This window comes from Gossypium hirsutum, chromosome D02 (assembly GCF_007990345.1).
Source record: "Gossypium hirsutum isolate 1008001.06 chromosome D02, Gossypium_hirsutum_v2.1, whole genome shotgun sequence".
Lineage (NCBI taxonomy): Eukaryota > Viridiplantae > Streptophyta > Magnoliopsida > Malvales > Malvaceae > Gossypium > Gossypium hirsutum.
In genome coordinates, this window is record NC_053438.1 from 45,940,641 (window position 1) to 46,012,729 (window position 72,089).

The window sequence follows — 72,089 nt, forward strand, 5'->3', positions numbered from 1 at the left end:
AGCTTTACTAGAATTTTCTAGTTGTTTTCCATTTTGATTCGCAGCCTTCCTTTTGATCTTGTTCTGTAACTTATAGCACTCAGATTTAATGTGCTCTTTTTTCTTGCAGAAGTTACAAGTTTTACCTCTGTTTGAAAACTTCGATCTACCCTTAGATTTACTGCGAGGATTTTGTTCCTGTGTCCTTCCACGATCATCATCAGCATTTCGATCTTATCTCCCATGAACAATAAGACCCTCTCTCTGAGAGTCAGTTTTAACCACAAGATGCTTCATCTTATCATACGAGGTTAAAGAATCATAAACCTCATCAACTGTGAGAGACTCACGGCTATATAAAATCGTATCTCTAAAGGTTGAATAAGACGAGGGCAACGAATAAAGTAGAATCAACCCTAGATCTTCCTTATCATACTGAACCTCCATGGGCTCCAAATTTGAGAGAATTTCTTTAAACACTATCAAGTGTTAGTGCACAGACGCACATTCCTCCAAACGATTAGCATAAAGACGCTGTTTCATATGCAGCTTACTAGTTAGAGTTTTCGACATACATATTTGTTCCAACCTCTTCCATAATCCAGTGGCGGTCTTCTCCTTCATCACATCCTGCAAAATTTTATTAGACAAATGTAGATGTAACTGTGTTAACGTCTTTCGATCCTTGTGCTTCTTCTCTTCCTCCGTTAATGTTGAAGGCATCTTATCTACCCCTAGCAGGGCTTCCTCTAAGTCCATCTGTGCAATAATTGTCTGCATTTTTATCTGCCACAACGCGAATCTAGTGTTGCGATCCAAGAGCGTAATTTCATACTTCAAATACGTCATTACCGTAATTGAGATGAACAACCCGGAAGCTCGAATAGAAATTTGTAAAAATAGAATATCGGTAATGACAATATATCACAAAGAAAATAGAAATAAAAATAAATAACACACAGATTTTACGTGGAAACCCTTTCGGGAAAAAACCACGGGTAGATGAGAAGAAAATTCACTATATCGAATTAGAATTAATTACAAGAGGAGTAGACTATGTCTATTTATAGGCTTGTAAAACCATATTCTAATCAATATCAAATAGATGGAATTTAATAAGGTTTAAAAAATATTATTCTAAAATAAAATAAAAGAAGTATAATTCTATAGGGATTTTACTTTTTTTTTACCATAGTATTTTATTTAAATAAGGATTTGGGCCACTTAATTCTAACATAATCGCTTTACTCCTTTTCTTCGCCTTTCTCCTTCAAGATGTTCGCTTCGTTTTTAGCTTAAGCTTGAAATTAAAAAAAATGATGAAAGGGGTTTTCTTTTTCCCAATCTTTCGTGAACTTATCTTTCTCTCTTTATATATATGTTATAATATTTAATAAATTACTATTATTTTAAATAAAATGTTAAATAATAATTATTTAATGAAAATATCATTTAAAGCCATCATGAAACTTTTGATTTTTTTAAGTAATGGAAAAATTGCTATTAAGTCCTTTCCATCAAAATAAAAATAGGATAATTGCATTTTAGTCTCTATACTTTTCTAGCTTATTCAATTTAATCTCTAAACTTGATACTGAATTTTTAACTTAACCATATACTCCTACTAATAATCCTCTGTATTTTCATGTCTGATAGTTTTCTCTAAAAACGATCACAATTTCTTATACTACTTTTTATTTATAGATCAGTTATTCAAGGACTTCTACCATAAATATTCTTCTTCTCTCTCTTTTTTTTTAAAGTGGGGATGTTACAAATTCCATGGTCACTAACTTCAAAAACCACCGCTTAGGGGTCGAGCTAGAAAATTTTTTAAAGGGGGCTGAAATAAAATTGTATATTTTTATTATAGCAAAAGTGAATTTCACTATTTTAATAGTCTATATCTTTATAATTTTTAAAGGATTAAATCATTTTTTTCTTATTCTTAGGGAAGCAAAGTGTAATTTTACCATATACTATTTTAAAATTTTTAAAATTATGAAAGGACTAAAGGTGAAAATTTTCATTTTAGGGGGGGTCGGGGCCCCTATCAGCCCCTCTTGGCTCTGCCCCTGCCACCACTCATTACAAAAGATGAAAATAAAATCATAACTAGACATTATTTTTTAAAGTTTTTTGGTACCTCAAAACAAAGGAGAAGGACGATGATGGAAGGAAAGGGAATGAGTATTTTTTATTTTATTTAATATTAATATTATGTTTATACATGGTATCAAGTTGATGGAGAAAGAAGAGAAAGGGTGGTGTTGAGGAAAATCGGTTTACCCATGCCGAAGTCCCTTCTATGTTGTGTTTTGAGATATTTATAAGTAGGTCATAGCTAGTGGATGAAGAGAATGTATCCATTAATAGCGGGTGGATTAACTGAGAGTCCAATTGGGCGGCTAAAGATGGATGGCCCCTCCCGTAAATGGTATGAAGCATGCGGAAGGTTGGTCACTGTGCAACCATCCAAAAAGTATAAAGCGGGGGATATCTGTGGTCTTTCGGTGGGTTATCGTATTTCCACGTGTTCCAATTAGGGCAAAGGTATAACAATTAATATAAAAATTTTATTTTATTATATTTTAATGATGTGGTAATGTGGTGCTTTTTAATTGAGTCGAAAGTATTTCTTTTTACGAAAAGCAATACATTTTGAAACAATCAAACAATATTATATAGAAAAATTGAGTTAATCACAAAAGATATCCTTTCCTTGTCTACAATACCAAACAAAACATCATTACCCCATATTGCACCAATTCACCATTCATCATTAATCCAAACATCTTTCAATCTTCTAATCTTCATGCCATTTCCGAAATATCACCTCATGTCTTCTTTGTCTTAAAAGACTCTTCAAAATAAAGAGGGGATTGGACCCGTTTTATGCAGCCTCATGCAAGTGTTCAGCTTTAAAATTCCTACCTTGTTTTATTTTATGGGTAAACTATCAAAGTAATTACACTTTTATTTTTCTCAGATTACATTTTAGTCATTTATGTTAACGTGTCGTAATATTTTAGTCATTGAGCTGTTAATTATCGTTAATGATGTAACAGTAAGCTGATGTGGCACGTTAAATTATCATTTTAAACAAAAAAATTTATGTTAAATCATACAATCGATCCCATATTTTTTCGTTTTGAGCAATTTAATTTTTTTTCTTTTATGTTCTTTTTACTTTCCTTTTTTTTGTCTTTCTCTTTTGCTTTTCTCTCCCTTCTCCATCTCTTTTAACGTAAAAAAATTTGCTCAAAACGAAAAAAAATATAGGGATCAATTGTATAATTTAACCTAAAATTTTCGTTTGAAATGATAATTTAACGTTTCACATCAGCTTACAGTTACACCATTAATGGCTATTAACGGCTGACTAAAAAATGTTACAACACGATAATATAAGTGACTAAAACATAACATTTCAAACATAAGTGACTAAAATGTAACCTGAGACAAACAAAAGTGACTATTTTGATAGTTTACCCTTATTTTATTTATTTATATATATAATATATAATTAGATAATATGTAAAAGATAACAAAAATAAATTATTAGGAGGAAATTTAAGGATGACAAAAGGTTAATTTTAAATGTCAAAACTACATTTTTAAGTAGTTAATCATAATATAATGAATATCAAGGTTTAAATTTTGGTTCATGGGTGAACCTTACTCACTTCTTCAAGAGGATACTGAATTATTTTTAAAAAAATCAAATCATAATCAAATATTATTTTTTTAAAAATAATAATTTTACTCCTTCAGAGAAATCTTTTTAGAGGAAGTTAAAATCTAGATAAACAACTCAAATTTAAAATTTAAATAGGTATAATCTTGTAAATTTAAAATAAGAAATAAATAAATAATTTAATTTATAGCTTTTTGATAAAAAAATTAAGAATTATCTAATATAGGTGATATGGTTTCATTTTATTTTTCCTTAAAAAAAAAAAACACCTAAGAAACTCGGTGCCTAATCGTGAGTACCGTAGTTGGAGTTGAGGCGTTGGCTATGATGATGATAGGATGGATGGTATTGGTAGTGGGGGTGTTGTTGGTCCCTTCATCCCAATCATTACGGTTCGACATACAATCGGGAAAGATTAAATGCATCTCGGAAGACATGAAAAGCAATTCAATGACGGTGGGGAAGTACCAAGTTATCAATCCCAACCAGGACCGTCATCAACTATTGCCTGATTCTCACAAGTTGAACGTCAAGGTAACGTCGTCGCATGGCCATATTTTTCAGTGGGCGGAGAAAGTAGAGAAAGGGCAGTTTGTATTTACGGCGATGGAGCAGGGAAATTACATGGCTTGCTTTTCGGCACCGGAGCATTGGCCTCTGATTACCTTGACCATTGATTTTGATTGGAGGACAGGTGTTCAGTTTAAGGACTGGTTTAATGTTGCCAAGAAAGGCCATGTCGATGTAAGTCTCTTCATTTATTCATGATATTAGGAAACAACAAAACTGGCACAAACATAAGCATGCGTGCTATATATATTTGTTCATGCTTTTTATAATGCACCCAAGGCTTTGTGGCTGTTTTGTGAATTGCAGGCCATGAAAGTGGAGCTGGAGCAGTTGTACCACACTATTAATTCCATTCATGAAGAAATGTTTTATTTCCGGGCAAGGTAGGGTAACGTCTTTCTCACTTTTTTCCCCCCTTTAATGAATCTTAATTTCTTTGCCCACCCTATTTGGCTTCCCTTCAGAGAAAAAGAAATGCAGCAGCTAAATCAAGAGACTATCTCCAAAATGATGTGGTTGTCCTTCGTCTCACTTTGTTTTGGCTTCTCAGTTGCAGGATTACAATTTTGGTACCTAAAATCCTTCTTCCAAGAAAATAAGCTTATTTGATTTGACTGTGTTACCCAACATCCCTATTTTTTCCTTCTAATTATTATTAGCTACTTTGTTTGACAATGTAATTTCTAGGTCTCATGTTAATAATCTAAAATGCTCTCCCTCGATGACAACTTTGGGACAGGGTACTGAAACACGCAATCTAATACAAGTAATATATGTATCATGCTCATAGTTGACACCTAAGAGCTATAAAAGAAGTGGCAATGATTCAAAAGTTATCCCTTCCAAAACAAGTAATGAAATTCACCATATACAAAGAATAAAACAATATCAGTAAAAAGACTAAAAGGGATACAATTGAAGGATGCAAAATACAACCCTGTTAAGATGATGAAACATTTTATGTACTGTCAATGCTGGAGACCTTGGTTCACTTGCTTCACAGACCTACTTTCGTGATTGAATTGGAAAGGACAGAGGTAATCCAGTCATGGAAAAATCTACTTTATAATACCATTATCTACACAAATGGGCGAGCTGGAAAGGGGATTTTTTCATGAACCGAATATATTCCAATGACTATCGCTGGGTGCATTTCCCTTTATCTTTTCAAGCCTCTTGAGAATTTCCAAGAAAGAAGGTCTTTGGTTCATGTCAGAAGCCCAGCACTTACCTGTTAAGCTATAACAAATGTTCAACAATCAACAACCACCCCATTCTCCAAGCCCATCACTCCAATTGTTTGTTTTTATATAAAATCAAATTCAGTTAAGAAACTTTATTAACATTAACTAATAAACATCTTTGAAAATAGATGGCTTACTCTCTCAGCTCAGGGAGAAATGACTTTGAACGAAAATTAGGCCGGTGACCCTCTGCCACTAACTTTGCTGCTTCATAGGGCTCATGATTTGAGAATGGTGGTTCTCCTTCAATCATCTGCTCCAAGTAGGAATTATCATGTATCGGAAGTAGACTCGAACATTGCATTGCATGATCAACACCATTTTGAGAGAGGAAGAAGATTACCTCATAAAGTATCATCGCAAAAGAGAAAACATCAACCTTTTTGTCATATTTCCGGTGCTTGAAAACTTCAGGAGCCATATAACGATCTATTCCAGTTCCAAGTCAAGAAAGTTAAGTATCTGAGAATCATATTATATCCAAAGGAAATCTTTAAGAGACTCACAACTCCCTGTTTCGCCTGTCATTTTGTAGACATCATGAGAATTTTGAACCTTGATGAGCTTGCTCAGTCCAAAGTCTCCAACTTTCAAATGGTCTGCGCTGGAGTTTACCAGAAGCACGTTCCTGATAAAAAGAAGTAAATTTTAACACGAAAAAAAGAACGTATTTTAAACATTAATCGTGGAAGCGAAAAGAAACAAAGCAACTAGAGAATTAGGGAAAATAGTTTGTGCTTTCAGAAAAAGGGCCAAACTTCTTTAAGCATTCAAAATTCGAAAAGGAATTTCCACAACATAAGCTCGCAGTCAATCAAATCTTAGATATTTGAACCAATAGGTAGTCATGGTAGAACAAAAACAGGAGAGTTCCAGAGCAGAACTGAAAGAGAAACCGACTCACCTTGGTTTTAGATCTCGATGAATTATGACATTTGGCTCATTGTGAAGATAAGCCATACCCCTTAAGAAAAAAAATTATAAATCCAGATTAGTAAAGTAGGCATACAAATGTGAGAAAATTAATCCAGCCAGTCGCATAGCAAACACATATTCTGTACATCAAAAGGAAGGGAAGTCGTTCAAAACCAAAGAAAATAAATGATTTTATCTTAATTAAGAAATGAAACAAGATTTATGCTACGCTATTACATATTATCTCATTTTTTCCCTCAAGTTTTACTTAGATGTCAAGAACATCACATATAGAGCTGCACGGACCATATATCTTCACAAGCTTTCCTACAAACCTAGCAATGTCCAATGCGAAGTTGATGGCTGCTGATGAATTGAGTCCATTCTTTTCCTTGAGATACTGATGAAGATCACCCTGTAATAGCATGGAATATGATAAGTAATTAAAGTAAAACTTAGATTTCTATTTAGAATTTCTACAGAGAGAACTAAACTATTTAGAACGAGAACATAAATGCATTCGCGTACCCCTCTTAAATATTCAGTAATTAACATAAGAGGCTTCTTGTCAGTGACAGCTCCGAGGAATTGAACTACATTTGGATGGCGGAGCTTTACGAGCAAATTCACTTCATGCCGGAAATCCTGACTGCACTAGCACAGCAGAAACACACAACGAGTTGCAGAATCAATAAAAGAATAAAGGATAGAGAGGGAATTGATCACAGCAATAACAAGCATCAGATAAACCAGTAGAAATGTGGAAGCAGCTTTCAAAATTGAAGCTAATTACCACGAGGAGAGGCATGAATCATTAAAGAAAATGTTTCATGACATTTTGGGTGAATTCATGTCAGTTCTGTTTTTTCTCTTAGGTCAACATTCATTGTCAGTCAATAAGCACATAATTTTCTGCATATGACAACATCAAAGAAAGAAAACATTCGTGGGAAAGATCCTTGGAAGAAAACTATAGAGATACATTCAAAACATTGTGGGCTTACATCACCAATCTGTCATCTGAAAGTGATGGAAGAATGCGTTTGACAGCTACAGGTGTTCCTCGCCAACTGGCCCTTAAAATCTCACCAAATGACCCCTGAAAATGTGAGATATAATTAGTGAAAGCACACATTGTATTAGGAAAATAGACGAGGTACTTGCATGCTGAATTGCTGATAACCAGAACTTGAGCAGCTTATATATGAATTCAAGTTCAAAACTGATAGATTGAAAGTTAGAAATGTTTAAAAATTGAGATCACACCTTCCCTATGATATTTGAATTTGAAAAGTCCAGCTCAGAAGGGTCAACTTCCCAGTCACACTTGTTAGGTAGAGGAGGTGGAACTGGCTTTGGCTCAAAATGGCTTCCATTTTGTCCCTGAAACAAAGAGAACTTTAACTTTTAACCCAAAAGCAGTTAAAATACAAGTTAACATGTCTAAAAGGTTTTCCATCAATTAAACTTGTTGATCTAGCTCCCGCGTCAATCAGATCACATGAGATGATGAGCAACCATAAGAGCCAATAACTAGTGAGCATTTGACATCTTAAGGAAATTGTTCATGAATTACTGCACGAGAGAGAGAGAGGGACGCATAGTTACATCATCAATGCGTATGGAAAGGGAAACACACAACATTCGGATCAAGCAGCCATCTCTAATATGATAAAGCTTTGACAACATCAGCAAAATGAAAGATATCCAGGATGTCCTTCTGTCCTCAGAAGGACATCAATGGAAAATTATAGGCCATCCACAGTTTTGACTTTTGAGTCAGCATATCCAAGCATGAAAAAGGAAAACACATTACTTGTTTATGTTAGTAATCCGTAGAGGTCTGGCCTAGGGATGGTAATAAAAACCAAAAACCAACGAATTCCGAGCCGATCTGACTCAATAGGGTCGGGTTTTTTTTTCTCTTGAAATCAGGTTTTGAGGCAAGGCAGGTAAAGTTAGCTTTAGAGGATGGTCAGACTGTGATCAGGTTTAGCGTGAATTCGTCTGACTCGATATATTTACGAAATTACTTTATATATATTTAATATTAATTAAGTTAAAAAATCTTTAAATTTGATAACTACCAACATCATTTTATCACCTTTACTTCCATTTCACACTAATTTTTTTTCTTCTCATTTTAGTTTATTTTTTCAAGTCTCCGTCTCCTTTTCGGTTTTTTTCTATGATGTAATATATATCTTTTTACTTATTCATCCTAAGCATAAATTTTTAAAAATATATATTTTTTAATTTAATTAATAACAATTTTAAATTAAAAAATTTAAACTCAAGTATGATTGGATCGAGTTGGAGTCAGATATACAATTAATTATCGGGGTTCGAATTTGGGACGGATTGAATTTTTATAAGTCAGCATTGAGTCGGAATCGGAGCATGACGATAGAGTATCGGGTCAGAGTCGGGCTGGGGGAAAAATCCAACTCGCCCAGCCCGTTGCATCACTAGTCTGGCCAAATATGATCACGGAAAGCTTGCATTCAAGTTCCATTTCCCACAACTATTTATACATCGTACTGTTATAGCTGACTATTATTACAAAGAAGAAAAGCAATTAAAAGAATAGGCATTTTAAGAATTCCTCTCATTTTAGATCAACTATTGAAAGCATAGTTAAAAACACCTCGAACAAAGGAAAAATGTGGCAAGTAAAAGGCTAAACTTACATAAGATAATCCACCATATGATTTTAATAGTTCGATCATTTCATGTTTCTTAGCTCCTTCTGCATCGGCTAATGGCTTCAATCACCAAAAAGAAAAACAAATTTAAAGTTAAATCCAAAGAAAGAAAAAGAAAGAGTGAAAGCGAAGACGAAAGAAGAGGCAGGCACCGTATTCCTCCACCGATCTTGGGAGTTGACGTCGGCGCCAAACTCGAGGAGGCAAGTGGCGACGTCGATCCAACCATGGAGCGAAGCGACGTGGAGAGGCGTACGGTTGTCGTAGTCCCTAGCATTGACCAAAGACCGATCCTCCTGGAGAAGCTTGCGTACAGCGGAGGCGTCATTCTGATGAGCATGCCATAAGATCTGCGAAGTCCGGCTCAGTCTGGCCTTCTCCTTCTGCCTGTCCGAAGAGGTCGATCCCCGCGCCGACGGTTCTCCGCCGGATTTGCTTGAGCTCATCGCTTTTGTTTCTTCTTTTTCTGTATGAAGGGAGGAGTGTTCGTCGGATTCCAAATGAAATGCAAAATTAAAATAGTTGTTTCATCCGTTATTCCGTTTTACTTTTTCAACCGAAAAGATTCTTTCTCTCTCCATATTCTCTCCTTCAATTTATTCCGAAGAAATTGTATTTCCAGTCCTTTTTTATTTTAGAAAATAAAGTAAGAAGTAACGTTTTCGCGCATTTTCAGTAAAGGTAAATTATAAAAGCAGTCGCTTAAAGTTATATTTTAGTTATTTAGTTTAAAACATTTCGTTTTAGTCACTTACGTTATCGTTTTGTTACGAAATGGTCATTTTGTCATTAAGTTTCATTATCTTCCTAACGGCGGTCCTACGTGACAATTCAAATTAAATTTATTTAATTAAAACTTATTTTCATTCTAGCAACGGGACATCCAAGTTAGTATTTAAAACCTATTTGGACTGCCACTGTCGTTAGAGAGGTAACAGAGTTTAACGGTAGAGTTACCACTTCATAACAAAATAATAATATAAGTGACTAAAAACTAACATTTCAAATCTTTACTATTTTTATAGTTTACATGCTGAAATGCAACTTTATCTTTAGCCCTCGTTATTGATTGGTTACAGCGACAAATACTTGAGAGAAAAGATATTTATAACATCAACAAAAAGTAGGAGTGTTGTCTAACTGTATACATAAGGTGTAGTAAATTGGTATGTTGCTCATACATATGTATAAACTTTATTCTGGTATTCATAAGCTGACTCAATACAGCACAACTAAAACTGATTCCCTGAAGATCAGCAGCTGAGTCGAACCACTGGAACCCTGCGTCTTCCTGCTGATAATAATATCTCATTCATTTCACCGATCTGAAACAACAGTTGCTTCATCTTCTGCAACATCAAATTAATATCATAAGCATCATATATATGTAGTTTAAGCCAATTTGAGAAACTTTAGAGTTTTGAAGAAGAAATTAAGCAGATGTAATCAAGACCTGGTCTTTCTCTTGAATCATACGTATCAATGGATCCTTCTTCACCTCCTTCACTCTGCCACCCTACACCCTAGCTTTGGCATACAAAAATGACAGCAACATAGTTGCCACGACTATATTACCTGACCAAACCCCCCATCCGAATCCCACATAATATCCAACTCTAGCAGCAAGTTTTAAAGCCCCATTAGTCAGGATTTTACCGATGGCACTTGTATTCTTCAAAGGCCATGAATTTTCTCCATCCCCTTTGATCATCGACCAAGAGGTCGCCGAAGAATTCACTACTTCTTCTTCTTCTTCTTCTTCTTCTTCTTCTTCTTCTTCTTCTTCTTCTTCTTCTTCTTCTTCTTCTTCTTCTTCTTCTTCTTCTTCTTCTTCTTCTTCTAAGCCAACATGGCGACTTGGGGGTAAGACAGATAAGTGATGTTGATGTTGGGGGCTGTTGTCTTTGGTGGTAGCAGTAGCTACCATGTGTTGTTCCGCTAATGGTGTGATGAGAGGAGTTGAATATGCTGGGGCCTGGATTAGCTCCCACTCACTTAACCCATCCGATGACTCGCCTTCATCCATGTTATCTCTCGGGATTGGTATCAAAGGTGTTGACACCATTTTTTTGGATTGAAAACGGGGTCGATTTTGGCTTTTAAAAATGAAAACGAAAACAGGAGTCGCCACCAATCCTTTTTGATAAGGTGTGATTGGATCACCTCGAAAAATGGTTGTTTTTAATAAACGGTTTGATTTTATTAAAACAACAAGTTTGGTCCACGAAATTCAGAAAAATGGGTTCGGGAGTCGATTACGCACGAGGAAGGATTAGCACCCTCGATACGCCCAAAATTGGTACCTAATTGATTACTTAATGTCTTAGTGTCGAAAAATTAAAAATTTTAAAGAAATTTAAAAATACGATCCTTGTATTAAAATAAATTTTTTTGGGAAACGTAGCATATTTTATGTTAATTGAGAAAAAAAAAGAATCATATCCAGTAAATTTAGACATAATGTTTGGAATTCCCAAAACGCGAATAAAAATGCTTATTTAAAAGATATTTAACTATCTTGGATTAAAAAATGATCACGACCAGTAAGTTAGGACACGATCCTTTTTTATTCCCGATATCGTTTAAAACCTGAATTTGAAGAGATTCGTGTTTTTTAGATTTATTGTGAAAATCGAGACCCAGTAAGTTAGGGTACGACATTCTCAAATCTAAACACAAGATTTTACTTATCCAAAGATCGTAATTTATGCGTTGAAAGAAATTAATCTAACATGAAATAATAAAACACGATGTTAATACTCGTAACAAGACGATATTGAATACAATAGTGCAAAAATAATACGAACAATTGCAACAAAAATAAGATAAATAAAAAGCACAAATCAATATTATACGAAATAGCAATGTATATGAGCAAATAAAATTAAAACATTCATTCACGAAAATGAAATAAATAAATAAACAAAGAAAATGTATAAAACTATAAAAAAAATATAAAAGATATATATATATAAATTATAAAGTATGAAAACATAAGTACATATATATAAATAAAAGTATGTATGTGTATATATATTTCATAAAGATAAAAAGAGATACAAATATACATATTATAAAGTAAAACAATGTAAATATGTTCATATGGAAAAATATATATATGCATGTAAATTATGATAAAATAAAAGAGAAAAAAAATATAAAAGTATACATATGTATTCATAAAAATTAAAAACAATATGTACGTATATATATATTAAAAAAAATCGTATGTATGTATATATATATAGGAAAACAATAAAAAGGCATATAGATATATATAGACATATATATATAAATTATAAAATATAAAAATGCGTTTGTACGTATATATAAATAGATTATAAAAATGTATGTACAAGTAGAAAGCATATATATAGATATATATATATATATAGAATAAAAAAATACAAGAAATACAAAAAACAAAGCTAATCAATATATTAACCCAATAGTAACGAATAAATAAATAGGCAAATAAAACTAATAATGATAATAAATAATAATAATAATAATAATAATAATAATAATAGTAATAAAACTAATTTAATAATAATAGAAATAACAATGACAGGACCAAATTGCAAATAAAACAAAATCTCAGGGGATAAATCAGAATCAAATAAGGCAAAGGACCGAATTACACTACGCTAATGAAACGGAGGGACGGAAATAGTAAATATCCCGCACTCCAAAACGCATCACTTTGCGTAGGACTAAAATGAAACGGGATTAAAGTTATACGGCTAAATTAAAAAACGAAAAGGGACCAGATTGCACTAAGGCGCAAAAGCGGAAGGACCAAAAGAGTAAATAACCCAAATTTTAAAAACACGCGGATCCCTGATCGGGTCGGGTCGACGCGCCGGTAAAAGGGCACTAAGGCCAAAACGGCGTCGTTTTGGCTACTGGGGTTAAACCCCAAAATTTCATTTTTTAAAAAAAAATTCATTTTTCTTTCTTCCCTAAAAAAAACTCAGAAATTTTCCCTCAAGTCTCTCTCTCTCTCTTTTGAACATTCGGCCAGGAGTCCGTTCATCAGCCGCCGCTTCGGCCGTCGGCGACGGCGCCACCGCGCACGGTGGCCGGAAAACTAAAAAAGCACTTTTTCACTCTTTTTTTAGAGCAAAGCCCCGATTTGGGGTTAAGATAGCTCAAAAGGCTCTCAACAATCAAAAAAGAGAAGAAGAAAAAAAGAAAAACAAAGAAAACCCTTTGGTTTCTCCTCGCCGCCGGTGGGGTCCTTTCGGCAAGCCAGTTGTCCTGACCACCCTCAAGACGGAGGAGTCCCCGATTACCCGAAAGGTAACAAATTTCTTTTTCTTATTATTTCCTTTATTTTGAAATAAAAAATAAATTAATAAATAAAGCACATTTGTTTCTTTGAATCTGTTTTTTTGCTTTTATATTTCTTGAAATTGTGAAGAAAAGGGTGGGGGGAACCCCTGTTACAGAGATGATACTTGGCTTTATAGCCAATGCTATTTTCATTTTCTTTTTTCTTTTTTCTCTGTTTGCTACTGTTCTTTGCGTGTTTTCTTCTCATTGCAGGTGGAGCAGATGCACGGCGCCGGTGCAGATGGGACGTGCGGCGATGGGACAAAGGCAGTGGCAGCAGGTCCTAGCATGCGGCGCCCTAGGGTTAGGTTTTTTTATTTTTGCTGAAATTGTTTTAAGTTTGGGCCGTTTGGGCTTGTAATATCATTTGGGTATTGGGCTAGTGTTTAAGTGGGTAATGGGTTAAGTTTATTGGGTAATGGGCCGGGCAAATATTGGGCTTGTACAAAAGGGAGCACAACTTTAGGTTCTCTTCGTATATTCACACATGGTCTGTAACGTTGAGCTATGGGTAAATATCTGGCTTTGCGAAGGAGTAGATGTAAGTTAGAAACTTAAAAAAGAAAGAAATATCTGGAGGTTTGACAATGTCAGATTAATGGATTGGATTATTGTATTTCATGTCCACTCCACTTCAATCAATGTATAAAGGAGGTGCGTTTTGGGTCTTTCATTTGCTTCGAGTTTCAGGATATTGTGGGCCAAATCTCCTTTCACCAATCACCCTTTATGAATCTGATCATTTTAACATGATTATAACCAAATATATGTATTACCGGATTATTATACTCTAGAGAGCTACTTTTTGGTATAAAAAACACATCTCCAATATCATCTCACAAAATACGCGTTTAATATTTCCTCTTAATTATACATAATTTGGATTACTATAATAATAAATTTTAACTTTAGATGTCATATATTTTGTCAATTAAGTCCTAATTTTAAAAAATTCAATAAATTTAACCTCATCATTTATACAATCTGTTAATTTTGTAGAGAGTAAATCTTTGTTTATTAAAATTCAAAAAATATCATATTTACATAGCTTGAGTACTATACTGTTGGGTTTAAGCATGCATTTAAAAAATGTGGAGCATCTACTTTGATGAATCTATTACTTTTACAATCAATGAAAATAAAAATGTCGTTGAGATATGAAAGCCACACCAACTTCATTGATCTTTTATGACCATATATTGTTTTGCTTTTTCTTGCTCAAATAATTGATTTTTGGTTTTGGGCAGTAAAGGAGAAGTAAAAAATGAAAGATTTGAATCGACAATTGAAACTTTGAAAAGAAATAAACTATTTCAGAAATGAATTTAATAAAATATTGGTTGTAAAATGAAGAAATTGAGATTTGAATTGAAAGGACTTTTGAGTTCTTGAAAATGGAGGAGCAAAAATAAATAAATGAAATGAAATGAAAATTTGGAAAAAAAAAATTTAAAATTGAAATTAAACGATAGTCTTTCGTATCAATTTTCTAAATTTTTATATTTATATATGTGTTTGAGCTTAATTTATATATATATAATATTTAATAATTTTTAGAATTAGGACTAAATTGACATGTATAAATCTTGTGAGCTAAATTTGTTAAATCAAGATTAAATTGATAAAGTATGTAAACATTGAGGGTTAAATTTCTTATTATACCAATTAAAATTATGTATAGTTGCTCTGATTTTGTTAAATATCATAACTGTATATGTAGCTAAGGATGACTGGGGGGGGGGGAGTTTTGGCCTATTGTGCACAATTCACTGATATTTTCTCTTGTTCTTATGCATGCTGTTGCAGTGGCACTCTTTACACTGAAGAAGTTCTAAGCTCTATCCACCATTCGTTTTCCTGCAAATGCGGGTATTAATAGCCCTTCTATTACCTGTTGAATTCCAGATTAAGGCATGATTGTTTTCAGACATTGGTTCTTTTCGCATGTGTGCTTGGGATATACATGTTATTTGTGTATACTAGGATGTAAATGAAGTAATGAACCATGATCAAGCCTGAAACCCACTAAGCTTGCTTCAAAAACAAGTGCCAGCCTCCTTATGTCATTAAACATTTCTTTGAATTTTAGTGAAAGGTCACACAATTCCAGGAAATAACAACAGGATTTGTGGAGGTTAAGAGTTGGAATCTAATGTTGACTAGATTGGTTAAGTGCAATTATTGGTTAAGTGCAATTATCAATGACAGATTCATAAGTATGATTCTGGATTCATATGATTCTTCTGCAAACAAAAGAATTATAAACATCATATGTTAATGCTTTCCTCATCAGTCAACAAACATGCTTTTCCACACCATTTCATTCTCAAGATCAATTAATATTTCTCATCATGCTACGACTATAGGAGTGATCTTCATCAATACCCCAATTTATCAACAGCCAAGAGCTTAAGCCTTGCTTAGTAGAGTGATAAAAAATTAGAAAGATGGAAAGCATAATGTTTTTTTCATAGGTATACTTGGTAAGAGAGACGGAACATTTTCTTTCCATCAATTGCTTGGTAGAGTTAAAAATTGAAAGGAAAGAAAATAAAATATTTAAAAAATACATAATTTTGAACTAGCATACACACCTTTCTTATTTTCTCTCCTTTCATCGTTCCAATTTGAAAGAATTGATTTTTATGCATTAGGATGAAAATTGGTCATCCCTTCTATTTTCTTTACTCTCACTTGTTTTCTCAATCAAGCATGCTCAAAATTTATTTTCTTTTCACTTTTTCACTCCCTCTTCTCATCTCTCCAACTTTTCACCAACCAAGCACACCCTTAATGAATACAAAAGGAATACAAAAGGAAGTACGAGGATAGAATCAAATTGTTTCATGTCTGTTCTTAGAATACAAGAAACTTTATGCACCTGAGCCATGAATGTCTTTGGAAGGGTTGAGAGGATCATCTTTAGCACTCATGAGCTGAAAACCCTGCTTGTTGGAGTTCTACCGAACCAACCACAACAACTCTCCTTTAGTACTCCAAGAATGGAACTGGCAACCATATCCGAATCTACACGTAGCAATGTACATGATATCATTTAACACCCATAAATTCAGAACAACATTGATTGATGGTCATCGGAAGTGTACGATTTGCAACTGAAATAGAAAACTGTATTCATCATGGAATGAACAAGCACCACAAACGAATACATTATCACCAACAAAGGCCCCTCCCAGATCCTAGAAGACCCGTCTCCATAACTCAACGTCTGTACCCTATGTTTAAACAACCCCTCCACAAATGTCAATCCAATTGTAGATACAAGAAATATCAACAGACCAACCTGAGTCTGCCCCTTGATTAGGACACCGGCTCGAACCAATGCTTGTACTCCCCAAACTTCCTCCAAAACACACATTACAATCCCCATATCGCAGACAACAACAACGTTGGCGAAAACAATTGCAAAAACTAGCCCAACCATTATCATCGCAAAGACAATTATATCAGGTGAAAACCCAAGAACAGAGAGTACACTACATGCCACAAGAAGAAAAATGATGAAAGTTGTCACACAACCAACAATTACCATACACATCCACAAATAGGAAGAAACAAGCTGCCTCCAAAGCGTTCGAATTATCACAAAGAATTTGGAAACATCAGCTGATTCCTTCAAATAAGTAGAATCTACACAATAAACCACAGCAGCCTTTGATAACAAACTAAATGTAATGAGCAAAGGGAAGCACGTTACTGAGGAAACAGCGGTCTCAACTAAATGTTGGCACGACTGTTTGATGAAAGGTCTGAATGGAACTCCACTAGTTTTAGCAACTAACAAAAGCCTAACAGTTAGAGTGTTCACAATGGACTCACCAACTAACAAATTAGAAGACATAAGGACTGCAGATACAGGGCAAATTAACAAAGCTAAAATGATCATAAAACCAGAACAATTGTACCGTAAAATCCTAACAGTTTCTCTTAAGATCTCTAAAACACTCGTCGAATGGAATCGGTGGTTAGGATGAGTAGCATCATGGGATGATTGTAGCTCAAAACTTTGACCATGATGGGTTTCCTTCAATCGTTCCTTTTCTAGATGATCTGACCTCATCCGTGGAGAAGTAACGGTAGAAATTTCCATTATATCCAATACCCAGAAAATATCAAACCGAGAAGCTACGTGAACATTGGAAATGATAGACAAGCGCAGATCAAATCTGAAAGAGCTAGATCCAACTCTTCCACTGCTGAGCAGTCCCCAAAACACAAAATTGAAGGTAAAAGCTTGAATATTAGATTGTGAAATAGGAGGGAGATCCTCGAGTGTCAAATAAAAGAAGAGAAGGATTATACAAAATTAGCTACCATTTTTAGCATGCAATGGCGCCGAAGATCCTTAGTCTGTAACAGCTTGTAATGAGCCTTTCTGATTTTTCAAGATTTGGAAATATTTGTCGACAGGATTTGGATTTGGACGGTTACAGCCAGGAAGGGACCTCAGTTTGGCAAGCGACAAAAGGCACAAGATAGGCATTAATGAATTTTAAATTGACTGTAAATTCATCCAAATTTCTAAAAGCACCGTCAAAGAAACAATATTATATCAGGCAGTGATGCCAACCGGACGGATTCTTTTTTAATCAAAGCCGACAGGAAGCACTAAAACTTTTTTTAAAAATATAAACAAGTAAATCACGCCCTTATTAAAATAATTTTCAAAAAAATTAAGTTTTTAATTATTTTTTATTCAATTAGGTATTTCAACATTTAAAATGTATAAAAAAGATTCTTAAAATTTTTCAAAAAAGCAATTAAACCCCTGCACTTATTAAAAATTATAGGAAAACAATAAATTTAGAAAATGTATTAAATTTTAATAAAAATATAAAAAATTAAAAATTTATTAAAAATCAAATATTTTTTTATAAAAATTGTAAAATTTTATAAAAAATCATACAAATTTTAATGACCTCTATTTTTTTCATTAAAGTCATCACATATCACAACACAGCATGACATATGGTGAAAAATGATAAAAATAAAAATCAATAAAAGTTATAAAAAATTATAAAATGCTTCTTTTGGTACGATAATTTTTATAAAATTTTTTTATGAAATTTATGTTTCTTTACATTTTGTATAATTTTCTTACGACTTTATAAAATTTTATAATTTTTTTTTATATTTCTATATATTTTATAATTTTTTTAAGATTTTTATAAAATTTTATAACTTTTTTATATTTTTTACTATTTTTATATTTTTTCTAATTTTTAATTTTTAATATTTTATTTTTATTAAAATTTAATAAAATTTATAGATTTATAGATTTTTTTAAAATTTTTTCTAATTTTTAATAAAAGCAGGGGCTTAATTGTTTTTCTTAAAAAAGTTTGAGAGTCTTTTTGAGGCATTTTGATAGTTCAAGTTAGAGGTGCTCATGGGCCGGGACCAGAAAAAAATTTCGGCCCGCGTCCTAGGCCTAGGCCCGGCCATGCCTGAAATATGGGCCTAAAATTTTGTCCAGGCTCGGCCCGAGAAAAATTCCTAAGCCCGAGCCCGGCCTGGTCCATTTTTTTAATAAACACCAAAAATTTATTTTAAAAATAAAAAAAATAAAAAAAAGTATTTTAAAAATATTTTAAAATTAAAAAATTTAAAATATATATTTATTATATTCGGGTCGGGCCGGGCCTGGGACAAAAAAGTGGTGCCCGAGGCCCGGCCCGTTTTCTAAACAGGCTTCGTTTTTTGCCCAAACTCATATTTAGGGCCTATATTTTTACCTGAACCCTCCCATATTTCGGGTGGGCCGTCGGGCCGGACCTTTTGTCGCTTGCCAAACTTGAGTGCAACAAAAAAGGTTTGAGTGCAACAAAATTAAACCCAATTTTTTTGGAAAAGGTTTGAGGGTATTTTTGATGCATTTTGAAAGTTCAAGTACCCAAATGAGTGCAAAAAAAAAAAGCAAGGGCCAAATAAGTTCAAGAACCTTATCCTCAGTCTCCCTGACCAACAATCTTCCTCTCATTAAGTTTTGTCCAACACAAAGGAGTAATGCACTTACGACCATATAATGCCTCAAAAGGAGCCATCTGAATGCTAGACTGATAACTATTGTTGTATGCGAACTCGACCAAGGGAAGGTGCTCCTTCCAACCTCCATGAAACTCAATGATACAACAATGAAGCATATCCTCGAAAATTTGAATGACTCGCTCTAACTGACCATCAGTTTGCGGATGAAAAGCTATATTGAAGTGCAAGCAGGTACCTAACGCCTCATGAAGGGCTCTCCAAAATCTTGAAGTGAAACGCAGATATTTGTTTGAAATAATCGAAGCCGGCACCTCGTGAAGCCTCACTATCTCACCAATATACAATTTGGCCAACTTCTCGAGAGTGAAGTCCATGCGCATTGGTAGGAAATGTGCAGTCTTCGTCAATCTGTCCACGATTACCCAAATTGCATTGTGTCTGCACCAAGACATAGGTAACCTAGTCACAAAATCCATAGCGGCTCTGTCCCATTTCCACTGCGGAATCTGGATAGGTTGAAGAAGACCTGAGGAACTTGATGCTCTGCCTTCACTTGCTGACAAGCTAAGCATCGAGTCACAAACTCTGACACATCTCTCTTCATCCTTGGCCACCAATAAAATGGACGAAGCTCCTGATACATCTTGTTACTACCTGGGTGCATAGTAAATGGACTACTATGTGCCTCACGAAGGATCTTATCCTTTAGTTCACCTGTTGGAACACAAAGTCGCCCTCTAAAATACAATACATCGCCATCTTGTAATTTGAAACCTGATGCTTCTCCTAGCCTCACCCTATCTGCTCTAGCAACCAAACTATCATCAGACTTCTGCTCCTCTTTGACCTCTAGCACCAACATCGGTTCAACTTGAAGCTCAACTAATAAACCACTGTGCTCTAACAAGCTCAAATTCGCAAACATCGCTTGCAACGCTGCCACTAATTTATGACTCAATGCATCTGCCACCACATTAGCTTTACTCGGATGGTAGTCAATGACGCAGTCATAGTCCTTAAGCAGCTCGATCCATCTACGTTGCCTCAAATTTAGCTCATTTTGGGTGAGAAGATACTTAAGACTCTTGTGGTCGGTATAGATATAACACTTCTCCCCAAAGAGATAGTTCCTCCATTTCTTCAATGCGAAAACCACTACTGCTAACTCCAAATCATGGGTAGAGTAGTTATGCTTATGCGACTTAAGCTACCTAGATGCATAAGCGACTACTTTACCTTCCTGCATGAGAATGCAACCAAGTCCATTCAAGGACGCATCACTGAACACTAGATAGTCCTTACCTGACTCTAGCTTGGTCAAAATAGTGCCTCTGTCAGAATTGTCTTAAGCTGATCAAAACTCTATTGGTGCTTCTCATTCCACTCAAATGGAACTCTCTTATGCAACAACTTGGTCAACGGAGCAGCAATCATCTAAATATGTTTTTGCCTAGTTTTAAGTATGCTCTGTTTCGTTGCAAATTCTATTAGGAAAGCACTATATTTAAATTTTATATAATATTTAAATTATCAATATTATATAAAATCTTATGGTAAATTTTTCCAGTTTTCAAATATTATAAATGGTAAGGTCTCAATTTTTAAGGAAAAAATATTATAATTAAAATATAAATAAATTATTTAATATTATAATATGAAAATATAGAATTATATTTGTAATACCTAAATTTTACCCGGCCCTTAATAAGCAAAAATAGTAATGAAAAGTCCAGTGTTCTTTACAAGTCCAGAACAAAACAAGTTGGCCCAGAATACAAGGCCCAAAATACAAAAACAGAGGCCCAAATCCAGTGGCCCAAAGCAGTGGCAGAAACCCTAGGGTTTCTGAGGTAAGCTTCAGCCGCCGCAACCCAAATCTTCCATACAAGCAGAATCTCCACGCGGTCTTCACCTGCACAGCAAGAAACAACAAAAAATTGCAAGAAAATCAAGATTGCAAATCAAATAGATATCAAGTGAGATACTAGAAGATTTCTTAACTTTTCTTATTTCATGTTTGCTATAAAAGCAAACTCGAAACATTGTAACCGGGGAATTTGAAGTCAATAAGAAAAACAATTATTTTCACAGCAAATAAAAAACAGAGAGCTCAATACTGAGAAAGTAGAAAATCGATCCAAAGGTCTATTTTTTTTCTTTCTGTTTTACTTTAGTTTACTATTTTTTATTTGCATATAAATAAATATAAATACAAAAGGAAGTAAAACAACCTGTATTCGAGTCCCAACCACCGCGGACGGCCGAAGAAGCCGTCTCCGAGGATAGATGGTCGGAAACCGAAAGGTTTCTTGAGATTTGGGCCCTTTCCATCAATATTTTGGCAATTTCGGGACTAGATTCGGTTTTAGAGGTTTTGAAAGAGCCGGATCTGAGGTTTTCGGCTTTTCAGCCACCGCATACGGCGGCGCCGTCACCGGTGGCCGGCGCGGTGGTTCCCTCGCCGGATTTTGGACTGGCGTCCAGAGGAAAAGGGGAAGGGTTGAGAGTGTTTTGGTTTTTTTTAAAAAGAGGAGAAAAATGAAATTTTGAAGGTTTTTTTGGCTTAACTAAGCCTAGTGAAATGACGTCGTTTCACTTGGTCTCCCTAGGTGCCAAAATGGCGTCGTTTTGGGAGGCTGACCCGACTCCGACTCGACCCGGCCTAGGGTCTGCGTGTTTTTGAGCGGAGGGGTAAATTGCGCTTTTAGCCCCTCCTTTACGCCTCCGCCTTTTAATATTTTTACAATCAAGTTTATTTTATTTTAAAATTCACCTTTAATCTATTTTCAATTTCAATTTGGTCCCTATGGAACGACGTCGTTTAGAGGAAAAGAGGAAATTGCCCTTGCAGTCCCTCCATGATTATTCACGCGTTTGATACGGACCTTTGGGCTTTATTTATTTACGGATTTACCCCAGATTTTTTTAATTGCAGTTCAATTTAGTTTTTTTCTATATTTTTTCTTAAAATTAATTAATTCTAATAATGTAATTACTTTTATTTTTATTTTTATTTTTGTAACTTTTATATGTAATTATTTTTTAAAAATCTATATATATATGTATTTTTATTTTTTTATGTACATTTTATTTTTTTAAAACTAATATTTTTCTCATATTTATATATATAGTCATATTTTTTAAAATTAATTTTGATAATGTAGTTATTATTTAATTATTTTTAATATATTTTATGTGTATATGCATATATTTTTTTTGAATATTCTATTATATTTATATATATACATACGTATACATCTATGGTTTTTTATTTTATTTTCAAAAATGATTAACTATCTACTTAAATTTTTAACACATATTTTATAATTTATGTATATATGCATATATTTATATTTTTTTGTTTTTATAAATGCATATATAAGTTTTATAACCCAAAATTTTATTTGTAAATCATATGTATATTTTTTTAATCTTCATAATTTCTATGTGAATATTATATACCTTCTTTTCTTTATTTATTTTGCTTGCTTTCTTCATTCGCTATTTAATTGTGTTTACATTTATATTTTTTTATTCATTTGATATTTTGCATGTCATGGATTATTGTTTTTTTAAATATTCATTTTATTTATTTATTTGTTTATATTATTTCTATGCCATTGTTGTATTTGTTATTATGACATTTATACATACATTCAATATAACATTACGTCATCTTTTTACTCTAATTTAAAAATAGAACTTTTCAAAATAGAGATAATACTCGTATTTAAGATTTTCAAGAAAACTGAGCCCCAAAGTATTAGGTTCTAATTTTCTTCGTTAAATCTAACAATCGAGAATTGCTCTTTGATCAAAAATAAAATGAAAAAGCTTGTTGTTAGGAATTTAATATGTTGTGTCCTAACACATTGGATGTGACGTATTGATTTCTCGAGATAAAGATTTTAAAAAATATATATATTAATAAAGGAAATATTCAATGTTTGGGATGTTGAGAAATTGTGCCCTAACGTATTGGGCTGCAGTTTCGTCATAAATCTTAAACAATTGAATATTCTTTTAAATTTTATCACACAAATCTTTTGGACAAACTCATCTTGAAGAAATAAAATATCGTGCCCTAACGCATTGGGTGTGATGTTTTCTGTTTCAAAATGAGGGAATCTTAATAAATAATTTAATTTAATTAAGGATCGTATTTTTTAACTCTCGACGTTAAGACATTAATTAATCAATTTGGTACCAATTTTTGGGCGTTACGAGGGTGCTAATCCTTTCTCGAACGTAACTGACTCCCGAACCCGTTTTTCTAAAAACTCGTAGGCCAAAGTCGTTTTAGGTGATCCAATCACACCTTAATAAAAGATTGGTGGCGACTCCAAAATTTCATAGACAACTAATTTTTGTTTTTAAAAAAAATAATAAAAATGGTTTCGACAATATTAATATAGAAGATGGAAAACAAGTATTAGAATACATAAAAAGTAAATATTTTAACACAAATTCAATAGTATTAAAATACAAGTTTATTACCACTCCACCTATATTCATTTATGAATAAACTTTAAATGTAAATATTTTTACATAAAATATTTTCTTGATAATGTCATCAATTGAGTTTGTGCCAAGTCAACTCAACATTGAGGTTTTTTATAATTATTCTTTTATATTGAATTTTGTTGTCACCATTATAACATTTTAACTTGATATAGTAAAATGACAATATCATGATAAACTATTGAAGTGCATTAATTTAATACATTTACCTATTTAAATTTCCTTTTACTCCTCATTGAAACTGTTTTTTATTTTAATTTCGTAGCTATTATTATTAGTTTCAAACCCCACATTTCATTATTTATTATATGTTACTTTTAACGTACACTTGTGTTCTAAATACACAAGCATGTGATAAAATTTTTAATATGAGTTTATTAACAATTAATTTAAATAGGAAAATCTAATTAACACAGAGAACTCAATTAATCTATACTATTATTAAATTTATGTTTGAGTTGGTGTCACGAGTCAATCGGGCACCAACTCGATCAGAAAAACTACTAAAATATTCTTTTATATTTGAAATAAGTTATATTATTTGAAGATACTTTAATGTTTTCAAATTTAGAACAAAACATGAATATTATGGGATTTAGGTCCATACTAATTATATTAATAAAACTTTAAATTTATCTTTTAATCAGAACTTTATTAAGTAATTAATTTTAAATCTTATTTCTTGATAAAATTTGTGGTTTATAAGAAAATAAATTAGATAGTTACAACTTACAATATGCAATTTAACACAAATTATATTTAAATAATGGATGCATTGATATGATAATTTGTAACGTAATAGTAGCATTGGCTTTTGAATAATGTCCACTTGCAATATCCGTTGTTATATCCTTCACGGCGTTACCTCTTGTGGATCAAAACCTTCCATCTTTATCCTCTCCTCCTCCTTCCGCCATGACAACGCGGCCAACACCTCCGCCCGTCCACATCGACCTCTGGCCCATCCTTTCCGAATCTAAACGCATAATCAACGCCCACTCCCGCCACTTCCTTGCTCTCTCCGTCCTCTTCCTCCTCCCTCTTTCCTTCTCCTTCTCCGCCTTCCCCTTCATCAATCAACTCTTTTCCCAATCCTCCACCCCCACCATCGAAACCCACCTCAGTTTCCTCCACACCCCTTTTCAACTGCAAAAACCCCCAACAATTCCCATCAATTACCTGCTCTTCACTCTCCTTTACACCCTCTTCATCTTCATCTTCTCTCTCTTCGCCACCGGTTCCATCACTTACAGCGTTTTCCACGGCTTTTATGGCCGACCCGTCAAGCTCCTATCCGCTATCAAGTCAGCTTTCACTTCCTTCTTCCCCCTCGTCTCCACTTGCCTTGTAACGGAGCTTATCATTTCTGGGATCCTTTTAATTCTTGCTTTGATCTTCCTTGGATTACTCCAACTAACCCAACTGTTAGGCTTCCATGTTGATTACACTTCGCCTTATTTCATTTCCCTGTGTCTTGTTTTCGTAATTACTTTCTTGTTTATTGTACTCTATTTGCAAGTTAAGTGGGTATTTGCTTATGTTGTTGTTGTAGTTGAATCAAGCTGGGGGCTTGAACCATTAAAACGAAGTAAAAATTTAGTTCACGGACTGAAAAGAATTGCTTTCTCTATGCTTCTGTTTTACGGGTTCTTCAGTGGGATTTTAATCTGGGTCTCAGCTGCAGACTGGGGTTATGCAGCTGCTGATAAATGGAAAAGTTGGGCATTTGTTATACATATTGTGAGCACTTCCACTTTGTTCATGTTGATTATGCTTTCTTATTTGGCTGCAACTACAGTTTTTTATATGTATTCCAAGGCTATACATGGAGAGCTTGCTGGGGAGATTGCTGAAGAGTTTGCAAGAGAGTATGTCAGTTTGCCTTTTGATGATGGGAAAGTTCCTCATGTTGTATCTGTTGTTTATGGTTGATGAAAGTAAGACTAGGGTCCTTTTACTTGTTTACGGTTTGTTTACTTTAACTTGTATATATGAAAACAAAGATGTCTGAACAATGTTATAAAAGAATAGCTTCATATATGTTAGCATAATGAATGTTAAATCTTTTCGTGTTTGTTGGGAATGCTTGTCCTTGAATTTTGGAGAAAAGTGTTTAATCTTATTGGTTTTGTTTAGATTCTTCCTTGTGTTTCAGTGTTTAAACTGTTGAGAAAAGTGCTGGTACTGGAAATGTGATATGTTGCTTGAATGGGATATTAGAGCATAGTATGATTTCTGTATGTTGTTTATCTTTCTTTGGTTGAACATTTGTTGACTGATTCATTTACTTCCTCGGTAATTTCGGTTGTTGGACTGCCAGATCTTCATGCTTGAAAGCTTTGAAAGTATCTAGGATTATGGAACCAATCCACAAATGAAGCTTATAAAACTGACAATGTTCCCACCGAGATAAGCCTTAAACATTATTGCCCTAATCTTTTTAACTTTAAATCTTGAGGCTGAAACATTGAGCAGATTTGTAGTGAAAGGGGAAATATTAGGCTACAAGATTGCTAAAAGCGAAGATGAGCTAGAAAATTCATTGTGCAGGATCTGTGTAAAAGAAGCTTTTGTTTCACTAACAGTTTCATGCTTTGAATCTTGTTTCCTCTGGATTTTGCTATTCGCCTTCTAGTCAAGGAAATTAGGATGAGAGGCCTTATTGGTGAAGTGCATCTGAAGACTAACGGATGCCTTGCTGAGTTCCATTATCAAATGGCTCAGCAGCATCCAGGGCATGGTTGAGTAGTGATTCTTTCGAGCCTTCAAGGTACATGGCTATGGGGATGGGAGATTGTGTGCATGAATGTAATCCCACTCTGCTTTCTGAAGATGGCTGGTCTCTGCTTAATTCAGTTGTCGTAATTGAACTAGTTGATTAATTCAGTTTCTTCATAGGAACTTAACCATATAGTTTTAGGGAAGATAATATTGGGATGTAAAAACTGGCACACTGTCATGGTCTTAGACAGGACTTATGAATATCACATGACTTCAGCTGTATATTAGAGTTCAACTAGGTATCCAAGTGTTTTCGCTAACACAATTGAGCAGAAGCAGATAATATAGGTTACAGATTTTGTTGCACTGTGACACAACTTGATTTCTAAATGAAGTGAAGCCTATGCTAGCTGACCCATTTGCATCAACTCTTAATCGTTCTGGAACAATGCATAAGAAAGAACAAGAAGCAGATTAACATGAGAAAGCAATGTAAACAAGCCCTTGAAGGGTTATCTTCTTGTCTCATTTCATTTGCTGCATATTCATAGCTTAGCAGCAATGACCTCACAGCTTCATATGTTCAAAACCCTTATTTTTCAACTTGAAATGAATCAAATCTCAGCGTATGAAGGGAGATAAGAAGATTGCCGAATGGAGCACAGATTGTGAAGGGTAAGAGAGGAGATTCAACATGCACTACCTGAAATATTTTCACTTGTTTTTAGAAACGTTCAAGGGAAACCCATGAGGAATCGTCCTCATCCTGTTGAAAACCAAAGAGTACATTGCTTAAGGGACTCCATTATTATCTTCCCCACCAGATGCTTCCTGGAGGATGGAAATCTCTTTTGACCAACTAACCCCAAATGGATGGATGAATATCTGGTGACTGGTAGAGCTGCTCTCAAGTGAGGAGGCAGTTTTCCCAACTGAACTTCACATAGCTCCTCGGCACTTCGAGCTACTTGTGTGTGAGATTATTGGTTCCAGTGACAGTTCAGTATTGTAAGAAGAAAATTAAAATCAATGTGGTTTTTATAATGTTCATTCATTACAACATTTTGCTATAATAATCAAGTTTTTAGTATAATTGATTTTTTATATTTTATTTTAACATTTTATAATAGCTTTTCACTATTAACAGCAACATCCATAGTTATGAAGTATAACATATTCTCTAAAATTTAAAGTAAAATTATAACTATTCTATATAAGCAAACCTATTAATTATAATTTATTAAATAAAAATATTATTAATTAAAATATTGTTTCGATAAAATTTTTAAATTTCACATAAAAAATCTATTAATCACATTTTATTAAATGAAAATAAGCCAATGAGCGAAACTAAATATTCTACTATGAATTTGGAACATTTTAAACTTATAAATTGATTATTTGAATTTAATAACTCATGATAAATTAATTAATTAAATTTGATAACTCATACTGGTTAACTGAACTTGTTAGATTTATAGATTTCATAATTAATCATTTGAAAAAATGTAAAATAAAATATGCATAAAAGCAATAATGCATGTACATGTTATACGTCTTTTAATATTGTAAAATAAAATATGCTTTCTTTTTTTGAACATAATTCTTACTTTCTTTATTTGGCTTACAACAATTATCTCTCTATAATAATACGCTATTGTAGATGTATAACAATAACCTCTCTATAACAGGTAAAATATTGACAAACAAATTAAAGAAAGTTTACTATATATTTTTTAGATTAAAAGAAAGCAACAATTAGGTGATACTGAGAACTAATCAACTTCTATATCCAGAGCAGCAAAGCACATATCAGACGTCTGATTTAATAGAACTAAATGGATTTATTAAACTTCAACAAATTGTGACACTCTAGGAGAATTTTTTTTATAAATAAATTTTATATTTCGAGAAAATAATTGTAATAGGCCCAATTTTCTCGGGGCCCATTCATAATAAGCAGAAGAAAAAAAACCAAAAATAATTAAATGCCCACAGTTTAAATACATGGGCCCAACGTGGCCCAAACCGTTTTAACCTAAACTATCCAAATTTAACCTAACCCCAAGCCCAATCACCAAACCCAATTACAATAACCGCATAACCCACTATCTAAAAAGCCCAATCAGCCCAAAGCTAAGAAAACAAGAAACCCTAGGGTTTCTGCAGCATCCAGCGCCGCAACAATCATGGCCCCCTCCCGCGCGTGCTACGCCTCCGCGCGTACGTGCTTCTTCTCCTCCAGGTCGTACCTGCACACAAGCAAACAAGAAAAGACGAATAGAAAACAGTAACAAACAAAAAAGGAGCAAAAACGTATTTCTTTGTAATGGTTTTTCATTTTCCTGGCTATATAAAAGCCAAAAATGCATTGTAAATTTTTACAAAAACACGCAAGATCAATATGCAAAAAACAAAAAAAAAAATAGAAATAAAATACAAGTTTTGCTCGAAGGTAGTCTCTGATTTATTTTAATAGTTTCTTTTTTTTCTCCTCTTTTCTTTTTGATTCAAAAGAAGAAGCGAAATAAAGGGGGGAAAGTTTAAAAAGCTTACCTTTTTGCCATCGCGAGACCGAGGTTTGCGGATTCCCATGAAAATCGGCTCTTTTTTGCCTTAGAATCAAAAAACGAGGGAAAACAAAAATTTTCTGGGTTTCCGACCACTGCGTACGGCGGCGCCGTCGCTGGCGACCGACGGCCGACGCGGTGGTGTGGCGAGCTGGTCGGCTGGATTTTGGGTTTTGAAGGAGAATGGGAGAGAGGTTTCTCCTATTTTTTTTTGGAAAATAAAGGAAGAAATGAATTTTTTAAAGAAAAAATTTAGTTTTATAAAAACCCTAAACGGCGCCGTTTTGAGCCTCAACCTCAATGGCCAAAAACGACGCCGTTTGCCCATAGCGACCCGCACGGTGACCCGACTCGGGGAAGGATCCGCGTGTTTCTGTAATTCAGGTTATTTGCGCAAATGGTCCTCTCTCTTTCGTGCCGAGTCCAAATCAGTTCTTTACCTTTCTTAAATTTCACCCTTTAATTTGTTTTTGTTTTATTTTAGTCCATGTTGAAACACGGCGTTTTGGAGCTGAGGATATTTTCCTCTTTAGCCCCCATGTTATTCGCGCGTGCCCTTTTTAGTCCTCAATTCTGCTTTATTTTCATTTTTTTTCTTTTTATTCCGAATTTAATACAATTTGGTCCATACTTATTTAATTTAATGTACTTGATTTTTTTTATGTTGTTACATTTTTTATTTTTTTGATATATTTATTTTAAAATTTAACTCTTTTTTGTTTAAGTTTAATATATTTTAATTTTATTAATACTATTTCAATATTATAATATATTATTATTTTGAATCTATCATTATTATATTATAAATTTATCATGTTTTATTGTTCAAATTTTATTATATATCTTTATTTAAATTTCCACATTTTTATATATATTTTCATGTAAATTCAATATGTTTTATATACATTTTTTTTATATTTTATTCTATAATATATTTCCTCTAAATTCACTCATTACATATTTTTAGATTTGTAAACATTTTTTATAATGCTATTATATAATAATATTATATGCGTACATATTTCATATTAAATTATTTTCATTATCCATACATACATAATCTATTGTTAATTTCATATTATTATATAGATATTTTATCTCTTTCAAATATTTTAACATTTTTTAATTTATTTCAACTTATTTCAATATTGTTAATTTATTTTAACATTTTAATTCATATATTATACTTATTTCTTAAATTATGTTTAAATTTGTATATTTCATTAGTGTTTATGTAAATTTACTTGGTTTCAATTAGTCTTCTATTTACTTGCCAATGTTGGTATTTGTATGATATATGGTTGAGATAATTATTGCTATGCTTGTTTAAATTTATTTATTAATTATTCATTATTCATTAATGTACATTCTAATTTACGAATCATCATTTCGCGTTGTACGTTATTATTTCGTTGTTTTATTTGTTCAAAAGATTACGTTCAATATCATTCCAATACCAAGAGTATTTTTATTCAAGAAGTTTTCAAGATAACGCAAAGTTCGGTATTTGGAATCTTCGAAAGAATGGAGCCCTAACGTATTGGGTTTCAATTCTCCTCGTTGAATCTAAATAATTGAGAATATCCCTTTTTATTTATGTCTTCGAAAGAATGGAACCCTAACGTATTGGATATGACATGTTCTCTCGAGATAAGAATTTTTCTAAATAAAAATAAAGGCAATATTCGATGTTTAGGAATTTTGTGAAATCAAACCCTAACTTACTAGGTTCTGATTTTCTCATTTGACCCAAATAATCAGATATCCTTCTTAAAATGTAAGTTTTTAAAAAATCGAAAGATAAACTTAATTTTGAGGATTTAAAATGTTGCACTCTAACTTATTTATTTCTTCAAAATAAGTGAGTCTCATCATCCAATTCATTTTATTTTTAAAGGATCGTGTTTTAAAATCTTTTCAAAGTTTCGACACTAAGACATTAAACAATCGATTCGGTACCAATTTTCGGCATTACGAGGGTGCTAACCCTTCCTCGTACGTAACCGACTCCCGGACCTATTTTCTCAAATCTCGCAGACCTAAAATTTATTTTTAATGGTGAACCGATCACACCTTAATAAAAGATCGGTGGCGACTCCCATTTTCATTTTTAATAAGTCGATAACAAAATTTTTGATTTTTCAAAAATGGTTTCGACAATAATTATAGTTAAAAGAAAAGTAGAATATTGACAATATTTTGGAACGAGATTAGTGATCGAGTTGGTAAAACCTCCGGTTTTTAGTTCAATTAGTTCAAAACAAATAGATGATTAAAAAATTTATAAAATTTAAAAGATATATATTTTAGAAAATTATAAAATCTAGTTCCATCGGCTAGTACTGTTTTAAAGGTTAGTTGGTTCTTTTGCGTCTTTTTACAATAGTACTCGGATTAGTTTCCAATTCAACAAATTCGATTCAATTCAAAAATTGATTGTTGCTAAAAAGTTAAAGATAATAAATGCGTGTATTTTCAGAAGCAAATTATTTTTATAAAAAAATACATTGTTACAAAATAATAGAATTTTATAATTGTTGGTTTTTTAAAAAGAAATTGCAATTGAATTGGAAAGAATTAATATGTAATATAAACTTAGTTAGGGATTTAATATTTGAAATTAAAATTAAAATCTTAACCATCCCAATTTTTTGGAATATGAGGAGACGCCTCTGGGTTTGGTTCCCTCCTTTTATTCGGCTATCTCTACATAAAAAATGGGCCAAGAGACCAAACTACTGTTGTTGCGATGGTCAGTTCATACATTACACTTGGTGGCCTTCGCGACTTCTCTCTTTCCACGCTCACTCTCTCGCTTCTGCAATGACCACCCTTTACATGCCATTATTCAGATCATGCACCAATCTCAGATCACTAGCACAACTCCATGCCCACCTCTTAGTTACTGGGTTTCACCATGACCCACTCCCTTCCACCAAGCTCATTGAATCCTATTCCCAAATGGGTTCCTTTCAATCTTCCAAACTTGTTTTCAGATGCTTCCCTAACCCAGATTCTTTCATGTGGGGTGTTCTAATTAAATGCTCTGTTTGGAGCAACTTGTTTCAAGATGCCATTTTTCTCTACCTCACTATGATAAAGAATGACCAACTCCACATCAGTAACTTCATATTTCCTTCTCTTTTGAGGGCTTGTTCTGGTTTTGGTGATCTGGGTATTGGTGAAATGGTCCATGGGACCATTATAAAAAGTGGGTTTGGGAAAGATACTGTTATTCAGTCTTCACTTCTTTCAATGTACGGCGAAATGGGATGTTTAAGTTATGCTAAGAAAATGTTTGATGAAATGACAATAAGAGACTTGGTTTCCTGGAGTTCGATTATTTTGAGTTATGTTGAGAATGGGAAGGCAAATGAAGGCTTGGAGATGTTCCGTTTAATGGTATTGGAAGGTATTAGACCGGACTCCATAACAATGCTTAGTGTAGCTGAGGCGTGTGGTGACTTGGGATTTCTGAAATTAGCAAGGCTAATTCATGGTTATATAGTGAGGAGGAGGATTGAAATTGATGGTTCATTGGCTAGTTCCCTTGTTGCAATGTATAGCAAATGTGGTGACTTGGATAGTGCAGAGAGGATCTTTCTAAATGTAACGAACCGTAGTACTGCATTGTGGACTGCAATGATATCTAGCTATTATAGAACAGGTAGGTTTGCAGAAGCGTTAAAGTCTTTCTTTGATATGTTAGATTCTCGTGTGGAACCGAATTCAGTGACCATGATGAGTGTTTTAGAGTCTTTTGCAGGGCTAGGCTGGCTTAGAGAAGGGAAGTCGGTTCACTGTTACATTATTAGGAAAGAAATGGATCTTGAGTATGATGTTTTAGGGCCTGTTTTCATAGAACTATATATGAAATGTGGAAAGTTGAACTATTGTGATAAGGTTCTTCACGTTGTTGGAGGAAGAAATATCGTGGCATGGAATATGATCATATCAATTTGTACTGAGAAAGGGTTGTTAAAAGAGGCATTGGCACACCTTGTGCAGATGCAGACCTTGGGATTAATGCCTGATTCATTCAGCCTAGCAAGTTCTATCTCAGCTTGTGCTGATGGAGGTTTATTGCTGTTTGGAGATCAGCTGCATGGTCATATCATCAAAAGAGGCCTTTCGGATGAGTTTGTCCAGAATTCACTAATTGATATGTACTCAAAATGTGGCTTAACGGAATTAGCATACACTATCTTTGATGATATCAACGAGAAAAGTGTTGTAACATGGAATTCTATGATTTGCGGATTCCATCAAAATGGAAATTCTGTAGAGGCAATTAGCCTTTTTGATCAAATGTACTTGAACGGTCTTGAGATGAATGATGTTACTTTCTTAAGTGTGCTTCAAGCATGCTCCAATTTGGGTTATCTTGAGAAAGGAAAATGGCTTCACCACAAGCTTCTTACCTATGGTGTAAAGACAGATCTCTATATCGATACAGCTTTAACTGACATGTATGCCAAGTGTGGAGACCTTGTAACAGCCCAAAGGGTTTTTGATAGCATGTCAGAGAAAAGTGTGGTGTCATGGACTGTCATGATTGCTGGATATGGAGCACATGGTAGGGTGAATGCTGCCATCTCACTTTTCAATCAAATGGTAGAGTCAGGCATAAGACCTAATCAAGTTACCTTCATGAACATTCTTTCGGCTTGCAGTCATGCAGGATCTGTGGAAGATGGAAAATCTTATTTTAAGTCGATGAGGGATTTCGGTGTTGAGCCCAACTCAGAACATTACGCCTGTATGGTTGACCTTCTAAGTCGCGGTGGTGATCTCAATGAAGCATATAGAAACATCAAATCGATGCCATATCCTGCAGATGCAAGCATTTGGAGCGCGCTGCTTAATGGTTGTCGAATCCACCAGAGGATGGACATGATCAAATCCATTGAAGAAGACCTTGTAGATATTCATACAGATGACACTGGATACTATACCTTGTTATCTAATATATATGGTGAGGAAGGAAACTGGAAGGAATTTGAGAAGGTGAGATCATTAATGAAAGGCATAGGTCTTAGGAAGGTTCCTGGATATAGCTTAATTGAGCTTGATAAGAGAATTTATAGATTTGGAGTTGGATTTACTTCTCTTTTGCAAACTGAGGAAACTTTTAGTTTTTTGGAAAATTTCCAAATTTTGGCTCAAGAACATGTTTTTTATTTAGAAAACCAATAATTTGATGATTGTTAGTGCCATAACTTCCAACTTCCAAGGATGTTCTATCTGAAATTATAAAATTATAGCATAACAACCAACATAAAAATTATACAAATTTCGAGTGATTTCTATTTTAAAATTATAAAATAATAGTATGTTTTTTTATTATAAAAACATGTAATTTATTGAAATAACATATATGTTGTAATTATAATTTATTGTTAAACTATAATTACATTTATTGGTTATTAATAATTGATTGGAAGCTATTGTATCTAATCTCATCATAAAATTAATAATTGGAACTTCTTTTATACAAATAATTGATTGTTTTATGAATATCTTATTAAGTGGATGTCCATCATGATCAAGATAAAATTTTAATGTACTTTAAATTCTAATAGTTATTAGAATTAGATCTCTACTTCTTTTATAGTTCTTATGCTTATAAATAGAGACTCTCATGAAGCATTGTAATCACTCCTTTTCATCAATAAAGTACATTCTCTATTGCTTTCATATTTTCTTTGTTCCTTATTCTTTCCATCTTTTTTTATTTTATAACACGTTATCAGTACGATGATTCTCTATTTTTTTCAAAATCTTTCGAAGCCGTCCCACAGATGAAATTCTTTTTTACCTTAAACTTTCACCCTTACAATTTAATCTTTGGGATGTTGAAAGATTCAATCTCAGAATGAATTATGATTCTTATTCTCGATCTTTGATTTATTGTACAAGCATGGGTAAAGTATAGATTTGGCAAGAAACTTTTATATTTTGACCATATTTTCTTTTTCAATTAAGGTATGACTACTATACATTTTTATTTGACATAAATTTCACATTCTGATGGTATTTGGTTTTTCCTTTCTAGGTTAATTTTTTTATATGTAAAAGACATAATTGTTGAATAGATATGTTTGCTATTAATATGGTATGTTTTCTCTATTATTATTTTTTGGTAAATCATTCTTTTTGAAGTTTTTTTAATTAAGTTATATTATGCATAATATTTAGATGTTTTGATTATTAAATTCTTGTCATTAAATATTCTTGCAATTTTAATTATGGTGGAAAGTGTTAGGTTAAAGGGAAATTTGATAGGATCTATTGAGTCTTATTAACTTGCTAATGTTGAATGATTGTATTATATTTTTTAAATTAAATTTATAAATATTTTATTAGAGCAATATAAGATTTTATAATATATATGTGGTATTGAAATTTGGTACAATGTGCATCGGATAATTTTCAAGCATCGTACATGAAAATTTTGATTATTTATTAAATGATTTTTACTATTAGATTATAAATGTTACTACGAAAACAAAATTGTTTTACTACTTGTAATAATGCTCGTGATAATAGTCAATGTGATGACGATGATGTTAAAAATCTTCAAGTATATTTTACTATGTTTTATTTATTATATCATGTTTATTATAATTGGAGACTAATAATGACAAAATGAATAGATAGATTTTGATTTGAAATCTCATGCATGTTTGCGATGGTGATTATGAAATAAAGAATCTATTGGGATGTTTATAAGTCTGTCCTACTATATTTGTTGCATTCCTCGAAGTGAATGTAAACATAAAGAAAATAAAAGATATACTTATGGACCACTAAAAGTGAGAACATAGTAATAAATAAGAGAACAATGAGATTTCTCGAGATAACTTTTCAAAGGGTAAAGATAACTTATGTTATCAATGTGATATGAAAGATTATTGGTCACATATATGGCGTATGCCCAAATATTTTGTCTTTGTTAATATTATCTAAGGAAGGATATGAGAATGTAGTAATGAATTTTATCATTACAAATATAAAATATTTATCTTATTTGGTACTGAAACAAATAAATATTAGTCCAATATTTGATAGTACAAAATTAGTTGAAAGCTCCCGAAGAGCTAATATATAATATCTAAAAAGTACGAAATTTGTGATGGTTAATGCATTACTTTTAAAAGATATTTTTGATGGACCTCATATTGAGATTGTGAATAAGGAAAATATTATATTTTATATGAATAAAAAAAGGATTGGTGTAGCAACCCATTTTCAGTGAAATCGGAACAGTGGTTCCGGGACCACAAATCCGATTACATGTTTAATTTAATAGAAAGGACCAATTTGCATAAAGTGAAAAAGTTAGATTCTAGTAGCTATAGGTATCAAATAGCTATGGAATTTAAAATTTAAGGTCCTTATATGGTAAATAGACCAATCAGTGGAGTTAGTATATAAGTGTGATGATTCATCATTGGAAATTTAAGAAAAGAAAAAGATTAAATTGGAAAGAGAAATAATTAAAGATGATAAAAATCTAATATAATCTTATTTCATCATCTTTCCCAAATCAAAATATATGAAAACCCTAGCTATGGAATTTGGGTTTTTAGCAAACTTATTTGGCTCAATTAGGTATGTTTTCTTGTCCCGTTTTTAGTAATTTTTATATTTCTGAGATCGTAATAACTTAATCTAGCTATCTCGAGGATTAATTTGTAAAGTTATCAAAGTGTTAAGGTTTTTCCATGGATGAGTATGTATGAATTATGATGTTTTACGGTAGAAAATGAAAGGTTGTTGATAGATAAACAACTTTTGTAAAGGAAATTTTGATAAAATTGTGATTTAGGGGCTAAATTGAAAAGATGTAAAATTCATGGAAAAATTTTGAATTTTATGAAATACATGGGTTGCTATTGTTACAAGTAAAAATCGACTAGGCTTGGAATAAGGATTAAATTATATGAATTTCATTTTTCGAGCTTAGGGATAAAATCGTAATTAAATAAAAGTATAGGGGTAAAATGATAATTTTTTCAAAGATATGAATTGAATATGAATTGATGTTAAATTCATTTATATAGATCCAGATAGACCAAATACGGAGTTAGAACGAAGAAAAGGGAAGGTATCGGATTAGTAGATTACAAATACATGAACACTTGTCGAGGTAAGTTCGTGTAACTAAATTGTATAATTATATGTTTGAATTGAATGTTATGTATGTGCATTGTGTAATTGACATGTATGATAATCAGTTACATATCCGACAATGTTCGACAAATATTAAGTCCTGTTTAAATAAACGAAATTCGATGTATACAGAGTTTCCGAATTGGTTGTGGTCCTGCATGTGTTGCGGACACACCATAGCTTGAAAGAGCGTCCCAATAATAGCTCTCATAAGCATCCCGATATTTGGCTCTCACGAGCTTCCAGTTATATGGTTTTTACGAGCTTCCTGTTAATAGCTCTTTGGAGCATCTCGATTAGTTGTGATCCTACCTGTGTTGTGGATACACTGCAACTCTTATGAGCGTTCTGATATATGGCTCTTCGGAGCTTGCCAACTAAAGGCTCTTTCGTGAGCTTCTCGATATTGGCTCGCTTGAACCTTTCCAATATTGGCTCGTATAAGCTTCCCGTTAATGGCTCTCTGAAGCTTCCCATTACATGACTCACATGAACTTCCCGTTATATAGCTTAAAAGAGAGCTTCCCGTTTATGTGCTCATATGAGCATTCCCGAAAATGAATTGACGGAATATAGATTTTGTACACCTAGTGTGTACTACCCGTGTATCCATCAATATTTTAAATGATTCAACGGGTAAAGTTTTAATATGTAATAATATGAATCTGAGATGAATTGTTATGAGTATATACTTGAAATACAAGGATATGATTTGTACATGTTTCATGAATACTTGGTGTGAAAAGTATAAGTATATGGAAATTGATTATTGATGAGCTCATATATGTTTCTTGATATTCATGTGAATTACATGACTAACATGCTTGATGATGATATGTGTTTAGGCAATTGGCCAAATTGCTTTGGATGTATTTTATATGCTTACCCTAAATGTAAACGAATAGTAAGTTAATTTCCCGTTATACGAACTTACTAAGCTTTAAAGCTTACTATATTTATTTTCCCTATTTTATAGTAACTCGGAGGCTTGTTAAGGTTGGAAGCTGGTCAAAGACACATCACACTATCCATCGGCCCATTTCGGTACATATAGAAAACTAATTTTTGGTTATAATGGCATGTATAAGGTAAATTTGCCAATATTGGCTTAATAACATTTTTTTGTAAATAGCCATTGGAATGGCTTATGTTGAACATACTTTGGTGGTTATATAAGAGTTTATATCATGTTTGATATATGTTTGAAATGGATGAATGATGAAAAATCATATAGGCATATTGTGATTGATTTGTGATGGAATAATGGTAAAAATATGCCTATATGTATGTATGGTTAATTTTGATAAGTTAGGATAGTTAAACATATGTATAAATATGTCATGCATAAGACTTAGTTTTGACTTGATTTGAATGTTTGTATTACCTTGTGAATGTGTTTAAGTGATTATGTAGGTGGAAGACAAATTGGGTGAGAAATGTGGCTTGGAAAATAGCCTATTTCGTTCACACAGGCAGAGACACCAGCGTGCATCTCAGCCGTGTGTGACACACGGCCTAGCACATGGGCGTGTGGTTTGGCCGTGTGTCCCCTGCATTTTTAAAATTTAAAACAGAATGCTCAGAATTGATCACACGGCCTGGCACACGGGCGTGTGGCTTGGCTGTGTGACACCTGCACCTATTTAATGCAAGTTATTATGTTCACACGGCCTAGCACATGGCGTGTGACTTGGCCGTGTGACCTAAATCAGAGAGTTACATGCGTAAGGACACAGGTTAGGACACAGTCGTATGCCCTATTTCGAATGCCCACACGACCCAAGACACGGACGTGTCTCTTGGTCGTGTGAGCCACACGGCCTGACCTCACGGGTGTGTGTCCCCTACATCTTGGAAAAATTTTGAAATTTTGCAAAAAATTCTCTGAGTACCCGGTTTAGTCTCGATTTGTTTCTAATGCATATTTTGGGCTTCGAGGGATCATATAAGGGACAATATGATTGAATATGATTGATTTATGATATAAATGTTAAATGGTATGAAATATCTGTATTTGATTTGTAAATTTTGGTAATGCCCTGTAACCCTGTTTCGATGGCAGATATGGGTTAGGGGTGTTACAATTGGGTTATTAATTTATATTTATTTTATAATCCTTATGATATTCTTTTGTTATCATCCCTATTAAAGGATTGAAAACAAAATATTTGACTGTGAAAGATCTACTTATGAGTAATAGAATATGATAATTCTATCTAAAGCTTATTATGGTTGGATGCACTTAAAGTTGAAAGTTTTTTAAAAACTGTGAGTATAGCTCTACAGTATTCAAAATAAGTTCTCAATTAAAATTATGTAGTAAAATATTACTGATGAGAACTTGCAAGAGAGAAAACCTATGTATGAAAAGTCATTGGTTATGTACCTGTTGTACACCTAGAAAATAAGATCCACTCTCAAAATTTGCCATTAATATATTTTTGGGCATTTGAAGATTTTGGCATATTCCCTGAAGTGAATACTGCATATAATTATTTGAAATTATATTTATTTATTGACTTAGTGACATTATAGACTTCACTTTGATTTAGACATTTCCAGTAGTAAATGCCACAATAGTATTTATATGTGGATACAAAATAAAAAGAATGACAAAAAAATTATCAATTGTCAAAATTTATATTTACATTATTAGTACAATTGAAAAACATGTTAAAGTAAACCAGAAGTTTACTAATACAAATATATTTACTATTTGGCATGACCAGTTAGATCATCCTGGATCATATATGATGTGAAAATTAATTGAGAATTTATATGGGCATTCATTAAAGAACCAGAAGATTCTATAATTTAAAGAATTATCATTTGTTGTTTGTTCTCAATGAAAATTGATTCTTAGAAACTCACTAGCTAAAGTTGAGATTTAATGTCTTGCATTTCTGAAATGAATATAGACTCATTCATCAACCATGTGGATATTATATGATTTTGGTAGATGCATCTACAAAATAATCACATATGTGTTATCAATTTGCAACCTGTCGTTTGCAAGATTGCTTGTTTAAATAATTAATTTCAGATCATGCAATTAAGACAATTCATCTTGTTAATACTGATGTGTTTATATCTCAATCTTTTATTGATTGAGTTTGAAAAACTTTTGTAAAAGTTTATGCATAATGGTTTAGAGAAATTATTGATTAAACACATCTAATTAATGTCTAAACCATTACTTATTAGAACTAAACTTTCTATTTTAATATGAGATTATGTTGATTTAAGTGTTGTACGCATCAAGCTATTAAGTTATAAATACTCCCCATTACAATTAGTTTTTGATCAAGACCTAAATATTTCTCATCTTTGAATTTTTGTATGTGCGTATATGTTCCAATTGCTCCACCACAACACACAAAGATGAGTGAATCCTCAAAGAAATTTGGGAATATATATTAACTACAAAGTTTCTTTATATTATTAGATGTTTTGAATGTATTCGAGATTCAATTATGACATGATTTGTGATTACAATTTTGATTCGATAGTTTTCCTGACATTATGGGGAGAGAAATAATAACTTGTAATGAGTTAGGAGAAAAATAATTTGAACCAAAAGTTCAATAAGGATAACTCATTACAAGTTAACTGCTACATGTATTTACAAACTTAATGAGAATAACCAAGTGTTATATACCATCTAATATTTTAATTTGAATCATACTCCCAGTAGGACAATCAGTTGGAATAAATAATAGATTGATCGGTTGCAAATATGAAAATTATTCTAGATGGTCATATAGTGTAGGCGGGTGCTCCAGAAGAGACCTAAGACATAACTAATAAGTAAAACTTCAGAAGAGATTCAGGTACCTGAAATTAAATTTTAAAATAATGAAAATAAGAGATCTCGATAAGTTTTGTCAATTCGAGAAAATGTGGAACCAAATAATAAAAGTGGTCAACAATGATTTTGCATGCAATATTATTATTGAAATAATGAAATAAAAAGAGGATTTTAATAAATCTATTGAGAAATATAGATATGGAATCAATTAATCAAAATAAAAAGACACAACTCAAGTACAATTAAATTCGTGGAGTTTTTGGACCAGTAGTGCAAATATCTAAAAGTATAAAGCCAGTGAGGGTGCAAATGAAGTAGTTTTGCAAAAGAGGAATAAAAATATGAAGTTTTTCGCTAAGTCCTGTCATTGATTATGAAAATATATAATATTCTTTTGTGGTGGATGCAATAACCTTTAGATATATTATTAAATTGAAAATTCATAAAAGATTTAACTTGCGTCTAATGGTTATTGTTACAACCTTTTATGAATCACTATATAGTAAAGTTTATATTAAAATTCTTGAAGGATTTAGGATGCTAGAAGCATATTGAAATTCTCGAGAAATTGTTCATTTATATGAATTGAGATAATTTGAACATATGTGGTAAATTTGACTTAGTGAATAGTAGTTGAAGGGGGATTATAAAATGATGCAAAATACCTATTTGTGTTTTTATAAAAGAATTATGATTAAAGTTTGTTATGATTATTGTTGAATCTCCTGAAGAGATCAAAATATATTTCTCCAAATTCCCCTCACTCATGACTTTTAAAAGAATGGTAATATAATTGCTTAGCAAATACATTCAAATAGTCATTTGAAAAACTAGTATGCAAGATTGAATACGTAGATTATGAGAAAATATGTGATGTTTTTATGAGGGGGAGTAAATACGCGTTGCACTCTTTTTCTCTTAATCGAGGTTTTGTCCCGTTGAGTTTTCCTGGTAAGGTTTTTAATGAGACAACATATTATGCGTATTATAGATTGTGTACTCTTTTTCCTTCATTAGGTTTTTATCCCACAGGGTTTTTCCTAATAAGGTTTTAACGAGGCACATTATCTACCAATGGACATCCAAGGGGGAGTGTTATGAATATCTTATTAAGTGGATGTCCATGATGATCAAGATAAAGTTTTAATGTACTTTAAATTTTAATAGTTATTAGAATTAGATATCTACTTCTTTTATACTTATTATGCCTATAAATAGAGACTCTCATGAAGTATTGTAATCACCCCTTTTGATCAATAAAATACATTCTCTATTGCTTTCATATTTTCTTTGTTCCTTATTCTCTCCATCTTTCTTTATTTTATAACAGATTGGAAATTATTGATGGATATGTACATTAACAATTTTATTTAACAAGAAACTTTATTTCCTTAATAAAATATTTTAAAAATGATTTTTTAAAAAAAACTTTTGAATGGAATATACATTTTATTTTAAATATAATATTATTTTTATTTGATATATTTTTCAAAATGAAATGAAATCAATCGTATTTATCACAACTCTCTATAACAACATTTGATTATAACAATCAAGTTTATTGTAAAACCAACCTTTTATGTTTTAATTTTTTTGTATCTTTTATAACAAATTTTAATCTATAACATCAATAGCTATAAAATGTAAAGTACGCTCTTTACTAAATTGGTTCTCTATAATAACTTTTTATTTTAAATTTGAGTAAACTTAGTTGTATTCTTAAGTGAAATAAAATAATAAATTTCAGTTAAGATATTATTTCAATAAAAAATTTAAATTTTATATAAAAATATATTAATCATATTTATTAAATAATAATAATAAATGGAATTACATTAGTAAATTTTATTAAAGATATGATCCATTTTCAATCTACACTCACCACCGTGATTTCTTCCACAGTGTCCAGAAACTAGTCTATCTGAATTATGAACACTACCTACACTGGCTACTGAGGTAGTCTGAGGTCTCAAATTACTCGCTCTTGGTTCGTCTCTCCTAGAAATCCCTGATGGCGTAGAGAATCGAGTATGAACATCACTCGACCTTTTTGGTGGAGGAGTTGAGAAAGATCTAAACATACTCCTTTTATTGGAATCCCAAAGATTAGATTTAGCTTGCTTCTTTTCACTGCGCATATATTCAATCTTTTGAGCCCGCTCTGATAGACTAACAAATTCTTTAATTTCTAAGGCTCCCACCAGTATTTGAATTTTTTTTATTCAAACCCCATTCAAAATGAGTGCACATCTCAGCCTTAGTGGATACAAGTTCTCGAGCATACCTGCTAAGTTGGGCAAATTCACACTCGTATTCAGCGACAATTATATCACCTTGTTTTAGTGACATAAATTCTCTATTTTTCTTTTCGAGATACAACTAGTTAACATATTTCTTTTTGAAATCGATTTGGAAGAAATCCCAGTTTACCCAGTCTTTAGGAAAATTGATATTAGCATAGTCCAACACTAGTATGCCTCTTCTTTCAGTAATGATACAACACATCTCAAACTATCTTTTAGTGGACACATCATTTCATCAAGCACTCTAATCAATATTCAGCTTTTGCCAGATCGTTATCCTTTTTACCTCTGAGCTCTTCTGCCCACACTTTCAAATTTTATCAATCGAGGGTCGATGAACATTTGCCATATTTTAAGGAAAATGGGGTGCCACATGAGGCACAATCAGGGGTGGAGGTTGCATTTGGGGTTGTAGAGTTTAAATGGTAGCTCTTATAATCTGGGTGAACCATTAGTTCATCATTTGGAAGAAGACATTTTTCGCCTCACTCTTAGTCCCTTGCGGAATAGGCACACTATTTGCAACTCCCTGATTGGAAGCATGAATGTTACTATCAACTTCGTCTTGTACGACACGATTTGATTCAACCGACATGCTTATATGAAAAAAAAGTCAATTCAGATAAAAAAGTATCTCACCATTACAGGTTATTGTGGCATATATTTCTAGACTCAACAAGCGCTACGTTTCAGATCTAGAATCGACTAAACCGTAGCTTTGATACCATTAAATGTAACACTCTCACTGGACCTGATCGTCAAGTTTGAACTACAGGGTGCCACATCTGTTGCCGGAGAAACTAATGTTGAATAAACAGTAAATAAACCTTTCAAACATAAAATTACTTCATAAACACAATCACATTATGGTATACAAAATTTTTTGAGTCTCAATCAAGCTTATGAACGTTCTTTTATAGACTCGAGCATGAAATAGGATCAAATTGTAAAGTTTTAAAATTTTATACTGTTGTTGTGTCGTCACCTCTTCCATGTTGCGATGTCGCCAAATAGTTCCTCATGTCACGAGGCCAGGCCACTTGACGTCACGACGTCACCTACTATTGATGATCAGTCGTATTTTGATATGTCAAATTAGGCTTCCTGTTATACTTAAGGAGCTTGTTTTTGTGTAATTTCATGTCTTTTACGTAGTTTTAATAGTTTTTAGGTTGTCAATTGAATAAGTTTAAATTCCTCATACTCGTTTTTTAGACCCAATTGGCCAATGTGCCACTAGGGGCTCTAATGTTCAGTTGAGTGTTGTAGGTACTTGTTGGATTCCCGAAATCGTGCAAAAACATCACCAAAGAAAGAGGTATCACGACAGTGAAGTATGAGAATCATGATATCCCCAATAGGTCCAGAATTAAGGCAACCTACAGTTGTATTGTGATATCCTCCTTCGGTATCACGATATCCATGTGACAAGGAACACTCCATTTCAAAATTGATGATGGTATCGCGATATCCAACCTTCGGTATCACAATATCATTATCGTGATGGGACAAAAAGTGATGTTAGGGGTAATGTTTGTCCAATCGAAGTACCAACCAAAGGAGGTTCATTCAAGGGCATTTTGGTCAACAAATTGGGTCAGAAATTGTTGCTAAATCAGCCAAAATTGGCTGAGAAGAGAAGAGGCTACATTAGTTTTAGTTTTTTTCGTTAGTTTATTTAGTTTTCTCTTAGGGTTTTCATTTTCATTTTCTAGGGTTTCTTCTTTTCATCTTCATCTTTAGTGTAGTGTTTATTTTTCCTGCACTTTGTTTTTATTCTTGTCGTTCTTCTTGTTAGTTAAGTTAGTTATTACTATAACTAGGATTTATTTGCAGTTTTAGTCCATTTCTTTTCTTGTAATGAAATTTCAACCTTTAGCTTAATGTATTTTAGTTTCTTTTAGTTTAATTTGTTAAAGGTTTTACCTTTTATGTTTCTTAGTCTTCATTTTACCATTGAATGCTCATAATTACTCTTCTTTCAAGTTTTATAGCTTAAAAATCCAATCATTCATCTTATTCTTAAAGCTTTATGTTCATGGTTGTTATGTTTCTTTCTTTTACGTTGGTTAGCTTAGTTTTTAACATGAGTAACTAAACACTAATTTTTGGTTAATGGGCTAAATTGTAACAAATTAGACTAAATTTAGTGAACATAAAAACATAGGATTGATGCCGCTAAGAGAATATTTAGGCGAGTGAGGTCGAGAGGTAACCTTGTTGAGCACCAATTCTTTAGTCTCGGGTTAGCCTGTAACACCTTTATCCCGTCTCCGTTGTCAAATTAATGTTATAGAGTATTATCGATCAAAACAAAAAAATTCACTTTATTTCAAAACAGCTAAACCATTAATTTATAAACATATAACAACAATATCTATTCATGGTATGAATACAATTATGGGCCCTAAAAATAGATTAGGAACACTTCGAGATTAAATCGAAACAAAACAAAAAATTTGTAAAAGTAGGGTTCACACAACCGTGTGACATAGCTCAGATCGTGTGAGCATTCGTAATAGGACACACGGACGTGTCCTAGCCTGTGTGTCTGACCGTGCAACACACTGACTTGACACACACGGTCGTGTTGTAGGCCGTGTGTTAGCCCGTATAACTCACTGACTTGAGACACACGACTATGTCGCAGGCTGTGTGAACCTGCACCTAAACTAATAGAATACACACGACTGTGTGAGGTGACTATGTGAGGCACAGGCCGTGTGAGAGCTCGTATACTCACCATTTAACCCCTAATTCAAGTCAATTCAATACCAAATCTTGCCTAAAAAGGTACACCAATAGCACATAAATTCCTATGATCAAAACACTCTTAATATAGTCTTCAATGTGTCAAAACAATGAACTTAAAGTTCTAACCAATGTATCACTTATAGGCACCTCATTTCATAACTAAATATTCAAATAACCTAACAAGATTTGTCTAATACCATTTTCCAATTTAAGCTCCCAAAACAAACTATATTATTGTTACCTTATGAACATTCTACAAAGTTTACCAATAAACATTAGGATTTCATATTCCACCATTACAAAACATATACCAAAGAAGCTAACAAATCTTCTTAACTATCTATTACCATTAACATTAAGAAGTTACAAACAAAAGCTATATACACATGCCACAACCCAAAAAGAGATACAAAAGCTACAAAAAATGACTGGATAGTTTGATCTTTATGGATGATCCTTCCAAACGGTCAGCAAAGATTATCTACAAAATAACACAAGAAAAACATAAGCTTACATAGCCTAGTAAGGTCATAGTATAACTTTTACTTTAAATTAATTAAACTTAGTTTATACAATAGGTCAGTACTCCATTTTCATGGGCATCAATGATACAATACTGAGGTACTAAAGTGCATTCAGAGCACGGATGTGCACAGGGGCATGTATGTGTATTCAAGGGTATCAAAGTGCAAACAGGTGCACGCATGTGCATTCAGGGGTATCGAAGTACAAACAGTGGCATGTATGTGCATTCAGGAGTACCGAAGTACAAACATGGGCAAATATGTGCATTTAGGGGCACTGGAGTGCAATGAAAACACTTCGCATTTCCATATTCATATTAGAACTCATTACAATCTCATACAATTCATTTCATATCCAAGGAACACTACTAATAACAACTTCTCAATATAATGTATATATATATATATATGATACTTGCTTTACTAACAATTATACTCACATGTACATTCAAAGAAATCAAATAAGAAAGTAATAACCACATAAATTGCAAGTAAAATACATTAAATAGCAAATAACTATGAACTTACCTCTAAAGCACTTCCGGTTTAAACACAGGGACTTCTCTGTAATTTTTCCTTTTTCTCAATTATTATCTTTTTGAATAAAATCTTGATCTATACATTCATTAAATACAGTATATTAAATTCACATTCAATTCAATACATGTGACTCTTAACTTTTCATTAATTACACATTTTCCTTAAACTTTTACATTTTTCACAATTTAGTCCCTAAACATAAAATCTCAAATTTTAGCAAAATTTTCTATTCAATCATGCTAGTTGAATATCTATCCCCTTGTTCCTAGCCCAAATATATTCTAAACTTAGCACATTGCCCCATGAATTCTAGCATTTACCCAATTCAACCCTTTAATCAAAATCTAACAAAAATCACTTTACAAAACAATCCAAAATCACAAGCAAGACTTCAAACTCGTCATTACCCATTTCTCTTTTTCTATTTATTCCGTTCATTTCTATTCAAACACGCAATTGATTTTTGGTTTCAATGAGCTAGTGGAGGGATAGATTCGACATATGTAGTTGAGGCTCAAATGATTTATAATTAAGTTCTGGCTTTTTGCCTATTAATTATAAACTCATTTAGTCATGAAGTTATTCCACTATAGTATTGTGACTAAGCTCTCCTCAACGACATACCATTATGAAAGCAACTACTCAGTGCTAGTCCAATGACCTTGTCATAAGTGTGTTACCCTCATAGGATATCTTTGATTTTTTTTGGATAATATCCGTTCTCCCAATATGATCCTATTTTATCTCATAGTAATCATTACATCTTCTTTCATGAAAAGTCAATCACTATCAAATAACGACCAAGTCATCCATCACAAAGACGGACGACCCATGGTCACGTTTACTTTTCATCAACCATGTGATGCCAATGTGAGGATATCATTTACTCATGTTTTGGGCTATGAATTCTATTGTTGTGAATGACGCTACATACTATAGAAGTCGTACACCCAACACACCAGCTTTCGGTTCCTTATCTATTTGAACTAAGGCTTTTACTTATATTAAAGTGTACAAGTCACACATACATAGTTTGCCATCCACTCAAGATTTAGGTATGTTACACTATAAACATTAGAAGTGAATAAATCCATAAACGAATTCAGGATCTATTCTGTTTGGGTCTTGTCTAATGTACTGTCAATCCAATTAGTCATATCTATGTCTCTATCTTCTGGGAGTCTTTTGCTCCGATGCCCAAGATAGGGCATCTCCCTAATTAGACTGGATAAATGAAATATTTGTCTTTCAATCAATTTTCTCATTTTTGATTAGACTAAGGACATGTTTAGGTTCATCTACTAGTACAAGCTGTCTTTTTGTACTATAATCCGACCACGTAATACCGCGTAGTATTAGTTAAACATTTAGACAACCAGTGAGCAACATTTGCTTTCATTTTTCTTTGCGTGCAAAAACCATGTGAGGACAATTATACAAAGTATATTAATGTAATCAATAAATTTGTTTTATTAACCAATCTGTTCGAAAAAAATTACAAGTGTGTATTGACGAAAATACTACACTTAGGGCATCGAATCCAACAATATCTCGAAAGAAGAAGATAGGGGAGGAGAGCAAATAACTCTCAATGCTTAATATAGTGCAGTGGTGTCCTGTAAGGTACCCTTGAAACTTAAGGATCTCGGTAGCTTCACCATTCCCATATAAATAGGTGAAGTTAACTTCGGAAGAGTCCTTTGCGACTTAGGAGCCAACATCAGCCTTATGTCGCTATCTATCTATTTTAGGTTAGGCTTAGGTGACCTTAGGGAGACTTTGGTGACCCTTCAACTTGGTGATAGGTATTTAGTTCACCCTAAAGGAGTCTTAGAGGATGTCTTCGTAAGAGTTCGATAGTTTATCCTCTCCATAAAGTTTATTGTTTTAAATTTTACGGAGGATTTAGAAATCTCGATTCTCTTAGAAAGATCGTTCCTAGCCTCGTCTAAGGCCATGATAGATGTAAGCAAGGGAGAATTTATGATGAAAGTAGGTGGGGGGTAGAAATCTTCAGCTTATCTGGGTCAATGTCAAGGCATTTGTATGTCGTCTGATAATGCTACTAATGAGAGAAGAGATTTCAAGTGGTGTGTGTTTGCAAGTCCTCGAGCGATGATGCGAGGCACCCAAGTGAAGAAAAAAGTTGTCATAGCGAGGCGATCAACGGATCAACTTCTAAGGCTCAAGAAAATGAGGCGTGTGTTAGTGTCCGGAACCTTGTGTAAGTGTCACGGGGCTAGAACTTTTGCTTCGTGTTTTATGCGGCCTTAGGTGATCCTTTTGATGCAAACATGCCTAAGTCAGCCTAGCCACCAAACAATGGAGGACTCACAAAGAAATCCTACAAGGCACTAGTTTATATTGTAACATCCCGATTTTCAGTGATGTCAAAAATAGTGGTTCGAGACCACTAAATCCGACAAATAAGCTCATAAATTTTTATTATTTAATATTTATGAGCCAAATGTGGTTTTTAAAAGATTTTTGAATTAGTAATTAGTGTTTTATAAGTCTTTATTAGGTTAAGTGATTTAGAAAAGAGGTATCGAGATCTTAGTCCTATAAACCGAGCTGTAAATATTTTTATAAATATTTACGGGTTGTCATTAAGGTCGTATTAAAGTTTCGTTAGAAAATTTTAATGTTTTGGTAGTTAATTAATTAAAAAGGACTAAATTGAAAAAGGTGCAAAACTTACTAATTAATGAAATAGTGATTAAATAATACTAAATAAAGGAGGAATAAAAGGGCAATTGGACCCACGTGGGATGGCTGAGGCGGCATAAGCATAGAAAAATCAAGGAATTGATGTGAAATAAGGGTAAAATTGTAAATTTTGCCAAATTTAAGTGAAATAAAATGGAAATTGAAATTCTAGACATTTTCATCATCATTTTTCAGTTCTAAAACAACCATTGAAGACAGTTTAAGCTGGTTTTTCAATATTTGCTTCATGTAAGTTCAATTCTTACTCTTTCCTTGAAATTTTTATGTTTTGGGACTTTTACAATTAGGTCCAACTAACCATTTCACTAGTTTTTTATTTTATTGAAAGTTTTGGAAGATACAATTGCCAAATTGGAATATCTAGAATTCTCTTTATTTTTCTGCATTCTCATCAGCCAAAAATGTCCTAGGGGTTTATTCAAGCTGGTTTTTCATAATTTTTGCACCAAGTGAGTTAATCCTTGCCTTTTTCTTGTAATTTTTGTGTTTCTAAGACTTTTACAACTAGGTCTTATTACTAAATTCATTAGTTTTTGATTTTATGAATGAAAGTGAAAGTTGCTATGAATATGTGCTGGAAGTTTATGATGAAATAGCATGAAATTGAAGCTTTAATTTGTTTATGAGATGATTTTATTAGGTAATTTCAATAGAAATTGATTTGTAGGACCTAATTGTGAAAATATTTGGAATTAAAGTCTAGTGCTAAAATTCTGATTTCCAAAGGTTATAAAGAAGTTTAAAGTGATGGGATAAAGTGTTAATTGAGAAAAATCAGCTGAATTGAGAGGTTAATTGAGCAGGGATGAAATTATCGTTTATTGAAAGCTTAGGGGAAAATGGTAATTAACATCATGCACTAAAACAGTTTTGGACAGCAGCAGTAGTCTAACTTTGAAAAATCACCAAAAATTGTAGAGATCGAATTAGAGAATGAATAAAATATGAAATTAAATCTTATTAAGTCTAGTTTCTTATAAAAGAAACGGTGTAAGCAATGAAGTTGTAAATCATGAGATATAATATATTTTGTAAGATAAGGTCAGAATGAAATCGGGTTCCCCTGTTCTGACTTTGGAAAATCATTAGAAATTTTAAAAAAATAATTATGAGTTATAATTTATATTCTTAGAATACTTAATGAGTATATCTTCATAAGAAATAAACAGAATCATCATCCAAATTCTGTACAATGAGATAATTAATTTTAGGTAAAGAGGGGTCGAAACTGTCAAATAGTGAAACAAGGGAAACTTTAAAGAATAAACTGTACTTATTGGCTAAACCAAAAATTCTGAAAATTTTATGGTAAGAAGATATTTGAGTCTAGTTTTGGAGAAAATTAGCAAATCTTAATTTGGAGTTCTTTAGCTCAACGTATAAATAATTTAGTGACTATGACTCAGTGAGACAGCTTTGAATACACTATAAATAATAATGGAATTATTGAGAATGTTACATATGAACATAAAATGTATTACATTAATGATTAAATTTATTTATTTAGATCCAGAAAATTCAAATACGAAGCTAGATCGAGAAAAAGAAAAAGTTCGAGATTAGTGGATTTTTGTTTATGAACAAGTATCGAGGTAAGTTCGTGTCACTTGAATTATATTCTTAAAAGCCTGAAATGTTTGTTATTGTTGTGAATATGATTTGAATGTTCATTGTATGAAAATTGATGAAAGACTGATATATTTGATAAAAAGGGGAAGAAATCCCAGTTGAATGGAAGGAAAATTTGATGGATCTCTGAAAAGGAATTGACGGTAAAAAGGATCTAGCCCGGACGGGTGATCCTATCCTGATATAGCCCTCCCGAAGAATATGTGGAAAATGGATTTAGCTCGGACGGGTAATCCGAATTAAGGTTTGAATTTAGTCTGGACTGGTAATTAAAATCCAAGCTCATTAGAGTAATTGTCGTTGTAGGGGATTTAGCCTGGATTGGTAATCCCGACAATACTCTATGAGTTTATATTACAGGGGATTTAGCCTAGACTGATAATCTCGCTGTAAGGATGAGGTTCGCGAGAGTGTGCTCTCTGAAATGGAAATGTGCGCACATGAATATGAATTGACGAACTCGGATTTGTACACTTAGGTGTACCCCTGAAAATCCATCAAAATTCCAAGTAGTTCAACGGGATAAATATGGAAAAATAACAAGGAAATGGAGATCATGGAATTGATGAGCTCATCAATCATGGTATAAATTATTGATACATGGAAATTGTTGGACTAATTTGAATGTTGAGTTTGTGCATGATAGGGGAATAACGTATGGAATGGGTGTATGAATGTTTATTGCATTGTATTGAAAATATTAGGTAAGTATAATTCTTATTACATGAACTTACTAAGCACAAAGTGCTTACCATGTTTCTTTTTCCCCTGTTTTGTAGTGTTAAGAGCTCGAAGGTCGGATTCGGTCAGAGATGTATCACACTATCAACCTCAAGATCTCAGTATATAAAGAAACTTTATTTTGGAAATCAATGGCATGTATAAGCTAGTAAAGTAAATGTTAATGTGAAATGAATGTATGGTTAGCCATTGGTATGGCTAAAAAATTTTGGTTTCGGTATGTGATGAGGTTATCTTATGAATACGTTAAATCTATCTTGAAAATATGTTGAAATTGATTGGTTGTGTTGGATTGGTCTCGGTTTAAAATTGCAGGGAAGATTAGATACTTGTAAAAGGGGTTATATTGAATTTAAAAAAAAACTTTAGGATTTTGCGAAAAATTTATTCGGTAAAATTTGGTAATGCCTCATACCCTATTTCGGCGATGAATATGGGTAGGGGGTATTACATTTGTGTTGGACACTAAAGTATTTGAATCGAAGATTAAATTAGTGTTAGTGGTATGTGAATACCTGATGTGTTTCTGAAAGAATTACCCGGATTACTACCGGGTGGAGAAGTTGAATTTTCTATAGATCTTGTTCCTGGAACAACACCAATATGAATAGCACCTTATAGAATGGTTCCAACAGAATTGAAAGAGTTGAAAGAACAGTTGTAACAATTAACTGACAGGGGTTTTGTACGACCTAGTTCTTCACCTTGGGGTGCACCGGTTCTATTTGTAAAGAAAAAAGATGGATCGTTGAGATTGTGTGTAGATTACCGACAGTTGAACAAGGTTACAATCAAGAATAAATATCCATTGCCTCGTATTGATGACTTGTTCGATTAGCTAAAAGGTGTTACAGTGTTTTCGAATATTGATCTTCGTTCTGGTTACTATCAGTTACAAGTGAAAGACTCGGATGTACTGAAAATAGCCTTCAGAACCAGGTACGGGCATATGAATTTCTTGTAATGCCGTTTGGCTTGACAAATGCACCTGCAGTGTTCATGGATTTGATGAATAGAATTTTCAGACCGTATCTGAATAGATTTGTGGTGATATTTATTGATGATATTTTGGTATATTCCCAAGATGAAAATGAACATGCTGATCATTTGAGAATTGTACTGCAAACCCTACGTGAAAAATAGCTGTATGCTAAATTCAGTAAATGTGAATTCTAGCTTTGGGAAGTTGGTTTTCTGGGACATATAGTGTCGGTTGAAGGCATTAGAATTGGTCCAAATAAAATTTCAATAATTGTTAACTGGAAACCTCCAAAAAATGTGTTTGAAGTCAAAAGTTTTCTAGGATTAGCCGGTTATTATAGGAGATTTGTACAAAGCTTCTCAATGATAGCTTCTTCAGTGACACGGTTGTTGTAAAAAGATGTGAAATTTGAATGGATTGATAAATGTCAGCAAAGTTTTGACCGGTTAAAAGCCCTGTTAACTGAAGCCCTGTTAACTGATGCACCAGTTCTAGTTCAGCCTGAATCGAGTAAGGAATTTGTAATTTATAGTGATGCATCATTGAATGGTTTAGGCTGTGTTTTGATGCAAGAAGGTAAAGTTAGCCTATGCTTCTAGACAGCTTAAGCCACATGAAAGGAATTACCTGATACATGATCTTGAGGTAGCAGCTATTGTGTTTGCACTGAAAATTTGGCAACATTACTTGTTTGGTAAAAAATGTCACATATTCACCGATCATAAAAGCTTAAAGCATTTGATGTCGCAGAAAGTTTTAAGTCTGAGACAGCGCAGGTGGCTTGAATTATTGAAAGATTATGATCTTGTTATTGATTATCATCCGGGAAAGGCAAATGTGGTTACTGATGCTCTGAGTAGAAAATCTCTGTTTGCCTTACGAGCAATGAGTACTCGATTTTCATTGCCTAATGATGGTTTGGTTATAGCTGAGTTAAAAGCTAAATCGACGTTTCTACAGCAGATTTGTAAACCTCAGAAAAATGATAATGAATTGCAAGCTAAACGGGTATAGTGTGAATTAGTTTCTGATATAGAATTTCAGATTGGACCTAATGATTGTCTGTTATTCAGAGGCAGAGTATGTGTACCGAAGAATTCAGAACTTATACAAAATATTTTGTACGAAGCTCATAATGGTACTATGTTTGTGCATCCGGGGAGTAATAAAATGTATAATGATTTGAAAAAGATGTATTGGTGTCCGGGAATGAAGATGATATTTTTTAATTCGTATCTAAATGTTTGATATGTCAGCAAGTTAAGACCGAACATCAGGTACCTTCAGGTTTGCTTCAGCCAGTGACAATACCAGAATGGAAATGGGAAAAAAGTTACCATGGACTTTGTGTTGGGATTGCCCCTATCTCCGAAAAAGAAGATGCCATTTGGGTAATCGTTGATCGCTTGACAAAGTTTGCATATTTTATTTCGGTACATATGAATTTCTCCCTGGATAGATTAGCAGAGTTATATGTTTATGAGATTGTCAGACTAAATGGAGTGCCGGTCTCCATTATTTCAGACAGGGATCCTTGGTTTACATCTCGATTCTAGAATAAGTTACAAGAAGCTTTGGGTGCACAGTTACATTTCAGTATCGCATTCCATCCTCAGACTGATGGTTAGTCTGAGCGTGTGATTCATATTTTAGAAAATATGCTTCGGTGCTGTGTACTAGAATTTGAAGGTAACTGGGAAAAATATCTACCTTTAGGTGAATTTGCATACAATAATAGTTATCAATCCAGCATTAAAATGGCACCATATGAGGCTCTGTATGGTCGTAAATGTATAACTTTGTTGTATTGAACTGTACTCAGTGAGAAAAAGATACATGGAGTTGATCTAATTTGTGAGACTGAAGAAAAAGTGAAAGTGATTAGAGACAATTTGAAAGTAGCTTCTGACCGTCAGAAATCTGATGCAGATTTAAAACGTAATGAAATAGAGTTCCAAGTTGGTACAAAGTATTTCTGAAAGTTTCACCTTGGAAGAAAGTTCTTCGGTTTGGTCGTAAAGGAAAACTAAGACTACAGTTCATTGGGCCATATGAGATCATCGAAAGAATCGGACCTGTTGAGTACCGGTTAGCATTACCCCCAGAGCTTGATAGAATTCATAATGTTTTCCATGTATCTATGTTCTGACGGTATTGGACAGATCCTTCACATGTTATTTCTTTGACAGAAGTTGAGATTCAGCCTAACATGACTTACAGTGAAGAACCGATCAAAATTCGTGTACGGGAAACGAAAGAGTTAAGAAATAAAATTGTAGCTTTAGTAAAAGTCCTCTGGAAATGACATGGAATAGAAGAAGCTACCTGGTAACCGGAGGAAATAATGAGGAAGCAATATCCAAACCTCTTTATTGGTAAGATTTTCGAGGACGAAAATTCTTTAAGGGGGAGAGTTATAACAGTTCGATTTTTAGTGATGTCGAAAACAGTGGTTCGAGACCACCAAATCCGGAAAATAAGCTCATAAATTTTTATTATTTAATATTTACGAGCCAAATGTGGTTTTAAAAAGATTTTTGAATTAGTAATTTGTGTTTTATAAGGCTTTATTAGGTTAAGTGATTTAGAAAAGAGGTATCGAGATCTCAATCCTATAAACTGAGCCGTAAATATTTTTATAAATATTTACAGGTTTTCATTAAGTTAGTATTAAATTTTCATTAGAAAATTTTAATTTTTTGGTAGTTAATTAATTAAAAAGGACTAAACTGAAAAAGGTGCAAAACATGCTAATTAAAGAAAGAGTGATTAAATAGTCTACATAGTAAATAAAGGAGGACTAAAAGGGCAATTTGACCCACATGGGATGGTTGAGGCGGCATAAGCATAGAAAAATCAAGGAATTGATGTGAAATAAGGGTAAAATTGTCAATTTTTCCAAATTTAAGTGAAATAAAAGGGAAATTGAAATTCTAGACATTTTCATCATAATTTTTCAGTTCTAAAATAGCCATTGAAGAGAGTTTAAGATGGTTTTTCAATAGTTGCTTCATATAAGTTTAATTCTTACTCTTTCCTTGAAATTTTTATGTTTTGGGACATTTACAATTAGGTCCAATTAACCATTTCATTAGTTTTTTATTTTATTAAAAGTTTTGGAAGATACCATTGATAATTTTATATGACTTTAGTTATTAGATGATGAAATTGAGGTGTTGATGGATATTTAAAGGTATTTTATTAAAGGATTTTGGATGAAATTATGATTTAGGGGTTAAGTTGAAAAGTTATTGAAGTCATGGAAACTCCTGAAATTTCATGGAATTAATGGGCTGCTATTGATATATATTAAAATATCTAGGCTTGGAATAAGGATTTAAATTGCATGAATTTCATTTTTCGAGCCTAGGGATGAAATCGTCATTAATTAAAAGTATAGGGGCAAAACGATAATTTCTCCTAAGATGTGACTTGGATTGAATTGAATATAAATTGTATTAAATTGATGTTAAATTTACTCGTATAGATCCGGATAGATAAAAAAACGGAGTTAGATCGTGGAAAAGAAAAAGTACTAGATTAGATCGTGGAAAAGAAAAAGTATCAGATTAGTAGTTTACAAGTCACGAACAATTGTCGAAGTAAGTTTGTGTAACTTAATTGTGTATATTTATATGCTTATATTGAGTGTTGAATATGTAGATTTTGTAAATGTCATATATGTGTATGTAATTGATCTCATAACTGAAAATCCCTGATAAATAAATAAATCCCGTTTGGATAATAAAATTCGATGGATACAGGGTTTTGTTTCCCGAAATGGTAGTGTTCCTGCATATGTTATGGACGTACTGTAGCTTGAAAGAGCATCTTATTACAAGCCCTCTCAGGCTTCCCGTTATAGTGTTCTTGCGAGCTTCCCGTTAAATGCTCTTCGGAGCATCCCGATCGGTTGTGACCCTACATGTGTTGTGGGCACACTGCAGATCTTATGAGTGTCACGGTATATGGCTCTTCGTGAGCTTCTCGATTAAAGACTCTTTGTGAGCTTCCCATTAGTGCTCGCTTGAACTTTCTATTATATGGCTATCCGGTGCTACCCGTTAATTGCTCTTCGGAGCTACCCGTTAATTACTCTTTGGAGCTACCCGTTATAGCCTTTTTGTGAGCTTCCCGTTATATTGCCCGGATAAGCTTCCCGTTACAAGGCTTAATGAGCTTCCCGTTATAGTGCTTGAGAGAAAGCTTTCTTTTTAAGTACTCATAAAAGTACTATCAGATATGAATTGACGAATTTATAGTATTGTACACTTCAGGTGTGCTACCTAAGTATCCACAGAGGTTTCAAATGAATCAACGGGTGAAATTTTGACATGAGAACTTGTGAAATCAAAATGAAACTATTATCTATATATGCATGAAATACTTGGAAACTCGATACCTGATGAACTCATCCTTGTTCTTATTATTCACATGAAATACATGACTAACATGTTTGTTGAGGTTATTTGTGTTAGGCTAATTTCCAAATTGCTTTGGATGTATTATACATGTTTATTATATAAGTAAATTAATGGTAAGTTAATATCCTATTATATGAACTTACTAAGCATTAAGTGCTTACTCTATCTTATTTCCTCTGTTTTATAGTACTCAGAGGCTCGTAAAGGTTGGAAGCTGGTTAGAGCTACATCACACTATCCCCCAGACTTTTCGATATATATAAATAGTAAACTATTTTTGGTAATAATGGAATGTATAGGTTAAATGTTACCATTGATGGACATTTAATGTTGGTTGAAATTAGCCATTGGAATTGCTATTAAATGATATGCTTTGATATGTAAATAGTCTTAATATGCTTGATAAGTATGTTTAAAGGGGTTTATGAGGAAAATCATATAAGTATTTTGAATATTAGTTTATTATAGTGTATTTGGTAAAACATGTTTATAAGTATTAGGCTATCTCGAGCTACTCCCACAGTTGGCACCTCATAGGATTTTATCGTCTTGATCTTCTTATTCAATTTCCTAATCAGGAGACCAAGTTCCCTTGCAACTTTTTTTTGATATGAACAAGTTCGATGCTCCTATATCAACAAGAGCACTCCTCCTCTGGCCTGCAGTGTTGATGTCTACAAACATCAACCCTTCCCTGCCATTCCTCTTTGTAGGAGTGAGTACCATCGAATTAATCATTGATGTCTTTTTCTCAATAGACTTTACTTCCTCTGGCTCATCATTCCTTTTGATAGCCGAAAACATCGATTTCTTTGGAAATTTTCGCGCCATGTGTTGTCCTTGACAAATGAAGCATTTTATCCTTTTTCCCTTATCCCTTGGGTTGTTGGATCTCCGCTTCACATTTCATGGTTTCCCATTGCCACTAGTGCTATCGGTACTGTTTCCATGGATGCTATGTCCTTCTTCATATTTCTCGTGGTTTGGGAACATCCATTGCTTGTTGCTTCTTTCTCGAAGTCAACGTCACATTACTCAAAGTAGCTTTGTGAATCGTGAGCTCCCTTTTAAGCTTCGTGATTTTCTCATTCATGGCTAACTTTCTGCCAGCTTTTCTGTAGTGGAATTGAGTACTCTATTCATCATTTCCACATTGGAACCGAGAGAATCCAACACAAATTCTCTGAATTGGTCCTCCATTGATTCAAACCCATCTGTGAGTCCCTCGACCAACTCGAGTGTCTCATTCATGTCCCCCACAGACTCCTCAAGATTGACCACTCGATTTACCAAAATTGACAACATGTCCCTTGATCGACTTACCTTTCTAGCCTTCCCTCAGGTCTTCATTGGCTCATTCCGATCAGTAACTTCTTTCGACATGTCCCTTGCATTTCGTGCGACCTTAGGCGTTCATTCGATGCAAACACGTCTAAGTCAGCCTAACCACCAAACAATTGAGGATTTACAAAAAATTCCTCCAAGGCACCAATTTATATAGTGGAAGCAACTAAGCCAAAAGAAGGCTCAAAAGAATAGAAAGCCACAGAAAAATATGCATGAGAGGTGTTTATGTAAATGCTCTCAATTGTATTACTTTCTCTCAAAGAATATAAGAAAGAATGAAAGAATGAAGTGAGTTACAAGTGATGGGAAAGCTCTCTATTTATAGTTGAGCTCCCCTAAAACTGACAGTCTAGATCAAGTTACATCGATGGACGAGATTAACCTATCCCTTAAATCTAGGGATTTACAAGATTACATGATCAAATCAAATATAATCTTACAAGGTATGATTCCTGTCAATCTTCTAAGATTAGTTTCCATATTTACCAAGGTAGCCTATGTTGTCATATCTTCATCATTGGCCCACCCAGGCTTCAATCTGACAGGTTTCTCCAACAACTTTTTGAATCGGGCTAGTTTTTGTAGGCCAAATGATCCCCATTTCAATGATATACTTCCATGGGATGCATTGTGTGCACTGGTCATGGGATTTGAGCTACGGCCTGTGACACAAGCACCATAGTGGGGGCGTAATTGATTGCCCAAAGATTGACTTTTAACTTGCTGCATGTGGTAATTAAACACAAAATTTATAAATAATTAAATTATTAAACATGAACTCCATGTGTTTTCCACATGTAAAGTAGGATTTTAATTTTTCGTAGTTTAATTTTTGGACTTAGTATAGTAAACTTTTGATGATTGGGAGGAAAGAATGACATTTTTGTGTGTTTTTGGGATGTTTTCCAATGATGTCACGATGTTCAATAGGGGATATCGCGACATTGTCAACAGTGTTTAATTGGGCCAAAAGTCTTTTGGATATTGTGACACCCACCCCTGGATGTCGCAATATTCCTAAAATTTTAAAAAATTAAAAGGTTGGCCAACACATAGCGGTATCGTGACATCGCCCCATTGGTGTTGCGATATCGTTCACAAACTTGAAATGGGAATGGTCCAAAAATAGGGGGTATCGCGATATCCACCCATGGGTATCACGATAAGTCGGGTTAGGCAATACCCATTTCGTGTATTGTGATCCACGTGTTTTAAAGGCTTTTATGCCTCTAAACACCTCAAAATACCTTATTTCCCCCCTTTTTTTTCAATTTTTATATTTTTCTCTCAATTTCTTCTTAAATCTATCTCCATTCTTTTATCAAAATTTGTTATATTTTTCTATTTCGTTTGTTTTCTCTTCATTTTGTAGGTTTTCTCATTTTTTTTTGGAACAATAGTGCTCCATCAATTGAAACCACTTTATCATTGCCATAAACATACTTTTACGGTTCAAGCTTTCTTTTTCTTTATTTTCATTGCACTTATTATTTTTGTTTATATTTTTGTTATTTTTATTTTAGTGTTGATTTGGTTGTGGTTAGTTGGTTAGATTATTTTTGTTGTTAACTGCTTGATTAAATAAGAAGTTAGTAAAATGTCACCCCATCAAAACAAGCAAACTAGGTCCCAACCTAAGGCTCCTTCGCCATCCCCACCGCTAATGGTGGCTAGAAACACAAAAATATATAGACTTTTTCAGTACATTTTGAGCCCGAATTCATGTAGTTTCGTAGTAAATTTGGTCGAAATTCACACTTTAATTATAAAATAATTAATTTTCGCTTAACTATTAACATATTAAATTTTAATTATTTTTATAATAAAATTTCACAAATTTGGTTTATTTTCGACAATTTTGCACAAAAGGTGAAAATTTGCTCGACAGACACCTCGAAAGGCTTGAACCGTCAGAGGAACTATTGCATTGAATGAACAAAGGGCAAGATTAAATATTTTTTCTAGACAAGTTTAGTCCAAATGATGATCATTTTATATACTTTATATTTAATTTTTCTCCAAAGTTAAATTGGATTAAAAATTAATGTAAAGCCTGGATGAGAAAGTTGCCCAATGTGCTAAGCATTGAAGACTAATCTAATAGTTGTTATGAACATGCCTATGAATATTTGTTGTGTTTTTATTCTAAATTTAATTAACATGGCTTAAATTTAATTCGTGTTAGGTTGATTGCATTTCATCTACTTAAGTTATTAAAATCATGTTTGTGTTGTTATAGGTCTTGGTAAATTGTTTGATTAAGTAAAATCATGATTATGTTATACTTGCATTATAATTGTAAGGTAACTGATGGATTAATTATTAATCGTATTTAAATTGTAATTAATTGACACAATACTTAATCAATACATGTTTAATCTTCTAAGGTAGTTGAGTGTTAAATTAGCAATGGTATTAAACTGTACATTAGCCTTGCATAACTTGCAAGAGTATTGTGATTAAACTGTTTCAATGTAGGAATATATTGTTATCTCATTTAATGTTTTACTTGCTTATTAAAATTGATTAATTGTTTGAATTGGCATAGTAATGTGTTATAGTTAACAAATTACCAAGTTGCCGTGAATTTATTTGTAACAACATGAACATTGTTTTAGTAATATTAAGTTAAGAAATGTAATTGATCTAGCACAATTATGTCATATTGACTTATTTTCAGAAATCGTGCTTTGAAATTTTTACATTTTAATTTTCTTAGTTAATTTACTTAGTTAAAATCTAGTTTAATTACACCCTTTTTCAAAACAAAATATTTTACTTCACCAAAGTTTTTTTAATTGCATTTCATAAATATTTCTTTACACAGTCCCTGTGGGTACGATAACTCGACATTGTACTTGTCAAGTTATTACTTGTTACGATTGTGTACACTTGCACATTTCTATTGTTCCAGTGGCATTGGAGTGTTTTAAAAAAAAGAGGTGGAAAAATATTTTTTTATCTATCCAAGGTCGCACGTTCATTCTTGAACGTGGGTTTGACCCATCTGCCTCTCTATGCGATGAAGTTTGGGACCTAGTCCGCTATCATAGGTGGTTCATTCTTGAACGTGTGTGTGTTCAGGAGCTTCTTTTTAGGTAATTTGTGTCTTTTTCATAGTTTTAGTAGTTTTTAGGTTTTTAATTGAATAAGTGTAAATGTCTCGTTGTACTCGTTTTTGTGATCCAAATTGGCCAATTGTGCCACTAGGGGCCCTAACGTTTGATTGAGTGTTGTAGGTACTTGATGGAGGCCTGAAATCGTACAAAAACATCACCAAAGAAAAATGGCATCACTGAAACACCCCTATACTCAGTCTAACCGTATAGACCCAGTATAAGACTATTACATTTGGTGCCAAAGCGATTTTAGCTAGACACTGTGTAATTTAAAATTTTACCTATAGTGTTTGAACTCATTTAACCCAACAATTATTATTATAAACATCTGGGGTCATTAATGAATGTTCGATTGTGTTTGAAAGTGATTTTAAAATTATTTTTACTCAAAACAGAAGTTAAGTATCGATACTTAAACAAAAAGTATTGATATCTTATAAAAGGTATCTATATCTTTGCACAAAATCGATACCAAAATAACATTATGGAACTCCAAAAATTCAAATTTTGATGAAGGTATCGATACCTTCAACCTAGGTATCGATACCTTGCCTTTGAAATCGATACCAAGTGAGATATCGATATCAAAATTACATTTTGTTTTGAAAATTTAAAGTTTCAAAGCCTAGATATCGATACCTTGGGTAAATTTTGATAAAAATCAGTTGAAAATTTGCTAAAAATCCATGCAAAGTTTTGGATTCTTTACAACACAAAAACCATTGCAAAGTGCTTTAAGGCAATTCAAAACAACTCCAATTCAACCAAATTATCACATTATCAAACAACAATTGCAAGCATGACTATCAATAATTCATTTCATATAGAACCCAAATATTTCAATTTAAAATACCAAAATAGATAAAGTTTTAGGACTTTGCATTTTAGTCCCCAACACTTGGGAACACATTTGGTCCACCTATGTACATGCCATTTTAAATCAAAATATAGTACCTAATCTTGTAGCTCTTGGAGATGTGATAAAACGAGAGATTTCCTAGCTCGACTCTAGCTTTTCAAGTCTAGCAGTACCTACGCGTTGAAATAAATGCGTTAAGCCGATGAATGCTTAGTAAGCACTACAAGGTAATAATTAGGTAAATTAATCATACCATAATGTTTAAATTTATCAATTAATGCATATTTACATACATGCAAATTCTACAACTACACCTTACTTTAACAAAATTTAACTTACCTTTCATAGTTACTAAACTTACCACAACACTTTGATGTCTCACTTTTGTTCACATTTCATATCATTAACCCAAAGTAGACTTTTATAGAACCTACCGGATATATGGAACAAATACAGAGGTGCATTATTATGCACTAATGAACATAGAGCACTAAGGTGCTATACAGAGAGCACGAATATGCTAAATGGAGAGCACACTAAGGTCCCTTAATGGCATGTCACTAATATCCAAGTAGTTCTAAATTCTGTCTACTTAGGGCATTAAAACAAAATTTAGTAAAAATTTCTCATAATAAATATGTCTCAAAAAATATTTCACATTTTCCCTATTTCACAATTCAGTCCTTAATAAATAAACCACATGTATAATACATTTTTTCACACATATATTTCTTTCACAACATCATTAGTATTCAAACAATTATATCATCTCATATTCTTCACCTACACTTTTCTTTATATCTTTCATAATTTCACAATTTAATCATTTGTTTAACATTTATATATTTATTTTACACTTCCATCATAAATAATTTCTATACTAAAATTATAAAAATTTAAAGAAAATAAATTTAAATCGTTGTAGTACTTACAATAAAATAGTTGAGATGATGTATTTTCTCCTCTTCTCACTCATTGGCCTTTTGTTTCCCTTTTTCTTTAATTTGATCTTTTCCCTTTTTTTTCTTTTTCTTCAATTTCGTAACAACATATAAAATTTATAAGTTAAAACTAAAGTCAAATAACTTTTCCATGCTAGATTATGAAAATAAACATGTATGACATGATAATTTCTTCATCTCTTACCTTAACTCCTTGAAAACTCAAAACCCTAACTTTTGTTTTTTCTCTCCTTTAACACAAATATGGGGGTTCTCTGATGAGATTAAGATGCTCACTAGCCTTCTTTATAGTTTTTACAAAATAAATACCAAAGAAAAAGGAAGGTTTTGAGCTTGGTTTGTTCAACAATGGAGGAAGGATGTAAAGGGAATAAAAACAAAAGATGGGTACAAATAGATATGAAAGTGAAGCTAGGCTTAGTGAAAAGATGATAACTTTTCATTTTTTTTCTCTCACTTTCTACACCATTCCATAAAAATATCTTATCATTTTTTTATTAAAAAGGTCAAATTGCTAATAAGTCCTTAAGCCATCCATCTTTTCACTTTTTCCCTAATCATTATGTCTAAAAATATCTACTTGGTTAATTACCATCTTATCATTCTTCATCTTTTATAATTCCTTGGATGACTCATAACTATCTTTAATAAAAATTTCTTCTTAGTCCTCCCTCCCTTTCCACTACTACTATGTGTCTCATAATTTTTTTTTAGTTTTCCTACTTTAGCCACAACAATTTCTCTACTTTTTCAATTTAGTTAATACATCTATGTAAAATTTTCCTATGTAAGGAGTATTTTCTAATCTAATATCGGGGCTAAATACTTCCTAATTTAATACTCAAAATGTAACACCCCTAACCCGTCTCTGATGTCGGATTAGAGGTACAAAGCATTACTGTATAAATCAAAACAACAATGACAATTAACGATAAATATATAAAACTCATTATAAACTTAACAAAAATATACACTTGGGCCTTAAACAGAGCCTTCGGAGCCCTAAAAATAGTTTAGAAACAAATTAGGACTAATTTGAAATAATTCAGGATATTTGGGAAAGAGTTGAAAACTTTGAAAATAAGGGTCACACGGTCGTGTGGCCAGGCCGTGTGACATAGCCCGGACTCAATCTAAACAAGGTCATAATGCCACATCTCAAGCATAAAACATACTCAATTTAGCTATTTAATGACATCAATTATACCCATTCACTTTTAATCATAAACATGCCAAGAACACCATAAGTTACAAGTACTTCAAAGAGATCAAAAGACTTAAACTTGCCAAGCACAATATGTCCATCAAACAAAAATATATACCCAAAGGTATATACATACCAAATTGACCATTAACTCATTCAAAAACTACCATAATATAAAATCCTATACATGCCATTTACAACCTCGGCCAAAATAACCCAAAAACTACCGAAGTGACTACTGGATAGTGTGATAGATCTCTAACAAGCTTCCAACCAATCGAGCTTCTGATAACCTATAAACAAAAGAAAGCAACTACGTAAGCAACTAGTGCTTAGTAAGCTCGTATAAATTCAAACATAACTTACCCTTATTAAGCTTAATTTATAAAATGTGTATAACATCTTTACCATACTCATAAGCTTAATACAATCCTATAAACACCATTAAACTCACAAATTAGTAAGCTTATGTATAATGCATATAGAAAATCAACCTTTTCACCGATGAATCTTCATAAACATGGCATTCATCACGTAATCATTTAGTTCTCATCAATTTATTTACATTCATCCAAATATAACTTTCATGAGTATATGAGCAATTTTCCATTTGATCACATGCCTTACCATTTACCTTTGCTTACCCGTTGAACCATCTAGGATTACATCGGATACTCGGGAATGCTAACACATAGTGTGGCTTTCCATATAACCATAACCTTTCCTTTTCAATAGTGCTCACACGAGTTGTGGGTCGAAATGTTAGCTACACGATGCTGCTCACATGAGCTGTGGAGAATCCACAACAAATGTAGGACCTCAGCCATCGATAGGACATTCAAGACCAGCACCCGAAACATGAAATCCCTAATGACATGTCATTCGTATCCTAAGAATTCTTAAGGTTCAAACGGGATCATTCCATCTGTTAATTACTCAAAACGTCGATCTATTTATATATTCAAGTCAATTTGCAACCAATATAATATAACAATAATCAATCAAGCTATCAATAATAAAATTATAATTCATACGAACTTACCTTGATAACCATGATCGTGAAAGTAAAGTTGGAGATTAATCCAAAGCTTTTGCCTTTCCTCGATTTAAGTCCAGTTGTTGTTTGTCTATCTAAATAGATAATTTCATTTAATTAAGTACTTCAAATAACTTCAAGTATCCAATTCAATCAATAATTCACATTATCATAAAATTACAAATTTACCCCTCATATTTTAACTTTTTCACAAATTAGTCCTTAAGCTCATAACTTGAAATTTAACCATTTTAACCTAAACCCATGTTAATCAATTCTACAAGGGATCTTGCACAGCCCATAATTACCAACATTTCACATTAAAACCTATGGATTTTGCACTTTCAACAATTTAATCCCTAATCCTAAATTCATCAAAAAGCACTTAACAAAACAAGTTTGTTTAACAACCAAGATTAATAATCCATCAATTTACATTAAAAAAATTTCAAACTCAACTATGTCAAGTCCCTCAACCTTTAACAGTTTTGTAAATTAACCTCTGGGCTAAGTAGATTAAACTAAAGCGAGCCAAAAAACACAAAAATCACTAAAAATAGGACTTGAATACACACCACGCAAGGTAAATCACCATGACTGAAAGCTTCTCCCCTCTCTCTAATGGATAAACGATTTTGAAGTGGAAAGATGAGGAAGATGATCACATTTACTTAGTTTACTTAGGTTTTAATTATTAATTTACTATTTTATCCCTTTTAAAATTACATAGTTACAATAAAACCTATCCATAAACATCCACTAACGTATAATACGGTATAATTACCATTTAAACCCATTAATTTAGCTTACCATAACCATTTAACCCTTTTTACAAATAGAAACTGACTTTTGGAAATTTTATGATTTAATCCTTTTTATCTAATTAACCATTTAAACTTCAATTTTTTTAACGAAAATTTAATACTACCTGTCGTTAACCCTATAAAAATTAAATAAATATTAAAATAATAACTCACTTGTCAGAGTTGTGGTCTCGAAACCACTGTTTTCGACACCACTGAAATTGGGCTGTTACACAAAATTCCTATTTATTCTATTTCAAGAATTCTCCTCTAATTCCTGACCCGATCCGTCACTTTACCTACTTCGAGTTAAAATACAGATGTTATTATCACGACACCAAAGCATGTAAATCACGATACCCTTAACAGACCTGAAATTAAAGTAACATATAGTGGTATCGCGATATCCTCCTTGGGTATCGTAATATCCATGTGACAAGGAACACCCCATTTCAAGACTGATAATACTATTGCAATATCCAACCCTGGGTATAGCGGTATCACTGTTGTGAAGGGGCAAAAAATGATGCCAGGGGTAATATTTGTCCAACCGAAGCAACAATTAGGGGAGGCCCATTCGAAAATTATAATATTTTATATTAATATTTTATTAATTTTAAATATTTTTAAAAATAAAAATAAAAATTTATTATTAATATAATAATATCAAGCTTTACTGAGTTAATTTTTATATAAAAATAAAATCATTTACAAATGAGCTCAAAAGGGTAAGTCATTTTATAGGAAAAATGACTTATTTTCTATTGACCTATAAGTTATTTTTAGTTGAAAAATATGTTATCCATGAAACAAACACAGAAAAATGCATAAAACATTTTCCGAAAGCTATTTTCAGTGAAACAAACGGAGCCTAAATGACAAATTTTGTAAACATTAATGGCTAATTTTGTTGAATTTTTAAATTTAGGATCAAATTGATAAAAATATGTAAACATTGGAGGACTATAATTGCTATTAGACCAATAAAAAGGCTCATGTTAGCTTCTCATTACATATTTAACAGTAGGCGACTAAAATTTTAAAAATTAAAAACATTGATGGTGAAATTAAAAATTTTTAAAGTTGAATGACCAAAATAAAACATACCAAAAATTTGGGTAATCAAATATTTTACCCTTAAATAAATAAAAAGAAAAAAGAAAAAAAAGCCCACCAATTGTTTTTCTTTTCTTGAAGTCATGGTTCTACAATATTAATAGTTACAATCAAAATTTTTTTGATACAATATTATGGATAAGGAATGAAGGTAACATGGTTTGAATTCGTACTAAATGAGTGTCTGACAAAAGCTTTAATTATAATAATTAATTCAATTCAACTATAGTAATTAGCCCTCATATTTCAAAAACTTAATATCAAAGTCAAAATCTTATTTATCATGTCACATAATTATTGAGTAAGAGAGAAAATTGGCGAAAATAAATGACATGGCACATGAAACACCTTGATACGTGCACAGGTGTGGTGAAATTTATTAAATTCCATTTAATGAAGCTAATAATTTTCAAGTTTGGAATATCAATCGACTTGTGACTACTTTTTGGATAAGACCTAGGCATTTCTGGGTTGAGATTTCTTCATAGCGTTTAAATCATATTGGGTTCGATTTTTAGGCTTAATTTTTATTACATATGAGTCCAATATTTTCTTTATTAGGTATTATCATTTATTTATTTTGAATGGCATAATATCAGAAATAGCCCCTAATGTTTTGTTATTTGGTCACTTTTGCCCTTAACGTTTTTTTGGATCAGTTTCACGCCTAAAGTTTTTTTTAGTCAAATTGACCTATTTTTAATAAAGATGGTGACGTGGCCGTTAGGTGACTAACAACATTGTTTTGGAAAAAAATTACTCCACCTAAGCGCCAAATGTATGTAAATGCTGACATGACATTATTTTGTCTTATATATCACATCAACAAATGAATTTAAAATTAAAAAACTAATAAAAAGCCCCTAAACACACACGAACACAATTAAATCAATGTAAGAGCTCCTAAATGCAGAACCCTAAATCTTGAATCCTCTCATTCTCCACTAAATTCTACAGAAATCGAAGATTGAAATCTAGTGGGTTAGTAAAAGAACCAAAAATATTGTCTAAAAAAAGTGGTTGGAAGCCATCAATGGAAAAGTTGCCTTATTTGAAGCCGGTTTCTTCATCACGAGGGGAGTTTGTTTATGATGGAGAGAAAATAACATGTTTCTGTAACAAGTTAGCTCCGAGAGAGACTTCGTGGAGCGATTTAAACCCAGGCAGAAGGTATTCTGGTTGCTCAAATTTTCGGGTAAGCATATATTTAGCAATTTGTTTTTGGGTTCATAAGAAATTAGGGATTTTTTTTAGTTTTTTTTATTTTTGTGTCGGTTGGACTTTAGGGATTTTTTTTAGTTTGTTTAATTTGTTCTTGAGTGACTTGTAGGTTTTATATAATAAAAAAGTTGAACTTTTTTGTGTGAATTATAGGTTGGTGGATGCAAATTTTTAAGTGGTATGATGATAAGCTGTGTAATAGGGAAAATGCAGTAATACATGAATTACGTGATAGCAAAAGGAAACTTGCAAAAGAGAATACGAAACTTAGGAATCAGATTATGAAGTGTAGAAGTGTTGAGATGTTTGAGAATAGTAGTAGAAGCAGTAATGTTGAGATGTCTAAGAGTGGCAGTGTGCAAAATGTGGGCAAGGACAACCAAACAAAAGAGGTCAACAATGATGTTGTGGATCACATTGAATTAAACATAAAGATTAAGAGCTTGAAGCAAAAATGTAAATCACTCAAGAATGAGAAAGAGTTTTATAATAAAATATTTATTTGTAATGTATTATTTATCTTATGTGTCACATTATTTAGGAATGTTATAATTTGAAACATATGGTGTCATGTTCTTGTGTTTTGTATATCTGGTACCTTTAAACTTTGTTGTTGACATAAATTGTCACATTCGAATTGGTGTTTGTAGCTAATTTGAGGGAAGTATAATGAAAGGTCTACGGGTAAAAGGAACAAAAGAGTGTTTGTTGAAAAAATAAGTTACATGTACTAAAATGTTAGATATTTGGCATTGTATGTCATGTTCAAAATAGTAACTAACAAAATAACCCTAGACCAACATAGTAGCTTATAGCAGTAATGGTATACCACATCAAATTGTTACATATACCATCATTATTATACCAACTTCAAGCAAGTCCTAGAAGCCTGAAATAGAAAAATTATCTTAGGCAACTATCACATGTAATGGCAAACAAAAAATATGTTAAGCAACTATTTCAACAAACAAACAAAATGTTTAGTCAGAATAATATCTCAATTCATTTCTTCATCTTCTTTGCTGCAGTGGATTCTTGTGTGCTGATAGGTTCCTGTCATACCATCCTTTTTTGGCTTCTAGTTCTTGTACTCGTACAAGACTGAGACAATAAAAAATCACAACCCCAAATTATATTTAAATATTTTGGAACTTAACAGTGAAAAATTGTTTACGATATACCTATGATCCAATTGTGTTAGGTTGAAGGCATGATCTTCTGTTGTGACCCTCACTACCACATGTTCTGCATCTCATGATTAGACCAGCCCTATTGAGTTGTCTAGGCTTCACTTTTTTCAGTTCATTTTTTGCCTTCCTTTAATTCTTCTTTGGCCTACCATGCATTGTTTTCTCAACTGGTGGAAGCATGGGCTCAATACCAAATTTTCTCTATTCATGTGACCCATTTATAGGTTGTAAAGCATATGCACATGCTTTCATATATGTCTCATTCTGGTGGTACCTATGTAAGTAGTCAGCAGGATCTTATTCAAGATGTCATATAGCAGAGCATGCATGGGGACAAAGGATCCCAGATAATTGTTAGCTTCGGCAGCTGTATATTTTATCCTCTACATTTACTATGTACTATTTTCTGTCATTCTTAACTTCACATATGTTTTCCCCATTCTATATCATCTTCCAATCAACACCTTCCCTTTTGTTGTCATTAAATTTCTTCTTTCTTAATGGACCATAATTGTATTTCCATTAACTACATTGCTTCCTCTTATCTACTATTCTAGTCATTACTTTAACTCTTATTTCCTCCAACATGGTTATTATGCTCTTGAATCTAGACTCCACGATGCTAGAGTTATATGCTTTATAGAGTTTATTATCAACAATATCTAAGACCAAGTACAACCCCTGGAAGGCCTTGGTTTAAGATTTCAAATTCTTAGAGAACAACTCCTTTGCAACACCTTCATCAATCTTATACAATTCTTCTTTGTTTTGTTCCCACTCCCTTTGTGTTGTAGACTTCACAATTTTCCAAAAAGCAAATTCAAATGCCTTTTCTTTCTTCCTAGTAGAATAGTTTGATAAGACATGCTTAACACAATTTCTATGTTCTACTCTAGGCAGAATGTCATTAATGGCTATCTCAAGACCCTGCAAATTAATTTACAAAACATAAGTAAAACATTAGTAATAAATTGGTGCAAAATAAACAACATTATTTACCTTTTGATGGTCACTGATAATGGTATACCCAAAACCATCTTCTATTCCTAAGTTTGTTGTCAAAAGACTAAGAAACCATGACTAAGAATCGGTGCATTCCCCCTCAACAATACCCCAGGTAACTTGGTACATTTGATTATTTTCATCTCTCCCAACAGCAGATAGCATCTTACCCTTAAATGGACCTTTTAAGAAGAAGCCATCCAAACCTAGTATAGGTCTGCACCCTTCTTTCCAACCTTTTTTCAGTGCTTCAAAACATACATAAAACCTCTTGAAATGTGGTAGAGATTCAGACATGACTCTATTCACAGCCATCTTTATAGTACTTCCAAGATTCTTTAGTCTCAACTTATC

At 32.8% G+C, this 72,089-nt stretch overlaps 6 protein-coding genes and 1 long non-coding RNA gene across 10 annotated transcripts; 3 read left to right on the forward strand and 4 right to left on the reverse strand.

Annotated features, from left to right (window-relative positions):
* The first annotated feature begins 3,916 nt into the window (after nt 1–3,916).
* LOC107910117 (transmembrane emp24 domain-containing protein p24delta9) lies at nt 3,917–4,996 on the forward strand. 2 transcript variants are annotated; one of them, XM_041088573.1, is made up of 3 exons: nt 3,917–4,420; nt 4,526–4,629; nt 4,711–4,996. In XM_041088573.1, exons 1-3 carry the CDS (start codon nt 4,001–4,003, stop codon nt 4,853–4,855), a joined length of 669 nt encoding a protein of 222 aa, XP_040944507.1. In that variant the 5' UTR covers nt 3,917–4,000; the 3' UTR covers nt 4,856–4,996. The 2 variants fall into 2 exon arrangements, with proteins under 2 accessions (XP_040944507.1, XP_016693365.1); XM_016837876.2 differs by having other exon boundaries at nt 4,553–4,629.
* A 119-nt stretch (nt 4,997–5,115) lies between these two features.
* Nucleotides 5,116–9,768, reverse strand: LOC107910115 (integrin-linked protein kinase 1). 2 transcript variants are annotated; one of them, XM_016837875.2, is made up of 11 exons: nt 9,263–9,768; nt 9,096–9,170; nt 7,672–7,788; nt 7,410–7,504; nt 6,934–7,054; nt 6,741–6,820; nt 6,395–6,454; nt 5,997–6,118; nt 5,834–5,919; nt 5,628–5,743; nt 5,116–5,477 (listed from the first exon to the last, which is right to left on the reverse strand). In XM_016837875.2, the coding sequence occupies exons 1-11, from the start codon at nt 9,554–9,556 to the stop codon at nt 5,474–5,476; spliced, it is 1,170 nt and encodes a 389-aa protein (XP_016693364.1). In that variant the 5' UTR covers nt 9,557–9,768; the 3' UTR covers nt 5,116–5,473. The 2 variants fall into 2 exon arrangements, with proteins under 2 accessions (XP_016693364.1, XP_016693363.1); XM_016837874.2 differs by having other exon boundaries at nt 5,116–5,485.
* Nucleotides 9,769–10,199: 431 nt separating this feature from the next.
* LOC107908312 (histone H3.v1) lies at nt 10,200–11,150 on the reverse strand. The gene is made up of 2 exons (XM_041088574.1): nt 10,564–11,150; nt 10,200–10,459 (listed from the first exon to the last, which is right to left on the reverse strand). The coding sequence occupies exon 1, from the start codon at nt 11,134–11,136 to the stop codon at nt 10,627–10,629; it is 510 nt and encodes a 169-aa protein (XP_040944508.1). The 5' UTR covers nt 11,137–11,150; the 3' UTR covers nt 10,200–10,459; nt 10,564–10,626.
* Nucleotides 11,151–15,895: 4,745 nt separating this feature from the next.
* On the reverse strand, nt 15,896–18,050 carry LOC107910118 (uncharacterized). 2 transcript variants are annotated; one of them, XM_016837878.2, is made up of 2 exons: nt 17,781–18,050; nt 15,896–17,659 (listed from the first exon to the last, which is right to left on the reverse strand). In XM_016837878.2, exon 2 carries the CDS (start codon nt 17,554–17,556, stop codon nt 16,516–16,518), a length of 1,041 nt encoding a protein of 346 aa, XP_016693367.1. In that variant the 5' UTR covers nt 17,557–17,659; nt 17,781–18,050; the 3' UTR covers nt 15,896–16,515. The 2 variants fall into 2 exon arrangements, with proteins under 2 accessions (XP_016693367.1, XP_016693366.1); XM_016837877.2 differs by having other exon boundaries at nt 15,896–17,662.
* A 6,715-nt stretch (nt 18,051–24,765) lies between these two features.
* LOC107910119 (uncharacterized) lies at nt 24,766–26,037 on the forward strand. Its single transcript, XM_016837879.2, has one exon. It carries the CDS (start codon nt 24,891–24,893, stop codon nt 25,905–25,907), a length of 1,017 nt encoding a protein of 338 aa, XP_016693368.1. The 5' UTR covers nt 24,766–24,890; the 3' UTR covers nt 25,908–26,037.
* A 2,524-nt stretch (nt 26,038–28,561) lies between these two features.
* LOC121214663 (uncharacterized) lies at nt 28,562–29,470 on the reverse strand. Its single transcript, XR_005910261.1, has 2 exons — nt 29,253–29,470; nt 28,562–28,948 (listed from the first exon to the last, which is right to left on the reverse strand). It is a non-coding gene; the product is annotated as an uncharacterized lncRNA (long non-coding RNA).
* Nucleotides 29,471–31,966: 2,496 nt separating this feature from the next.
* LOC107910120 (putative pentatricopeptide repeat-containing protein At1g69350, mitochondrial) lies at nt 31,967–34,558 on the forward strand. Its single transcript, XM_016837881.2, has one exon. It carries the CDS (start codon nt 32,090–32,092, stop codon nt 34,460–34,462), a length of 2,373 nt encoding a protein of 790 aa, XP_016693370.1. The 5' UTR covers nt 31,967–32,089; the 3' UTR covers nt 34,463–34,558.
* Nucleotides 34,559–72,089: the final 37,531 nt, after the last annotated feature.

Bases quoted from the DNA above. Each gene is read 5' to 3' on its own strand.
- LOC107910117 (XM_041088573.1), top strand. From the start codon at position 4,001: ATGATGATGATAGGATGGATGGTATTGGTAGTGGGGGTGTTGTTGGTC. The intron at 4,421-4,525 runs GTAAGTCTCTTC...AATGCACCCAAG, and splicing joins CCAAGAAAGGCCATGTCGAT to GCTTTGTGGCTGTTTTGTGA. The intron at 4,630-4,710 runs GTAGGGTAACGT...GCTTCCCTTCAG, and splicing joins ATGTTTTATTTCCGGGCAAG to AGAAAAAGAAATGCAGCAGC.
- LOC107910115 (XM_016837874.2), bottom strand. From the start codon at position 9,556: ATGAGCTCAAGCAAATCCGGCGGAGAACCGTCGGCGCGGGGATCGACC. The intron at 9,171-9,262 runs GTGCCTGCCTCT...TGGTGATTGAAG, and splicing joins AAGATCGGTGGAGGAATACG to CCATTAGCCGATGCAGAAGG. The intron at 6,119-6,394 runs GTGAGTCGGTTT...TCTTTTTATCAG, and splicing joins CATCGAGATCTAAAACCAAG to GAACGTGCTTCTGGTAAACT.
- LOC107908312 (XM_041088574.1), bottom strand. From the start codon at position 11,136: ATGGATGAAGGCGAGTCATCGGATGGGTTAAGTGAGTGGGAGCTAATC.
- LOC107910118 (XM_016837878.2), bottom strand. From the start codon at position 17,556: ATGGAAATTTCTACCGTTACTTCTCCACGGATGAGGTCAGATCATCTA.
- LOC107910119 (XM_016837879.2), top strand. From the start codon at position 24,891: ATGACAACGCGGCCAACACCTCCGCCCGTCCACATCGACCTCTGGCCC.
- LOC107910120 (XM_016837881.2), top strand. From the start codon at position 32,090: ATGACCACCCTTTACATGCCATTATTCAGATCATGCACCAATCTCAGA.